This window comes from Bufo gargarizans, unplaced genomic scaffold (assembly GCF_014858855.1).
Source record: "Bufo gargarizans isolate SCDJY-AF-19 unplaced genomic scaffold, ASM1485885v1 original_scaffold_1680_pilon, whole genome shotgun sequence".
In the NCBI taxonomy this organism is placed as follows: Eukaryota; Metazoa; Chordata; class Amphibia; order Anura; family Bufonidae; genus Bufo; species Bufo gargarizans.
Window position 1 is genome coordinate 1 of NW_025334464.1, and position 72,089 is coordinate 72,089.

Genomic DNA, 72,089 nt, shown 5'->3' on the forward strand with positions numbered 1-72,089 from the left:
CTATGGGGGGACATTACTACTGCTGGGAAGGGCCACTTTGAGGGAGATCATTTTAGGGCCACAACGGGGAGATAATTTAGTCTAGGGTTACAATGGGGACATTATTAATGCTGGGGGCAACTATGAAGAACATTATTAATTCTGGGGGCCACTGTGGGGGACACGTTTTATGCTGGGGGCCAATATTGGGCCATGATGGGTGGTTGGTATAAGCCAGTGAAATTCATCAGTTTTTAGGGTTTGAAAATGGTCATAAAAAAGCACAGTGGCAACAGTCCATCCCATCCTTCTCCTCATTAAATTCTCATTGGTGCAGTGGCAGCCACGTCACAGTGGGGAGGGAGGGACTGCCTCCTTCTCCTCTGTGCCAGCTGATGAGAACATGGCACGGTATCATATCGATCTGTGTACAAAAATATTGATTGGGTATCGAAAATTCGATACCCAGTGCAACCCTACATCAGATGAGACGTCACCCAGGAAGCCCTAAATGTGAGAGGTATGTGCTGCTGTATACTCCTGTATGTTTAATAGTGTCTTTGCAGCAAGTAAAGCAAGTAAAATGTCTTTAGTCCTAGTGCGGGCGGGGAGGTGGGAGGTGGACGTCGACTGGGGCCGTATGCATTGGGACCCAGATCTTTTGAGACCCTAGCAACGCCCATGCATGTCCTGCTGATGTCAGGACACATCTCACTGCCCAAAGTATGGTGTGACAACAGTTACATTCACGGGTACCTGGAATATTTAAAGTGTAGAGCTGGGAGATGTGGTCCATATTAAGAAGAATATTACACACTGGAACATTTTGTGAGCAAACTTTCTTCATCTATTTCTGTCTAAAGAGCAGCGCACAGTTGTTATTCATTGTGCTTTCAGCAGGATACTGCTCGTCCGCACACAGCGAAGGTTGCCCAGGAACTTCTCCACCAGATTACATTTCCTTTGGGCGCCAGCTTTACCGACCTACAAGCGTGCATGATTTACAGGCCCAGATGTGACATCTGTGGGAAAATGTGCCAGAGGATACCATACAGAACCTGTATGCCTCCATACCCAATCGTATTTCATCCTGTACACAGACTAGAGGCCGTATCTCATCTTGCATCCAGGCTACAGGCTGTATTTCATCTTTTATCACAGCTATGAGCCGTATCTCATCTTGTATCCAGGCTAGAGGCCATATCTCATCTTGTATCCAGGCTAGAGGTCGTAACTTATCTTGTACACAGACTAGAGTCTGTATCTTATCTTGTATCCAGGCTACAGGCTGTATCTCATCTTTTATCCAGGCTATGAGTCATCTCTCATCTTGAATCCAGGCTAGAGGCCATATCTCATCTTGTATTCAGGCTAGAGGTCGTAACTCATCTTGTACACAGACTAGAGTCTGTATCTTATCTTGTATCCAGGCTACAGGCTGTATCTCATCTTTTATCCAGGCTATGAGTCGTCTCTCATCTTGAATCCAGGCTAGAGGCCATATCTCATCTTTTATCAAGGCTAGAGGCCGTATCTCATCTTGTATCCAGGCTAGAGGCCGGATGTCATCTTGTATCCAGTCTAGATGCTATCTCTCATCTTGTACACAGACTAGAGGCCGTATCTCATCTTGTATCAAGGCTAGAGGCTGTATCTTATCTTGTATCCAGGCTAGAGGCCATATGTCATCTTGTATCCAGGCTAGAGGCCATATCTCATCTTGTATCCAGGCTAGAGGCCGTATCTCATCTTGTATCCAGGCTAGAGGCCATATCTCATCTTGTATTCAGGCTACAGGCTGTATCTCCTCTTGTATCCAGGATATAAGCCGTCTCTCATCTTGTATCCAGGCTAGAGGTCGTATCTCATCTTTTATCAAGGCTAGAGGCCGTATCTCATCTTGTATCCAGGGTAGAGGCCGGATCTCATCTTGTATCCAGTCTAGAGGCTGTTTCTCATCTTGTACACAGACTAGAGGCCGTATCTCATCTTGTATCAAGGCTAGAGGCCGTATCTCATCTTTTATCCAGGCTAGAGGTCGTAACTCATCTTGTATAGAGCTTCTAAAGCACAGGCAGAAGAGAAATGAGCTCAGTCAGTGAAAAAAGGTGATAAGGCATTCTTCAGATACATAAATGAAAAAAGGAAACTAAAACAAGGAATTACCAAATTAAAAACAAAAGAAGGAAGATAAATAACTAGCTGACAGCCTCAATGAATACTTCTGTTCAGTTTTTACAAGGGAAAATGAAGGAAAAGGACCTCAGTTAGGAAGGAAGACTAATGAATCTTTTGATGCATGTGTCTTTACAGAGGAAGAGGTTCTAAGTCAGCTGTCTAAAATTAATACAAATAAGTTACAGGGGCCTGATGGGATACACCCAAAGCTATTAAAAGAGCTCAGCGGTGAACTAGCAAAACCAATAACAGATTTATTTAACCAATCACTGGCAACAGGAGTCGTCCCAGAAGATTGGAAATTAGCAAATGTTGTGCGCATTCACAAGAAAGGTAGTAGGGAGGAATCCGGCAACTATAGGCCAGTAAGCCTGACATCAATAGTGGGAAAATTAGTGGAAACTACACTTAAAGGGATTCTGTCACCAGGTTTCACCCCCTCCAGATAAAAATATGGTTATGTTCAGCGAGCTTTAACCATTCCTAATGTGGTCTTATAAATGTAATCTGTAGGCTCATTTTGCTAATCTTTTGGGTGTTGGATGTTACAGCAGGAGGAGGGGGAGGGAGAGCGGGAGGCGTCACAGCAATCTTACAACAGGAGGAGGGGGAGGGAGGGAGAGCGGGAGGCGTCACAGCAATCTTACAGCAGGAGGAGGGGGAGGCATCACAGCAATCTTACAGCAGGAGGAGGGGGAGGGAGGGAGGGAGAGCGGGAGCCGTCACATAAGATTATGAGGCGGCGCTGGGAACGAACGGCAGCGGGTGCGCACGGCAGCTTGGAGCCATTTACATCCCCTTGGGCACCTTATTTTTATGAATGACAGGTTAGTAATAGCGTATTTTTAGCAAAATGAGCCTACAGATTACAATATATAAGACCACATTAGGAATGGTTAAAGCTCCCTGAACATAACCATATTTTTATCTGGAGGGGGTGAAACCTGGTGACAGAATCCCTTTAAGTAGAGGATTGTGGAACATCTAAAATCCCATGGATTGAAAGATGAAAAACTGCATGGGTTTACTTCAGGGAGATCATGTCAAACTAATCTTATAGATTTTTTGATTATCGCTTATCTAGACTTTAGTAAGGCTTTTGATACTGTCCCACATAGAAGGTTTATTAATAAATTGCAGTATTTGTGCTTGGACTCCCATATTGTTGAATGGATTAGGCAGTGGCTGAGGGACAGACAACAGAGGGTTGTAGTCAATGGAGTATATTCAGACCATGGTCTTGTTACCAGTGGGGTACCTCAGGGATCTGTTCTAGGACCCATATTGTTTAATATCTTTATCAGCAAAATTGCAGAAGGCCTCGATAGTAAGGTGTGTCTTTTTTGCTGATGACATAAAGATTTGTAACAGGGTTGATGTTCCTGGAGGGATACACCAAATGGAAAAGGATTTAGGAAAACTAGAGGAATGGTCAAAAATCGGGCAACTAAAATGTAATGTTGATAAGTGCAAGATAATGCACCTGGGGTGTAAAAACTTAATTCAGAAGACTTAAAGGTAGGCAGACAATGTCAAAGAACTGCACAGAATGATTGGGTGTATAGGGAGAGGTATTGCCAGTAGAAAGAGGGAGGTGCTCATGCCGCTCTACAGAGCACTAGTGAGACCTCATTTGGAGTATTGTGCACAGTACAGGAGACCATATCTCCAGAAGGATATTGATACTTTGGAGAGAGTTCAGAGAAGAGCTACTAAACTGGTACATGGATTGCAGGATAAAACTTAACAGGAAAGATTACAGGACCTTTACATGTATAGCTTGGAAGAAAGACGAGACAGAGGGATATGATAGAAACTTTTAAATACCGTATTTATCGGCGTATAACACGCACTTTTTCCCCCTGAAAATAGGGGGCAAATGATGAATGCGTGTTATACGCCGATTAGGGCTGAAACGTGTCCTCCGGAGGCCAGAGAGGCAGGACTGAGCCGGCCGGCACAGCGGAGAGAGGAGGAGGGAGGAGGGAGGAGGAGGGAGTCTCTCCCTCCCCACTGTGCGCGGCTGCCGCTGAACACCAATGAGGACAGAGTAGGAGGGGAGGGACTGTGGCCACTGCGCCACCAATGAATGTGCCGGCCATATCCCACAGGGTCCCCCTCCTTTCCCCCCATCATTGGTGGCAGTTTGCAGTTCCGATCGGAGCCCCAGCAGTGTAATGCTGGGGCTCCGATTGGTTACCATGGCAGCCAGGAGTCACGCTACTGAAGTCCTGGCTGCCATGGTATGTTAGTGAGCAGAGAGCAGCGCATTATACTCACGTGCGCTGTGGCCGCCGGTCGCTCCTTCTTCTGTCTGTGCGGCGGATTGCTAATGCTTACAGCTTATTTGAAATTAAAAAAAAATTCCTGAAATTTCCCTCTTAAAATGAAGGTACGGTACATAAAGGGAATCAACAAGGTAAAAGAGGAGAGAATATTTAAAAGAAGAAAAACTGCTACAAGAGGACATAGTTTTAAATTAGAGGGGCAAAGGTTTAAAAGTAATATCAGGAAGTGTTACTTTACTGAGAGAGTAGTGGATGCATGGAATAGCCTTCCTGCAGAAGTGGTAGCTGCAAATACAGTGGAGGAGTTTAAGCATGCATGGGATAGGCATAAGGCCATCCTTCATATAAGATAGGGCCAGGGGCTATCCATAGTATTTAGTATATTGGGCAGACTAGATGGGCCAAATGGTTCTTATCTGCCGACACATTCTATGTTTCTATGTATACAAGCTAGAGGCCATATCTCCCATGACCCCACACATCCATTTCCTTCAAAGAAAGTAAAAAAAAAAAAAAAAAAAAAAAAGAGAAAGAGACCCTCGCCATAGGCTAGGGAGGAACTAAATGTTAGCACAACAATTCCAACAAAGTTCTGCCTGAAGCATGTTTTATGTCCAGCGTTCTCTGCCAATACATAGCAATCCTTACATAAGGTGTAAGCTGAGAGGTGCACATACTGTAACTCCCAAATTTCTCTGCAGTTCCTGATGCTGAACGGCGGATTCTACAAAGCTGCGCTGGAAGCTATAAACTGAAGTAAATGTTTGCTGAGAGTGTTAAATTCCAACCCAGTTTTATGACATCTATTAGCCATAGACGTGCATTGCCCTAACAGACAAAAACCCCACACTCCCTCTTTCAGCTGCTCATCAATCTCAGGGGTATTTTGAATTGAAATGGCATAAATCAGTGCAAAACATTATAAGGCAGTGCAGAAATATCACAAATAAACTTTAGACACACAAATCCCCCCCGTATGCACTTTCTAGCCAATAGCTGTTGTAGTGGGACTCTGTATGTCCCTTTCACTTTAAGGCCTCCTGCACACAAACGTGTGTGCCCCGTGGCCGTATTGCGGAACGGAAACCCATGGGAGCACTGTTTTGTCCCGTACTTATGTTCCGCAAAAAGATAGAACATGTCTTATGTTTTTACGGAACGGGCAGATCGTGTACCCATTAAAGTGAATAGGTCCGCGATCCGCTGCGGCTGCCGTGGCCACGGGGCGCACACGTTCGTGTGCAGGAGGCCTAATGAAGATTGATTGCAATTGAATGATTGTCTCCAGATTGGGTTTTCCAAGATGCCCTATTGATGACCTATCCTCAGGGGGGGTATTCTGAAATTGGCCCCTGCCAATCAGCTCTTTGAAGAGCCCATGGTGCTCCAGTCAGCTCTGAGGTCTCTTTCTAGGCCAGTGAGGTCACATTCATCCAAATGAATGTGGCTGAGCTGCAATACCAAGCACAACAGCTGTCCGATAAATGGCACTCACCTCAGCGTGGAGCCTTGGTATTGGACCTATCGATATCAGAATTTCGCAAAAACCCTTTAAGGTAACAAAAGTTTGAGCACCAAATAATAAGGTTTTTACAAGACAATTTAACGATTCAACCCCTAAGAAGGATTTTCCAGGAATACAGACCATCATACTTGATTATTGCAAATCAAATTTGACTTTTTAAAGGAATTAATTATTTTGCAAGGTTCTGAACTATAAAAATATATGGTCAGAATCCTGTAAGAATGTTGTGTTGAGTTCATCGAGTTTTTTAGTTCCTGAAGATGAGGCCTCAGTCTATCAAGACTGCAGTACCCCAACCCTACGTGTGGTTCAGCCTTACACTACAAGAATGATGAGAGTTACAGTACAGCATTGCTACAACTGTGGCACCACGTTTAGTGTAGTGAGCGGTGGCTTCTTCCTGGGATTATTCTTACAGCTGTGACATCCTATAAAACCATGTATGTTCTGTGATGTGAAACATCTCACTGGGTCATGGGCCGTGGGCAATATATGAGAAGATTCAGGGATTATCTAAAGTACTGAAGGCACCCTGAAATGTAAAAGGACATATAACACTTGCCAAAACCCCAACCCGTCTGGCTCAGAGAAAAAGTAGCACAGTAGTGGCCACAACAAAAATGTGACTCCAGCACCTTAAACAATTGTCCAGAATTTATAAACCAGGGCTGACTTCTTCCCAAAACAGTGTCACTCCTCTCCATTAAATTGCATGAGGCTGAACTGCAATATCAAAAACATCCCACGGACAGGTGTGGCACTGTTTTTGGATAAAAGCAGGAATGTTTTTCTAAACCTGGACAATATTTTTAAGCCAGTGAACTTCAGATGCAACACTGGAATTTGACAAATGAGGTCAGCTCTGCTTCAGTACATCTGTTAAACAGTTAATTAATATGAAACCAAGATCAACACAATAACTTTGAACTTTTAAAGTTCATATTGCATGCTTCCATCATCATTCCACACCTCTGATGAATATATAACCGACAACTAGCCTGGCTAATGTTCACCAAGAAATCTACAAGACTGTAGTCAATCTATGTGACTGCCGGGGGAACGGACGCCATGAAACTGGTCGTCCTCCTATGTGTTCTCACACATTTTTCAGGACAAGGTGAGTGGAAAGGTGCAGTCAGGGGGGATTTAACTTTCATTCCCTGACTGCCTGAGAAGGTCTATTTACTGCCTTAGGCCACCATACAATTTACAATCAACCATTCGTCTACTTTAGACCACCAGGGATTTTGAAATGTTGAGAATAGGATAGGGGAGGGACATTATTTGCTTTTTTTTTGCCCTGGGCCCCATTTTCTTTAAAATCTGAAGTACTCACTAAAGGAGTTCTGTTGTCTAGACATTTCCCTAGTGCCATGCCCTTTTACCTGTTAGTAAACCCACCCGATCATAACCTTCCTTCTGTTATTATTAGTGTTGAGCACAAATATTCAGAAAGCAATTATTTTTTTTGAATATCACCATTTTGAGAATTCGAGAATATTTAGAATATAGTGCTATATATTCGTTATATTGAATATTTGTCATTTTTTCCATCTGAACACATGATTCCTCTCTGCTTCTTGCTTGTGGGCCAATTAGTCATTGGCCCATAAGCAAGAAGCAGGGAGGAATCATGTGTTCAGATTAAAAAAATTACAAATATTCTAAAAATTAATATATAGCACTATATTCTATAGTGCTATATATTAGTTTTTGACCGACGCCTGTATTGATCGCGTAATATTTGCATATTACGCGATCATTACCTCGCCGATTTTCGAGTAAAAAAAAAAGAATGTAGAATATAACGAATATTTGATTTCGCAAATGTTCGACAAATATTCTACAAAATATTTGCAAAATATCACAAATTCAAATATGTCCCCTGCCGCTCATCACTAGTTACTATTACTGGAGTCAAATACGGTATCACAATTCCTTCAGAGCAATGCAGCCGCCTAGATCTGTTTCCTGGATCCTTGTGTAACTGACTTTAAAGTGGGGTAATGAGTGGGATATTAAGCAAGTAACTCCATGATGTCATGGTTTTCCTTACGCCCCTTGGACTTCCTTAATCTTCTCCTACCCGTCATCTTGCACCCCACTATGTGTAGCCAATGGACATCTGAAATTGATGAAGATAATCTTTCTAAACTATAGGCCAGAAAGTTTAACATCTGCAACGAGCTGCCCCCCAGGGCACTATTGTGTCCCAGGTTTCTAGTGGAAATGCCAAGTGGTGTGGTGCGGCCTATATGTGTCACAGTGCTCCTAACTGGATACAGCGGTACCCCAGGCTTTGGCTCCGTAGAATTAAAAAGGGGAATAATTGAGGAATGAAGAAAAAATAACTGGAGTCCAGACCTTGTTGTGAAGTTCAATAGCAGCTTTACTTGAATAAACTTTCATCCAAACAATTTTCTGTCATTTTCTTGGTTCCAGCAGGCTTCAGCATAAACCGGCAGGCAAACTCAATAACTCAGCATTCTCTCTTTCTCTGCTGTACTGACAGGCTTGCTTAAATACTTCCCTTTCTTGCTCTGTGCTGCACTAAACTCTGCTTAGGTCTGGTTTCTGTACTTTAGATCTGTTCTGGAATCCTTGGATGGGGTGCCTTAGGCTGGTATTTCCCTCCTGACACTCTCTTATGGGGGCCGAAGAACAATTTCCTCTGGTCCCTATGGTTTCCAGACATCTGCTTCCATGATCAGCAAAGCTTAGGCTGCTTTGGCTGACATAGGCACTCCTTCCCTGTCCAGTCTAGACTAGAACTCGAACTAACTGAAACTGTGGCCCCTCCCTTCTGGTAGGAAGCAGTACTGGCTCACTTCTGCCAGAGGGGGGAGAATGGAATGGTGAGTCCCATTCTATCTAACTATAGTATAGCTCTGCCATTTACACTGCCACCTGCTGGTGAACCAGGCATATCACATGTAATAACAGATTCATAGTAATCATAGCATTGCACAATATAGAGAACCTGGAAAGAAATTAGAGACAGTAGCAGGGTGTAGGAATAGTACCACCACTCCGGGGTGTTAGAAATCTGTTGTGGGTAAACTGTTTGAAGATTTTCTAAGAGATGCTATCTTGGAGTACCTCAATGAAAATAAGCAAATAACGCCATATCAGCAGGGCTTCATGAGGGATCGGTCGTGTCAAACTAATCTAATCAGTTTCTATGAGGAGGTAAGTTCTAGACTTGACAGCAGCGAATCAATGGATGTCGTGTATCTGGACTTCTCCAAAGCATTTGACACTGTACCACATAAAAGGTTAGTATATAAAATGAGAATACTCAGACTGGGAGAAAATGTCTGTATGTGGGTAAGTAACTGGCTCAGTGATAGAAAACAGAGGGTGGTTATTAACGGTACACACTCAGATTGGGTCACTGATACTAGTGGGGTACCTCAGGGGTCTGTATTGGGCCCTATTCTCTTCAATATATTTATTAATCTTGTAGAAGGCTTGCATAGTAAAATATCAATTCATGCAGATGGAACTAAACTGTGTAAAATAAATGACACGGAAGAGGACAGTATACTGTATATACACTACAGAGGACAGTATACTGCATATATTTATATATACTACAGAGGACAGTATACTGCTACAGAGGGATCTGGATAGACTGGAGGCTTGGGCAGATAAGTGGCAGATGAGGTTTAACACTGACAAATGTAAGGTTATGCACATGGGAAGGAATAATGCAGGTCACCCGTACATACTAAATAGTAAAACACTCGGTAACACTGACATGGAAAAGGATCTAAAATTTTTAATAAACAGCAAACTAAGCTGCAAAAAACAGTGTCAGGCAGCTGCTGCCAAGGCCAATAAGATAATGGGTTGCATCAGAAGGGGCATAGATGCCGGTGATGAGAACATAGTCCTACCACTTTACAAATCATTAGTCAGACCACACATGGAGTACTGTGTACAGTTCTTGGCTCCTGTGAACAAGGCAAACATAGCAGAGCTGGAGAGGGTCCAGAGAAGGGCAACTAAAGTAATAACTGGAATGGGTGGACTACAGGACCCTGTAAGATTATCAAAATTAGGGTTATTCACTTTCAAAAAAACAACTAAGGGGCGATCTAATAACTATGTATAAATATATCATAAATATATCAGGGGTCAGTACAGAGATCTCTCCCATCATCTATTTATCCCCAGAACTGTGACTCTGACGAGGGGACATTCTCTGCGTCTGGAGGAAAGAAGGTTTGTACACAAACATAGAAGAGGATTCTTTACGGTAAGAGCAGTGAGACTATGGAACTCTCTGCCTGAGGAGGTGGTGATGGTGAGTACAATAAAGGAATTCAAGAGGGGCCTGGATGTATTTCTGGAGCGTAATAATATTACAGGCTATAGCTACTAGAGAGGGGTCGCTGATCCAGGGAGTTATTCTGATGCCTGATTGGAGTAGGAATTTTTGCCCTAAAGTGAAGAAAATTGGCTTCTACCTCACTAGTTTTTTTTTTTGCCTTCCTCTGGATCAACTTGCAGGATGACAGGCTGAACTGGATGGACAGATGTCTTTTTTCAGCCATATAAACTACCAGCAGAATGACCCAGCTTTCATCTATTTCATTTAAAGTTTGTGTGTGTCGTTAAAAGAAATCAACAGTATCCACTATAACAGTGACCTCCACAGCGCCCGCCCCTTTATTAGTGACCTCCACAGAGGCCGCCCCTTTATTAGTGACCTCCACAGCGCCCGCCCCTTTATTAGTGACCTCCACAGTACCCCGTCTCGTTAACAGTGATTTCCATAATAACATACCCCCTTAATAGTGACCTCTACAGAGCTCTGTTCAGTGGCGTACCGCCAATATAGGCAGACCACGCAGCTGCTATGGGCCCCGTGGTGGGGGGCGGAGTGCATGGAAGGCCCCGCCCCCTATGTCTGCTCTGCAGTTATGTATTTATTATCGCTATGCATTCCATCCCTATCTGCTCAGACTGCCGGCCCTGCTCTCACTATGATAGGGCAGGCAGGTTGCGATATCACACACTGATAACACTGCCGGCCCATCCTCTCTGTTATACTGTATGAAGTGTCAGCGCAGCCAGCGCCACCAGCAGGGCAGTTACTATACGGTCAGGGCGGCCTGCCTGCAAGGAAGCAAGGGCCGGCTCCCAGCTGCCACCACCCGCTCTTCTCTGCTGCTGGACTGCATTTAGTTTTTCTTTGGTGAAAGGGACAGCACAATACCTTGCAGGGCTCGTTCCTTTCTCCAAAGTAAACTTCACGGACCCCACATGAGCAGACAGCCCCCCCTCCTCTCTGCAATGTGATAGTCCATCATGTGTGAGGAGGGGGCGGAGCCAGAGGAGCCGAGGTTATGTCTCCCAGTGACTCCCCCCCTCCCCCATTAGTGGCATTTCAAATTTTCCCAATTTTCCTGGACCTCATCCTCCACATAGGATGTAATGTCTCTGGAGGGTATATCAGTACTAGAGCGTTATAAGAGAAGCGGCTGATACCAGTCACATGTGATGTAATGTCTCTGGAGGTTATGTCAGCGCTGGAGCGTTATAAGAGGAGCGGCTGATATCGGTCACATAAGATGTAATGTCGCTGGAGGTTATATCAGCGCTGGAGCATTATAAGAGGAGTGGCTGATATTGGTCACATAAGATGTAATGTCTCTGGAGGTTATATCAGTACTGTAGCGTTATAAGAGAAGCGGCTGATATCAGTCACATATGATGTAATGTCTCTGGAGGTTATATCAGTACTGTAGCGTTATAAGAGAAGCGGCTGATATCAGTCACATATGATGTAATGTCTCTGGAGGTTATACAGTCCTGATCAAAAGTTTAAGACCACTTGAAAAATGGCAAAAAATCATATTTAGCATGGCTGGTCGGGGTGCTAGGAGATCCGTTACACAAGGGTTAACAGCCAAATAAAACTCAATATTTATGGCCCTGTTTCTGTAGTTTACAGAAACACCCCATATGTGGTTGTAAACTGCTGTACGAGCACACAGCAGGGCGCAGAAGGAAAGGAATGCCATATACGGTTTTTGGAAGGCAGATTTTGCTGGACTGTTTTTGTGACACCATGTCTCATTTGAAGCCCCCCTGATGCACCCCTAGAGTAGAAACTCCAAAAAAGTGACCTCATTTTAGAAACTACGGGATAGGGTGGCAGTTTTGTTGGTACTATTTTAGGGTATATATGATTTTTGGTTGCTCTATATTACACTTTTTGTGAGGCAAGGTAACAAGAAATAGCTGTTTTGGCACCGATTTTATTTTTTGTTATTTACAACATTCATCTGACAAGTTAGATCATGTGGTATTTTTATAGAGCAGGTTGTCACGGATGCAACAATACTAAATATTGGTATTATTTTTGGTTGTTTGTTTCAGTTTTACATAACAAAGCATATTTTATTTTTTTATGATTCTTTAGTGTCTCACATTCTGAAAGCCATAGTTTTATTTATTTTTTGGGCGACTGTCTTGTGTAGGGGCTCATTTTTTTCAAGATGAGATGACGGTTTGATTGGCACTATTTTGGGGTGTGTATGACTTTTTGATCGCTTGCTATTACACTTTTTGTGATGTAAGGTGACAAAAAATTGCTTTTTTACACCGTTTTTTTTTTTTAAGGTATTCACCTGAGGGGTTAGGTCATGTGATATTTTTATAGAGAAGGTTATTAGGGATGCTGCAATACCTATTATGTATACTTTTTTTTATTTATGTAAGTTTTACACAATGATTTCATTTTTTAAACAAAAAAAATCATGTTTTAGTGTCTCCATACTCTGAGAGCCATAGTTTTTTTCAGTTTTTGGGCGATTATCTTGGGCACATTGTCCCAGGGTGCCTGCTGATTGATTTCAGCAGGCACCCAGTTCTGATCACTGCCGGCCACCGCGGCGGTGATCGGAACTACACATGACGTACCGGTACGTCATGTGTCCTTAAGTACCGGGACATCATGACGTATCAGTACGTCATGTGTCCCCAAGAGGTTAAATAAAAAGTAAAAAATAAAATAAAGTTTAACCCCCCGAAATATAGAATATATTGCGATATATATTAACAGTGACCTATACAGCATCCGGCCCCTTTAACAGTGACTTCCACAGCAGCCGTCCCTTTATTAGTGACCTCCACAGTATCCCATCTCCTTAACAGTGATTTCCACAACACCCCGTCCCCTTACAGTGGCCTCTACAGCAATCTGCCCCTTTAACAATAAGTTTCACAGCACACCACCCCCTTGACAATGACTTAACTGTGATCTCCACAGCAGCCTGCCCCTAAGGTGGCCAGAGGTCCGGTTTTAAGCCGGACAGTCCGGCTTTCAGATCCCTGTCCTCCGTCCGGCGCAGGGCATGTATGGACACAGGGATGTTCTTTTGAACAGCTCACTCTCAGACAGCAGCACTGTACTGTCTGAGTGTGAGCTGCAGGGAGAAAGTCACCTTCCCTCCCACCTCTGCATCTGACAGAAGTTTATTTTTCCTTTATTTTTTCAAACCCCGTCAGCTGCGGAGTGGGAGGGGGCAGGGTTTTTATATCCTTCTTTTGAGGGTGGCCTGAATGGCCACCCTACCTGCCCTCTGAACTGTGACCTCCACAGCATTCCACTCCCTTAACAGTGTCATCCACAGCGCCCTGCCCCTTTAAATCTGAGCTGCAGCAGTGAAGTAAAATGGCTGGGTTGTTATGGAAACCTGGTGTAAAATTGTGTGTATGTGGAGACTAAGGGCCTGCAAGCTTCTATTGGCTGATAAGGAACATGTGACCGTGTGTATGGCAGTTGGGATATGAAGAGAAAGATCTTCAGGCTTCTATTGGCCAATGTAGGTCATGTGATGTGCCATATTTGCATTTTTTTTGCATTTTTTTTTAATATCTCAGGAACGGTATGTGCTAGAGAGCTGAGACCTGGTCCAAAACCTTCCCGGACACCTGATGTACCTGTGTGCAAAATTTTGTGATTGTAAATGCTAGTGATAGTGCGGATTCCTTTAGCAGATATACACACACACACACACACACATACACTCAGCTTTATATATTAGATGTTACTATGTAAACATGAAACAATACATATAATCCTAAAGCAATCAATCCTAATCCGGGGATTTAAATGTTTCATGTTCAGATTATTAGAGTACACACTATCCAGCAAAATAGGTTTGTTCAGATCCACAACTTCTCTCCTTGTTGTTGATCAAAAAGCAGTCTTCAGCAAGCAGCTTGATGTCGACCTGCACAACCCTTTCTTTCTGCATAGTGTGAACTGTGGTGATCATGAGTACTGGAAACAGTTAACCTCTGGATTAATTGCTACGGAAGTGTATGTAGCATTTTATGAAGTTTGGATCACTTCTTTTTGTTCTCTTTACCTCCCTGATCAGTAAGTGGTAGGGCTGAACAATTGTAATGTAACTTCTTCTCTCCCTGTAATTGTCACAACTGGTGACAGTTAAAGGAGGGAACTGAGCATGTGCGACCACCTCAGCGATGTTACTGAGGTGAACAGGTACATAAGAAAAAGAACAAACAGCAGGTGGTGCTTTGCAGATACATGTTATTGAATATCTCAGTGGCTTTACAAAATTTTTCATTACAGGTAATTACAAAAGTATTCAGATCAAAGGTCTAGTTTGAAAAATATAGAATATTTTTCATGGGACAAGCCATTTAACAATCCTTTTGTCCTACTGCAAACAGAGTGGAGGGAGACGGCTCCAGCTGCTGTTATTTGTTTGCTAGATAGACAAGGGAAAGTGGGGAAGAGGAGGGGAACATGGCTGATCTCTTGGAAAAAAAAAAAAATGTCTTTATACGGTATATTTTAGAGATGAGTGGACCAGTTCATAACAATGTTTTTCAGGTTAGCTGTGTATGTCGGCAGGAAAAAACACTAGTGAGGAAGAAGAAGGATTCTCAAATGACAGTGAAAGGAAGTGGGGTTAGGGATGCCCTGATTGGCTCAATTAGTGGAGCAGCAGGCAGGAGGAGGCCTAGCTCCTAGTTAGGCTGTAAATGAGGGTGGAAGGGTGTAGCAGTCTCTGGCAGAAAAAGATCTTAGGGACAGTATACAGTCACAGTCAAGCTTCTATTCTAGTATCAGGGTGTTGTGGTAAAATATTAATAGTTGTAATCAGCTCGCATCAAAGTTTGTGTAAGGAAAAAGGTAAATCCATCTTCCATCAGCCGCAGTTAGAGAAATACCCAGGTGCTACCATCTTGATTGAATTCTGAACAACTCCTCCTCCTCCTTGCCCAGTGTCTGTCCTTTATTGACTAACAAAAGGTGTAAAAGGGGCTGGCCCAAGACAAGGATACAGGAAGTGATGACATATCAAAGGACAGGGAGGGGCAGCCAATGTGGCTGGGCAGACAATGGACACACCCCCATCCCTGTATAAGGAAGGATGAGTCATGCCCACTACCCGACCAGCCACCCCCCATCACTGTCAGCATGGACCTCATTTAATACTGCTCCAGAGTGATCAGTATCTAATAAAGATCATTCTACTGGTTCTCATAGGTTTGAGATTATCTGCGAGGCATTGCTTCGGCTATTGTCAGTATACGGTACAAGTATACCGACAAGGCAGATATGCATGTCTTAAAAGCAGATATGTATCCAGAAAGGGATAGCGCTCCAAGCCCATGAGAAGGTTTTCATACTGACGGTATTGCCACTGGTTCCGATTCAGCCAAAGTATCCTCTGCTAGAGTGTTCTTTGGCTAAATCCGACACAGGGAGACAGATGACAATCTATAAAAACACACACACATCCTAAGATAAAATGTCCGCATAATAAAATTCCCACAACAGTCCCTCCTCTTTGTCATATGCTCCCCAATGTCCCTCGATGGATCTCGGTCTTCTTCTTTGAAAAAAAACAGTCTTGTCTACGAAAAGTCCTGAATCCATAAAACAAAACAGATGATGGAAAACAGAAAGTCAATCTTGACACGTAGCTTCTTTTCTTCGGGAGGTGACTTAGGAGGTGGCGTTTCGCGTTGGTCGCCGGCTGGTTTGGGATCCTCTGCATCTGGTCCATGGTTTGGTCTTCAGGGAGTCTTGTCTGTTCGGGCTTCAGTATATCAGTCGATTATACATCAGGAACATACCACTCCAGTGTATAGAAGGAATGGAAACAAAAAAAACATAAGTATATGTCCTATTTCCTTTCACCCGGATCCAATGGAAAACCAGTGAGCCCCAAGACCTCCCAAAGTTTTAAAAAGGATTCTAACTCTCACTAGTCATAGCTCCACCCCTGCCCAGCTCCTGTCAGTATGGGCCTGACCCTTGTCAATGGTGTCTGCTAGCCTGGCATAACCATATACCTTCCTCACAACTGGAGGATCCCAAATCTACGGGTCGCCTAGCTGCCCGGACACCCATACAGGATTAACAAGCGATGAGCAGGAGCCAGAGCTAATATTAAAATCGTCTATCAACAAATACCTCCTTGTAACAAATAAACAAAAGTGATACTCTGCATTCTTTGACTTAGTTGAGCAGCTTCTTGCAGTGACCGGTGTGAATCCAGTTTTCTCGTCCCTCAAACTTCAGAGAGGTTGGCGTCATCAGCAGCACCTGGAATGGCCCAAAATATCTCGGCTCTAGTCCCGTCCTCGGATGTTTCTTTAGCATGACCCAATCACCTGGTTGAATGAACACTGGTTATTGAGTCTGGGTCAAGGAGCAACTCCCGAACCCGGTGGTGGACTTCGGGTGATAACCCGTGGGGCTGCCTGGAGGCATACCTGATGGAATAAAAGGGTTACAGCGGAACATTCAGGCCATGGATCGGCCGTGATTTTTACCTTCTTTGCAAAAATCGGACCCAAGTACCAGCAAAGAAAAGGCAGTTGTGATGGTTTAGAAGTTGATTGACATTTGAGAGGTTAGAAAGTTTGAAGATCGTTGTTTTCGGCACCACTTTCCCCCCTTCTCAATGTTCTTAAAACCAGGTCGAAGAGAAGCTGGATTAAACATGGTGCATCGTCTCAGGGTTAGATGGAGAGATGACGGAGGGATGAGAGAGAGAGAAAGAGAAAAGGAAAAGTGCTTCTCTTGGACTCTGCAGTCTTAGCGGGATGGGAGTACATGACAGTGTTAGTTTGCACTGTCTGGGACTTTTGAATGTCCTGTTGCTGGAGATCGATGGATTCGTGCAGCCACAGTTCTGCTTTCTGGAGGGAACCATGGCTTTGGTGTCTAGTGGGGAATTTACGGACGAACTCTTTCCCAATCCAGACCTCAAAGGTCCCTCCTTTGGGGATGGTCCACTCTGAACCTACAGTCCCTTGGTGCCAATCTTTGAAGGGGCTTAACAACCCCTCCTCTATAGATCGATTTCATGTACTGCTTGGCTGTCCTATAGTAGTCAGAAGTTGTACCCTTCTGATCCCTAAATTTGCCTAAACCCATGCTCGAGCATAAATTTTCCCGCGACCTACGCAAGGAATTGTCCCGCGAGCTACGCTAGGACTGCCCTGCGACCCACGCTGGGCGGCTGTTACTCCTCTTCATTCGCCTCTGAGTTGCCCTAGGGTTTCTGGCACCGACACACGGACTCCGTTCACCCTAGTTAGACCTCAGGAAAAGGAGTAATCAGTGTGAGGAAAAGGGCTCTCGCCGACACACGGCGGCCCTCTGAGTCTCCAAATGAGATATACCAGCCTCGGTTTTGGCTCTGAATAGTGACCTGACCACAGGATAGGGCTTCTAAATGACCTGGAGTGGAAAAAGGGGTGCACAGAGAACACACAGTGCCTTCTGTGGAGACGAGGGGTACACAGAGAACACACAGTACCTTCTGTGGGGACGAGGGGTGCACAGGAAACAAACAAACAGCACTCCTGTGGGGAATGGGGTTACTCACACAGCTATTGGTATGCCCAGGTGATATATATCACCTTGTCTTCTTAAAAAAAAATGCTCATCAACTCACTTTACTTTGCCGATATGATTCTATATAGTCAAGCTGAACAGCAAACAAAGCCCTTTTTGTAGTGACTGATCAAAAACCTCTCGCTCAGCAGCAGCCCTTGAATTCAGACAGTAGTTCCCACACAATATCATGAGACCCCCAGTAATCCTAACCAAATCTACAGAGAAAAGAGAGGGAGAGAGAGAAAAGCACCAAATATGCAATAAAAACCTAAAAAATTAAAACGGATTAGTAAAAGAAGAAAAATGTAAATGTAAATTAATCAAAGAAATACCTAAACAAAAATAGACAAATATAACTGAAAAATAAAAAAGGAGAAAACACTTGATTACATACATCGAACTACACAATTGTATAGGACTGAATTAACAAATCAATGTCCTGGAGGGTTCCCCTGAAACTGTACAGGAGAAATTCGACCCACCCAGTAATTGAAATGTGAAATGTTAATTTGCCCAGCCCCAAACAGCTTCAGATTCATTTGACCAGAGAAGCAGGACTTAACATCACAAGGTCCCAAAACCGGTTTCTTTCACATTTTAACCGTTCATATTGTGATTTAAAATCTGCTTCATTGATCCATGGCCTTGGCTGTCCCTGGGTTCTCTGCCTTTGCAAAGAAGCATGTCTGGGACCATTACCCCACCTTGCTGAACAAACCACTTCACTTCTAGGTGTGGTTCTGGGGTACTTAACAAACCTGTGTCTGTTGCCATTAGCAACGTCACAATATCGTGCAATGTGCCCGTATTCCCTGTATGCGAAACAATTTTATCAGTAGGGACAACTGTGGCATGAACAATCTATTCCATCATATTTATCTTAGAGCAGATGCTCACGCTTATGCAGCAAAGGACAACAGTGAAAGAAGAACAGCTAATGCATCTTGCTGTCCACACTGTAGATGTCACACCTGTGACAGGCATTAGAAGGTCTGAAAGACTGACTGCACATGAGTGATCTGACAGCCTCTTTTGGTTTCACTTTGTCTGTGTGTTGCTGGTATGTCCACACCTCCTGTTCAGGTGTGGATCATGTGAACTTTACCTCTCCCTATTTAGTCTGACTTTACCCATCACTCCTTGCTCTGGATAGCTTCATTTGGTTTTGGAAGAGCTAGAGTGTGGTTCTTGTTGAAGTCCTGTTCATTCATCATCTTTAGAAGTTAAGTGTTCCGCTGGTTGTTTTTTGTATTCCCCCCCCCCAGGTTGTTTACTAGGCCTCAGCGAAATGCTGGTTCCTTTGCCAGGAAAGGAATGGGTTGTCTTCGCCCTGTCATTACCTTTAGGGCATCCAAGGGTCACCAGGGTTTTCTAGGTTCCTGTGTATGGGCATCTCTACCATCAAGAGGTGCCCATATGGATAGGAGTTAGGGCCAGGAGCAGGGTTTTATAGGTGGTGACCCTTTTGCTTCCCTAGCGGTGAGGCATAGTGTCTTTCCCCTTTTTTCTTGTTGTCTTTTGGTGTTCTCCCCTACTACATCCGTGACAGTAGCTGTTTGGGACCCACAAGCAGAAACTCACATGGACGAGGAGGATGAGAATGAGGAGCTACAACTGGAGAAGGAAAAGTCATTGGAGGTGGAGGATGATGATGATGACAATGATGCTGGCCATGACACCCAGTTGTCTCAGGGGGGGGGCAGAGCCAGAAAAAAATGGCTCCTCGGGCATGCTGGCCAGAATGGTGAGCTGTATACTCACTTGTTTACTACCATGACAGATATATCATTAATATCAGTCCGATGATTACTGTATAGCCATGTTTTTAGACCCTCACTATCAAAGTAAAGTGGGGGAATGTTTTCCCCCCTCCGACAAGGAGGTTAAATTATGTCATTACTAGGAAACACTGTGGACGCAGCTTGCCACCAGCATGTCTGAAAGGAAGGCCCCACTCCCCCCTATTCAAATTCAATACAAATTGGCGTGGTAATGAAAAGCAGGAAGTGCTCAACCCCATATGCAGTGGCACATCTATACTGGGGGGTAGATCCTGCACTTGTGGTCCGCTGCTAATGGCAATCCCCAGCAAAAATGCATAAAATGGAGGATGCCTGCAGCAGACCACAAGTACCACAATAGACACCCTACATAGGATAGCAAGTGTGTGGATGTGATAAACAATCAAACAAAATAACAATAACTCTTACAAAGACAGGTGCACTCTGCGGTCTTACTAAACCCTCATACTGATGTAAAATTGAGAGATTAGCCAATATATCCTACTGTGGAGCACATGTCTGAGCCAGAGCACCATGCCAGACTAGTAGTTAGGTCCCGAGCTACTTGAGAAACCTTGGCGTGGTGCTCGGACTCAGACATGTCCTCCACAGTAGGATATGTTGGCTATTCTCAAAATTTTACATCAGTATGAGGGTTTGGTAAGACCGCTGAGTGCACCTGTCTTTGTAAAAGTTATTGTTATTTTGTCCTATTCAAAGTCACCAAACACATGTTGCAGTTTTCTCCACTGCCACAAGTAGCAGAAGCTGCAGCAGCCAGTTCAGTCTCCTTTAACATGGTAGAACAGTTTTATCAAGTGCCTCACAGCCTGAGGCAAATCAGCAAGTGGAGACCTCCCACCTGAAAGCCAAGGTTCATGCTTACACAAACTCTGGCTTGTCTCCAGCGCATACCCTCTTCTTTGACTCCATGGACTTCTTGGCAGGCAGACTACAACAGTGGCCCAAACTTGCTCTCTGTATTTTTTCTTGCCCAGCCTTCAGTGTAATCTTAGATAGAGTTTTCAGCACTTCAGAGGGTGTGGTGACACCTAAATGGACCAAGTTGTCCCACAAAACATAACAATTGTCAAAAGAAAACAAGCATGGATTCCGGAGGAATTTCACACTCCTCCGCATGAGCTAGATAAATAGTTCTGGCTTTGCTGATGGTGCCACTCCTGTCTGTCTGCCTGCCTGCCTACCCTCATGTTCTGTATGAGTTACACATCCACACTGTGCTGCTGCTGCTCCCAATTAAAAGGGAGAATTTTTCTAGGCTTGCTCAGAATGAGACACTTTTTCTTTTAACAATTATCACTTGTGTATGCGTTCTATAATTTTAATTAATGGAGGCTTGATTCCAACAAACCATTCTTTCTTTTGACAAGTAGCACTTTTGGCATTCTGACCTTGCGAGGCCGCAATTTTTGGATGCTTGATCACACCAAGCGACTATTTTTTTCTCCCATAACACATGCAATGACACATTTTGTTTTTAAACACACTGTTCATTAACACCTTCAAACATGCTTTTACCCATAGCTATGTATGTAAGTATCACTCTGACATGATGTGCTATTGCTGTCATTAAAGTCAAAAGCTTGGGGAGGGGGGAGAGAAAAAGAGGTAACATCTTTTCCCCAAAATGCTGTGTCTCAGGAGACTAGAGAGTGTTCAATACCAATTTCCAGGGCAATTGGGGCAACTTTGGTTCGGGTAGAATCAATGAGTTTGTTAAAACATCGAAATCTCAAAAGGTTTGCTCATCTATAATATATTTCAAATTTTTTTTTTTATATTGACAATTTTTATTGTTTTTCATATTCAAAAGAACAAGTATTGTCAGATACATAATGTATAAACTTTTACACAACAAATACCTGAGGGTAGCAGACTCAAGTTCAAAAGAGCCATTGAAAGCGCAAAAAAAGGCCTGCAAGGTCTCCAATAGACAGGTGTCTATATAAGGTGAACATAAACACTCAACTAAGTAAACAGTATGACAGGTATACTGAAGAAGGAATGTTGTGGCATGGAATGGAGCGCAACTAGTATAGATAAGCCCTAGGCTCCGAGGGCTGATCAGTGAAAATTAAGGAGATGGGGTCAAGTAAAGTTTCTAAAAGTTTTCCAGGGTGACCAGATTTGAAGGAAAGTGGATCTGGAGCGCAACTCCCAATGCGAGAGCTCCTCCAATCTATAAATCTGGTAAACTCTGTTGATCCATTGCTCAGTACTAGGTACCACGGGGGATAGCCAGTGAGTCGGGAGGATTAGCCTGGCTGCTGCTAATAAGAGAGAGAAGAGTATGGACTTAAAGGGGGGTACTCCACCCATATCTAATGATAACAAAACTAGATCAGGGGAGCAAGGGAGAGAGGTCTGGCAAATCTGGTTACACATGTTAATTATGCTGCGCCACCAGGGATTGATTAGTTTGCAGGACCACCAGATGTGTAAGAATGAGCCTTTGGCCTTATTACACCTCCAGCAGGTATCCAGAACATTGGGGTAATATAAACACGTCTTATCTGGGGTCCTGTACCACCTCATAAGGACCTTGTAGCTATTTTCTTGAATACGTACACACCTAGAGATTTTATGAGGGGATATCAGCATTTTAGCTGTCTCAAGAGGAGTCAGTGTTCGTTGGAGTTCTTTTTCCCATATAGCTACTATTGCAGGTTTGAGAGTTGAAGAGGGGGCTATAAGTTGTTTGTATATTTTGGAAATGGTTTTATGGGGATATTTCTTGCTACTTAGCATTTCCTCAAACCAGTTATTGACATCAGTAGGGGAAGTCTTCTTTATGAGAAGGAGCGATTCGGCTTTTATGAATCGCAGGAGGATAGGATTGAGAGTCTGAGTGTCAAGAATCTGCAAAATGCCGGTCTCAGAGGACCTCAAAGCGATGGGACAACTATCTCTCAATTCTCTGGGGGCCAAGTTGATTACATCTTTTATACGCAGGAGAGATGAAGGTAGCGACAGAGCCCCTGAACTGGATGAGAACCACCTCCAGACCTTTAAAGTATTTCGAATGAAGGGGTTGGGGATAGAGCTTGGTACAGGAGGTGGTCTGTCAGCCAGCAAAAGGGCTCTGGTGGAAGAGGGTAAAAAGGCATTTTCAATTACAAGCCAAGTTTTATGGGATGGGTTCCTAATCCAGTCCACAATTCTAGAGAGTTGTATGGCCTTCAAATACGTCTCCGGGTCAGGGAGCCCAATTCCCCCTTTAGCTTTAGGTATAATTAGGGCGCTAAATGAAATCCGAGGATGTTTGCCTTGCCAGATAAATTTGCGTATTAGCTTATTCAGGGAAATGAAGTAGGATTTGGGGATTTCAATGGGGAGTACCTGCATCAAGTAAGTGAGTCTGGGAAGAATTAGAGACATAAGTATGTTTTTTCTCCCAAACCAGGAAAGGTATGGGAAATCCAATGAGTCCAATTGAGACTGTATGGCTGCTAGGAGGGGTTTATAATTTAGTCTAAATAAGTCTGGTAGATGAGGGGAGATCTTAATCCCTAGGTATGTTAATTGTTGGGTTTGCCAATTAAAAGGTGAGTTTGTTTGGAGGGAAGCAAGACTTGCGGAAGAGAGACCAACATGAAGGATTTGGGACTTTGAAGGGTTAACTTTGAAATTGGATAGGGAACCGAATAAATTAAGTTTTGATACTATTTTAGGCATGGATTTAAGGGTGTTGGTAGTCAGGATCATCAGATCATCAGCAAAAGCTGCCAGTTTAATTTCCTGACCCTCGACCACCAAACCACTAATTTCTCTGTCTTGTCTAAGAGACTGCAACAGGACTCCATCACCAAAACAAATATAAGGGGTGACAGCGGGCAGCCCTGCCTTGTACCATTCCTTAGTAGGAAAGGGAGGACATAAGGCCATTGACCGACACGGATGCTGAAGAATGTGTATACATAGAGAACATTGCGTTGGTGAACTGTTCAGGGAGCTGAAATTTAAAGTGGACTTGTCTGATAAATGACCAGTCCACTCTGTCGAATGCTTCAAATGCTTTTTCAGCATCCGTGCCAATCATGACTTGGGGGATGGCTTTATGAGATGCGTAGTATAGAGCATCTAATATCTTAGTCGTATTGTCCTTCCCCTCACAACCCTTAACAAAACCCACTTGATCTGGGTGGACCAAGTCGGGAAGCAAGTTTTGCAATCTTGTGGCCAACATTTTTGCTAAAAGCTTAAGGTCCACATTGAGCAAGGATATGGGTCGGTAGTTGGAGCATGATGAAAGGTCTTTTCCCTCTTTAGGAATAATAGTGATTGTGGCTTTCGTCATATCCGAAGAAAGCGCACAACCAGTTAATGCAAGATTACAAATAGGGAGCATAAATGGTAGTAATTCCCCAAAGGCCGAGTAGTAAGTTATAGGAAGGCCGCCAGGACCAAGGCTTTTCCCTTTTGGGGTTGACTTAATGGCAGTAGTTAATTCTAATGAGGTAAATGGTTTGGACAAGGATTCCTGTTGTGATGAAGTTAAGGACGGAAGGCTGAGGGTATCTAAAAAAGATTTGATGTTGGCCTCTCTTCCCAAGAGAGGATTTGGAAGATCAGAGGGTGGAAGATTGTATAGGGATTCGTAAAACAGTCTAAACTGTTCCGCAATCTCCTCTGCTTTGAAAAGATGAGTGCCTTGTGGAGATTTGATGCTTTGGACATATCTGGAATCCCTTCTCTGTTTTATCCTACGCATCATATATTTCAAGGCTTTGTTGCCATGAGCGAATGTTTTTTGTTGTGCAGATAGAAAAAACTTGGCCGAACGCTCGTTCAATAAGTTTTTCAGTTGAGTTCTGAGGGAAGAGAGTTCCAATAATTGATGGGCGAGTAAGAACTGTTCATGGGCCTTTTCTGCCACATGAATTTTAGCTAATAATGTAGTTAGTTTCTTTTCTGATTCTCTCTTTAGGAAAGAACAGAGACCTATCAGTCTGCCCCTAATGTAAGGTTTATGAGCATCCCAGAGGGTCTGGGGGGATATTTCAGGGGTATTGTTGATTAGGAAGTATTCCTCCAGGAAGGAAGCTATTTGTGCTTTATGTTTGGCGTTGCCCAACAGGGACTCATTAAACCTCCACATTGAGTGTCTGTTAGATTTGTGTTCTGGGCGTACGCTACAGTATACGGGGGAGTGATCTGATAGGATAATGTCTCCTATATGGGAGGATGAACAGAATTGTATCTTTTCCTTTGGTAGTAGAATATAATCTATCCTACTATAAGAGGTATTAGCTGAGGAAAAGAAGGAGTAGTCTAATGTCTCAGGATTTAGGCATCGCCATATGTCTACCATACCCAGGTTATAGAGCTTAGTATGGAACCATTTAAGGGCTCTCATTGATGTAGGGGATTTCTTGGATGAAGTGTCAATAAGTGGGTTGAAAGCCAAGTTAAAGTCTCCTGCTATTATCAGGAAACCCTTTCTATGGATTTCAACTAGGGAGAAGATGTTAATAAGCCAATTAACTTGGTCTGTGTTGGGGGCATAAATATTTACAAATGTATATAGGGATTGTCCTATTTGGCCCTTGAGAATGAGGTATCTACCTTCTGGATCCTGTGTGTGGGATATATATTGGAAGGGAAGGCTCTTGTGAAAACCTATACTAACTCCTGTCGAGGCGGCGCCCCCCGCTCCACAATGATACCAGCTGGGAAATTTAGAGTGGGAGAGATTAGGATATTTATTATGCTTGAAGTGGGTTTCTTGGAGGAAAACCACCGAGCATTTCTCTTTGTTTAATGTGGAAAGAATCTGGCATCTTTTGGAGGGGGATCTCAATCCCTTAACATTGTAGGTTACCAATTTGAGATCAGACATAGTATGTTATGTGGGAGGGTGTATCAGAGTCTCTAAATACCGTAATGAAAGAGGACTGAACAGCCAGCACAAGGAGGAAAAAAGGGGCGCCACCTCTAGAAGAGCACTTCACAGACCATTTCTCCAGGCCATTCCAGGACTTCTGGAAAGGTACATATAAAGATTGTGAATACCTGTCAAAACAATAAAAACAAGACAAATAAAACATAACAAAAGACGATAACAATGAGTAAGTATGTAGTCTCAGTGTATGGAGGGACTTGGTACTTATAGTACCCTGAGTGGGTGACATAAGAGGAGGGGAAAGGTAAGAATACCCAGAAATAGCATCTCCCTCTAAAGAATGAATAATAGTGGAAGATGTTAGTACTAGTCGTAGGCCCTGGGAATTGTATTAGGACAGCGGTCATTTTTCTTCTTTTGAGATATAGAAGCAGAAATTAGAGGAGGAGGGGAGAAGCAAAGGGGGAGGGGGGGAAGAAGAGGGGGGAGTCAGAATATGAGAAATACCATAAGTATCACATATACTACTATTTAGGTTTAGAGCCAACTAAGCATACTAACAGATGGGACAAAAATCCCTACTGTCTCGTCCTCCAATACTGAGTGGAGAAGGGCACAAAAAAGTATTAAAATGGTGTGGAAACCTATACCACTACTCAGTATAGAAAGCAGATATACATAAGATAAATCTATTTAACATAGTAGTAACTGCAAAGAAGATCAGCATAATCAATTCTGTGAGTCCCCAGTAACAGGAGAGAAGGAAGAAAGTAGACTATTTGTCCACTAGAGCTAAACGCTTAGGGGTAGTTGAAAAGTTCCCCCTCCTAGACCTTTGGGGTTTTGGGGTATGTGGTGGTTCCCAGGGGATCACTGAAGGTAGGTCAGGTAAATTGGTCATGTTCTGAATCACGTCCCAGTTTTCAATGGGTAATGGCGAAATCTGGAGGAGGTTGTAGGCTTTATCCAGGTCGCAGAAAGCAGCAATATGGAGACGGCGGCCATCATGAAGGAAGGAGAGACCAAACGGAAAAGTCCATCTGTAGATGATCCTGTGCTGGCTCAGGAAATCTGTGAGTGGTTTCAAAGCCTTTCTTTTCCTGAGGGTGGATTGGGCTAAATCCTGGTAGATAGCGATAGAATTGCCCTCCCATTCCACAGCATTGGAATTTCTGGAACTAGCCAATATGGCCTCTTTCACCGGGAAGTGCAAAAATTTGCAGATCACATCTCTAGGCGGATCGTTGGCCTGCGGCTTAGGGCGAAGTGCTCTGTGAGCCCTTTCTATTAGGACTTCATGCACCGAGTCTGGGCCCAGTAATTTGAGGCAAATCTGTATGACTGTTTCAGGAACATCCACTGCCAGTATTGATTCAGGAATGCCTCTGAAGCGGAGGTTGTTCCGCCTACTTCTGTTTTCCTGGTCCTCCATGGCGGTGTATAAAGAGTTAATGTGATTCTGGGCTAGGGATAGGCTGCTAGACACCTCTTTCTGGTGTTGGAGTATTGCGGCCTGGGTGTCTTCTAACACCTCTACTCTCCTGCCTATGTGGCGTACATCCTCCTTTATGGAGGAGAGATCCAGGCTAAGGGGACCCAGAGCGTCAGCCAGGGCTTCTTTAAGGAAAGCCGCCCTGGAGATAGGAAGGCAGTCCACATCACTTGAGTCTTCCCCTACCTTGTCGGAGCATACCGCTGCAGCTTGTTTGTGGCTGGAGCAAGGTGTTCCGGGCGCCATCTTGGATTCTCTGTTAACTGCCGCCACCGCCGCCTTTTTTATGAATTTCTCCATTTCACCGATCTGATTCAGGGGTCTGTTGTGACCTGTCAGGTCAGCAGGCTTTTGGCCACCAATTTTGACCATTATGCAATCCAGTTCGCTAGTGAAAAGGAGCTGTAAGGGATAAGCTAGCAGGAGAGCTGCGCTTCACACAACCATCCGGCTCTGGCGCAGGCTCCGCCCCCCCTAATATATTTCTATATTTTAATTGATTAAAAATAGGATCAGAAGATGAAGGGAGGGAGAGTTGGGACATATTCTGTGCTTAGTGTTCATTTCGAAAGGCATAACCTATCACACTGAACGTGGTGTCTGAGCTGCAGGCAGCATGATATAGAGCAGGAGGAGCTTAGCAGATTGATATATAGTTTTGTGGGAAAAGATACAGCAAAACTTTCATTTTTTTTTCATTTAAATTCCTGCTCATTTTGGACTCTGAAGTCAAGAAGGCATTCCTTTCAGTGATTGATAGTGGTAATCGCGAATATTCAAATTGCAAATTTTTATTGTGAATATCTGCACTTCGGGAGTTTGCAAAGATATAGAATATAGTGCTATATATTCGTAATCAGTAACCTCCCTTCTTGCTTGTGGGCCAATGAGAAGGCTGCAATGTCTTTGTCAGAGCTTAGCAACATCCCTAGCAACCAATAGGAAAGTTGCCTCCCCCTTACTATATAAGAACCGCCCCAGCAGCCATTTTCTGCAGATTTTTTTTGCAGTTCTGAGAGAGAGAGCAGTGACATTGCTGTGCTCTGTGCTTTCATCTGGATCCTATTCTTTATCCAATTACATTAGATAGTTACGGTAGTTAGCTTATATATATATATATATATATATATATATAAATAATACAGATAGTCAGTGTAGGTTAGATAGTGATACAGTGCAGCTGATAGGTTCCAGTGCAGGGTGTTAGGTAGTGTGATAGGGATTACTGTTTCTCTGCTCTCCATACGTACATGCTACAGACATAGTGCTGTGATGTCACAACAATACTTAGTGCACCAATCAGTAATATCTACTCAGACCTGATAAAATGTGAAGTTGCACGTATTGCACCAACAAATATGCAAATCATTAGTGCTGATTTGCGCAATCGTGAACATAATGACGAGATCACAAATTCTTGAATTTATTGTGAATATTATGCAAAAAATTTGTAAAATATCACGAAACCGAATATTGCCTATGCCGCTCATTACTAGTGATTGACAACTATCACTGTGTATACAGCCATAGAGGAAAGGATCTAAATCACTGATAGGACCTCCTCCTGGATTTCAAAGCCCAAAATGAGCAGGAATTGAAATGTAAAAAATACAAGAATTACTGAATCTTTTCCCACAAAACGATATATCATTCTGTCCAGCTCCTGTCTGCTCTATAATATACTTCCTGCAGCTCAGACACCATGTTACACATGACAGGTTCCTTTTATGAGTAAAAGCCCTGCAGCAGAAGCCGTTGACATCTTAGAATTGATTATGTGTTTTCTTCCTTGATCAGGTACTTCCCTCTCGTGCACTGTTTGCTTGGTTCAGGGTGCAACGTTCTGCACCGGTAACAATGTCACCTGCCCTCCAGGAAGGGTGTGCGCCTCAACACACACAGTCAATGTGGAAGGTATGTGGCATAAAGGTCATTGAACTTAGCATCTGTATTACGGTTATTTTGTGAGCTGCGACAAAAATAAAATAGTTATAAATGAAACGACGGGGGGCACTCGTTATTTGGCAATCATGTGGGCTATTAAATGTAAAAACAATTTATTAAATAAAAATAAAAAAACAATGGATTACTGTTTAAGTATACGTAAAAACATAGGGGTTGAAGGAGCAATATTGTATAGACTAGGTGGCAGCAGTATACACCTCTATATATCAGCCTGCGGCAGTATACACATCTATATATTTGGATATTTCATGCTATGCCGATAACCATGCAAGTGAATGCAGAGATGGCTTGTCTGATTATGCGCGCAATGTGCGTAACTGAGTCCTTGATGTCCCATGTATGGGAAACTGAAAACACAAAGTCCCTTAGAACAATATAGATGGGTGTATTGATTTCCTATATGTGAATCCCAAACTTTTTGAATAAGATGGTTGATTGTTACAAAGTGATGTCAAAGTTTATATCCAGCACAATGAGATATACAATTACACACTGGGATGTATATATAACCTGGCCAGGTGAACATTACATTAGTAGGGACAGGGTACTGGAACACCCGTGTACAGGAATAACTGGTAATAACCCTGAATTTCCACTGTGTCCTGCTTGCAGTTTGAATAGTAGTAGTAAATAGGGTAGTGTACGTTTCCACTCGGTAGTTACTTCAGGGCTCCGTGTTCGGAAGCTGGCTATAGAGCGTGGATATTTGGGGCCCATTATGGTATCAGAGCCTGGGCCCTGCATAGGATCCTCTGGTTCTTTGGTGGGCCAGTCCAACCCTGGACGAGCAGAAAAAGTAGTGGTGGTGCTGGCAGTTGTAGTGTTGGTGTTAAAACTGGTCACAATAGTAGAATATAATTACCAAGTAAAGAAAATATTTAGTAATTTATTAAACCCTGTTTCTTCCTTCATAGACGGAATAAAGAAAAATGAATTTTTTGGAAGATCCTGTGTCCCTGAAAACCAGTGTCAGGGTCCTGGAAGTTTCAGTACTCACAACAGCAGGTCAAAAAAAGGCTTTTCATGCTGCTACACTGATAACTGCACGCCGCCTCCACCAGTATGTACGTACCATCCACAATGCCATTAGAACAGCATAATCTACCTGAATTTAAAGAGGTTACCTAGTGAAGTAAAACTATTCAGATAAGGAACAGAATGCATTAAAAAAAATATGATAATAATCAAGGGATACTCACCGATCTCCTGCCACTGCTGTTCCGATGATGATCAGGGCCACACCAAATTTACCACTCCTGGTCCAGACTCGACCAACGAGAAATGGCAGTAAATGCCTGAACAGCTAATCATTCCAACAGAGGTGACCCACCTTAGCCAGAGAGGTTTCCTGCCATTTTCCATGCATGAAGACTGGACCAGGAAGTGGAGGCAAAATTTCAGCAGTGGGGGATCAGTGAGGTGAGTATATCTACTTTTGTTAACCCATTCTGATCTTTTTATAAAAAATATATCCCATCAGACAGCACATTTAAATTGGGAAGCACACTAAACCGCATGCAACTATATAAAAAGACTGTATTGAACTCTACTTTCTTTTCTTAAAAGTCAAATTAATTTATTTTCAGTTTCAGGGTACACTCACACAATTTATTTTTCTGTCTTCTGAGGATTGTCCTGTTAAATTAAAACAGCAAGATAGCACTGAGAGTAGGAGGATCACATCCTTCTCTACCACAGTCATAAAAGGTTCAGTTACAATTTGATATAAAATGTATTGATGGTGTCATCTAGATTTCATTCTCCATTTCAGTACCACCAGACGACACTAGACAGAATGGCTTAACGTGTGCAACCTGTACTAGAAATGATGTCAATTGGTGTGACACAGGAAGGACCATGAAATGCACTGGAGACGAAACATTGTGCATTCTGCAATATACAAATATGTCAGGTACGTCACTGGAAATCAACAGGTTGGCTACAATAAATTCTAGGAATTCAAAGAACAATTGTATCATTTGCTCACCTATATAGTAGACTTGGAACCACAGACAATTTGGAACATACTAAACTTAATAGAGGGGTCTAAAATAAATCTAGTCTTCACCCTTGCTCCTCATGAGAAAGGTAGAAATAGGGTAAAGAATTTTCCGAGGTTACAATTCCCAGCTTTGTCAACTACTAGTAGTTGGGGAGGCAGAAACGGATGATGTCCAGGGGGGGATCAGAAACGAGCATCAGCCAAGCCACAGTTCTTCCCACTCCTCTGATAACTTTTGATTCTCAACCAGCATCTCTATGATGTTACCCAGTTAAATTATGTCCTATGTTTATGATGTGGGGAAGACTAATTCTATTTATTGATATACACTATAGTTTCTCAACTCTCGCCCTTAGAGCCCAGAACAGATAGCATACAGAGGATTCAATGATTACCTGAATTATTGTGAGAGTTCTGATCATGGAAAACCCTGTTTGGGTTCTTGAAGGCTTACATTTATAAACCTTGGTAAATAGTACATCCCAATTTCATAACAAACAATATACTTATCTTGGAAATTATTTAAAAGTATAATGATATAGATGTATAATGTGGTACAATCCTGTTTTTTGTATAATTGTCATTACATTGGTGACCCAAGGAAGTCTCATCAAGGGTTGACTTTGGCTGACTTATTTTTGCATATTCCCACCTTCTTTAGGAGCTCTGTCAAGGGAATCTGTCCTTCGTGGTTGTGCCTCTCCCACCATTTGCAATATTGGCAACCAATCGGTGATCACTGATGGAATAAGCGTTGAGGTTCGGATTTCATGCACAGGAGGAAGTCCTGGTATTCACTGTGATTTCAAAGTCCTTCTTGGATTGATTCTTTTTTGTCAAAAATATTTTTATTAAAGTGAAACAATAAATAACAAGGTCATACAATGTACCAAAATAACTGGAGGGATGCTTATTCAGTTGAATGAGTAGTCTGACAGCTTGAATAAGTTGTGTAATTAGGTTGTGCTTGTGTGGTTTCCATGCTGGGTTTGAAAGCCATAATAATACAGATTCGGGGGTCAACTGGATACTACGTAGTACCACAGATAAACATAATGCGCTGCTCCACCAAATCCCAGTAGGATCAAGACTAAAAAAAGTAGAGTACAAAGTACCTGTTTCATTCTCACAACCCCAACATAGATACAAATTGGAAAGTCCTATCTGTTTCATGACAGCTGGGGTTTGGAACCAATGGGTTTGGTACCAACATCTTAAAAGAATGTTCCTGGATTCAAACACAACATGAAAAGCTGTGAGATCTGAAAAGGATCTCAGCTATTCCCAGCTCTGTAAAGATTTGTTTAAATCTTGTTCCCAGCTTCTAATGAGTGCAGATTCCACACATAAGGAAGAAGACATGTTTGCCATATAAAGTAGAGGTTAGATTAGGAGGAATGGTTGAGAAGTTTTTCAAGACAGGCTGGTCCACTAAAGGTCAAGAAACGGGTCATGAATCTTCTAGAGATTTTAATGAGATCTGTTTGCTGTAAAAAGTTCTGTGTAGAAAGGCTAAGTGAGGTTAGAAATACCTGAAATGCCCCAACCACGCATTGAGTAATGCAGACCTGTAATTTGGGTCATTTTTAAAATCTCACAGGTATAAGAGCTCATGCAAACTCCAAAGGGTAATTTCAATATCTGAGACCAACACTCCAAAAGAGGACCACACTAAATGTAATCATCTACTTAGATGTATTGCATTATACCATGACCGGACAGCCAGTAGACCAAAGCGTCCAGATTGCTTTTTAAGTGTGAGCCTATCATAGTTGGTCTCAGTTATTTGCCCTTCCAACATAAGGTCATAAAAAGTTACCTGTCTTGGTGAAAGAAGGACTGTGGAAGAGAGAATAGGATAATTTTAGTACTATGAATGCCTTCATGAAATTCTTCCTTCCCATGCAAGAGACGAAGGGCAACTTTAAAGACTACAATTTATAGTTGGCCTTAAAGAGTTGGGGACCCAGCCTAAGCAATGGATCTCACAGGCTTCCGTAGGAGGCAAGCCCCGATGCCTATGGAAGGATTGCCTTCTCTTCAGAAGACCTCTTGGTCCTTTCTTTACTTAATTTTTCACAATTAAAAATTGTTGCATGGCTCTCAGGCCCACTTGTTCAGAGTTCGCCGAGTTGTAAACCACATTCAAGCACGACGTTTCGGGGGTCATGCCCCCTTCCGCATGAGTACTCTGAACAAGTGGGCCTGAGAGCCATGCAACACTTTTTAATTGTGAAAAATAAAGTAAAAAAAAGGACCAAGAGGTCTTCTGCAGCGTGAGTAGTATCCTTCTCATCTACCAACAAGTATTCAAAATGTTATATGGCTGAATTGCATATGAGTCAAAGTGAGACTCTTAGTCAGCCAGAAGTGTAAAATACAAGGGAGTACCCTGATTAATTATAAGGCTTGTTGTCACCGCCAGATCTCTGAGAAGCTTTGACAGACGTTCTTCAGTACCTCTTGCTTGAGGTTCTTTTGTTTTGGTTTCGTTTTGTCATCTCGTTTCCCTCTCTCAGCTGTCATCTAGTTGCACTGATTGCATCCCTTTATATCCCCTCCCATACGGCATCACTTTGCGGTTTATACAACTTCCTGGATTGTGCTCACTGCTAGATGCTGTAACTGCTGGTTCCTCAGATAAGTCTTTTCCTTTATTTGTGTTTTCCTATTGGCTTGATCTAGGTGACCCTGACTCCCTCTGTATTAAGTGCAGGGAGCCGGTGGTCGTGTCCCCTCACTATTGTAGGGTTTTCAGGTGTCACACAGTCTAGGTACGAGGACATGCATCTTTCTATCATAAAGACCTTTGCATGGGCTGAGCAGTCAGGGAGAGCTCTAGGGCTTTTATAGGGCTCACCCATTTGTTCCTTAATTTGGGATCAGGTCAGTCGGATCTATATTTGTGACTTCAAATTTTCTGCAACATTATCCGTGACACTTGTCTTCTCTGCCATCAGATCTCCTGCCCCTGCCCGATCAGCCTGCCGTACATGTACGTACCTGGTCCTTAAGTCACGTCCAGCTGTGACGTACATGTACGGAAAGGGTCCTTAAGGGGTTAATCATGTTCTCAATATCATTAATAAATAAGTTAAATAATAGAGGGCCCAGCACTGAACCTTGGGGTCACCACTTATAACCCGGAACCAGGAATAGGAATCATTGAACATGCTGCGGTATTTTCTCCGACCAAACACAGTTAAAAGGACAGAACGGAAGACATCCTGATCCATACTAAACTGATTGTTTTCCATTCAAAATACATTCGGACCAAACTGATGCGTTTTTTTTCCCCGGTATTGAGCCCCTAGGACGTAACTCAATACTGGAAAACTTTAATGCTAGGGTACCTAAGGGTACTTCCACACTAGCGTTAAAGTTTTCTGGTATTGAGTACCATCCTAGGGGCTCAATACCAGAAAAAAAAACCGCATCAGTTTGGTCCTAATGCATTCTGAATGGAAAGTAATCCGTTCAGTATGCATCTGGGTGTCTTCCGTATAAAATACCGCAGCATGCCGAGAACGAACTGCGTAAATAGAATAGTTAGAAAATCCAGGTGCAATTTGAGTTTATAAACAGCAGATGGCGCATGGAACTGCAGTTTCATACTAGGGAGAGAGCGCGAACCATCTACATGTACCTATCTCTATTTCTATCACTCTATCTACTGTATCTGTCTATTTATCTATCATCTACTCCAGGCTGGTGCTGTCGTTTGCGGGACACCTTGGCATTGTGGCAGTAGGCAGGGGGACGATGCACACATGCCCGGCTAGCTGCACTTCCTCAGGACGCTGACTGGCACCGGGGAGACTGTATTCCTGGTACATGCCCGCTCTCTGGCTGCACTTTCCCAACAATTGGAAACTACTTTGTGGATTTGTACAGAAAGCAGCGGACTATGCGTTGTGCCAATTGGCATCGCCGCGTGAACCCCCGAGGAGAAATGACTTCAGCCTGGATCTCTAACGCTCACCTGCCCCTACAGCGTCTGGCTCTGCTTTGTTCACAGCTGCAACTTCGGCACATTAGCAGGTAATGATCGGGCAGAGTTAGGGGAGAGGAGGGGGTCGGTAGAGGTCCTGCTGGCAGGGACCATCCTATCATCGGGGTAAAATCTGACGTCCAAATCATCGCAACCACCCAGCACTTCTGGAAATATCTAGTGATCAACAGTTGCCTGGTCTCAGGATTCAAGGGGTTATTTGGCCCTAATAACAGCCCTAAAGAATCGCCATATCTGTGGGTAACTGGACCCCAAGTACTATAGTAGCTGCATGTAGCAGAGCTGAATTTGTCAGATGTGTCAGACAGATAACTTTTGGCCTTTAGGGCCGATTGTTTTACATAGGACTGCAGGCAAATCTTAACTCTTTGCTTTATGATGCATAGAAAACTGCAGCCCCTTGCACAATCCAAAATGATATCTGCATTAGCAGCTAGAAAATCGCTCTCTCGCTCCTAAGCTCACTCATCTCTCTGATCACCACCTTCTTTCCAAAATCCTGATGCTTTCGGGGGGTGACCCCCAGGAATAACTGGTGTCCTTTTAATTGTAATTCAGAGGATTCTGATGGAATGTATCCTCCTAAATGCCTCATTGCTGCTACACTTTGACTACAGATGTAGCAGAGCTGAACTGCGCAGGGGGTGCATTGTAGTGTTGTTCATTTAGCGCAACTGATCTTATATCAAGAACTGACTGCATTGAGTTATCCTGATGTACAAACCGTAACTGGTTAACCCATTCAGCACTGCTACATCTGTACTATGCATTCTTCATTAAAGCCTGTCTGAATGGTGTTCCAGAAGAAGAAAACTGTGTCGGCTTTACTACCATGGAATCAAGAAGTAAAAAATCCTCGGACAGTCGTCGATAAAAATTGATGCTTTATTTCATATTCTCATAAAAAAAAAATGGACAAACAGTGGATAAAAAGCCAACGTGTTTTGGATGACTTATTCACACTGTAGGATGACGAAGGATGATATATGCGTCATCCGAAACGCGTCGCTTTTTTATCCACTGTTCGTACAGTTAAAAAAAAAAAAACAACAGATTTTATAGACTGGTGACCGAGGATTTTTTATTTTTTTTGCATCATCTGGTCATAATAAGGAGATATTTCTATATGTTAGAAATATTCCAAATTACAATGTATTAGAATATTCAGAGATAGAATTCATAGTAAATCACTGCGCTGAGAGGCTCGGCTGGCCATGGTCACCCTCCTTCTGTGATTATTAATTAGCATCAAAACCTCTTTGTTGTTTTTTTTCCCTGAACATAGATTCCCAACACAGTGACAAAATAGTAATAAGAAAAATATTAGCCATTTATCAGCCATTAAATACATGGAGCTGATAAAACCCCCATCGGAGTGTCCCGTAACGCTATACAATACCACCGCTGCCATTTTCCCTCGGCACGCTGTTATTTTTGGGGAATAACAACAGGACAATAATAATTGTTACATTGTGTCAACATGTATTGTCATTGTTCAGTTTTTCGATATTTTCTGCGGACCCATTGACTTTCAATGGATCCGTTGAAAACTCGGCTAATGCACCGTTTGTCATCCGCGTCTGTGATCCGTGGTTCCAGTCCGTCCAAAAAATGTAACCTGTCTTATTATTTTTGTGGAAAACGGTTCATGGACCCATTCAAGTCAATGGGACCGCTAAAAAAAAAAAAGGCACACAAGATTGTCATCCGCGTCCGTTTTTTTCCTATCATTTGCATGGCAAACCTGTCTTAGACTTTTTTTTACTTTCCTTTATGTCTGGTGATCCTCCAAAAATAAAAGAAGACACACGGAAACAAAAATGGAAACGGATCACGGAACAACGGAACCCCATTTTGCGGAACGGAACACAACAACGGTCGTGTGCATGAGGCCTTAAGCATTATGTTACAGAACATTAGAAATACACGAGTCTAGTATAGTATAGGAGAACAAAGCCGATAAACAGCTTCCTTTTACAGCTTTGTACATAATTATATACAGCACTTTCCACATAAGCCTTAACAAATTGGAATTCAGATTTTACGTGTAGCCGCGTGGAAAAAAAAAAAATAACATAAAATATGTATCCTTGAGGCCTCTTTCAGACGGGCGTTGCGGGAAAATGTGCGGGTGCGTTGCGGGAACACACACGATTTTTCAGCGCAAAACATTGTAATGCGCTTTGCACTCGCGTGAGAAAAATCCTGCATGTTTGGTACCCAAACCTGAATACAGAATGCATAGTAAAATAGCGCTGGAGGGGTTAAAAAAATAATAATAATAATTTAACTCAACTTAGTCCACTTGCTCGCGTAGCCGGCATCTCCTTCTGTCTTCATCTTAGCTTTGTGTAGCAACAGGACCTGTGGTGATGTCACTCCGGTCATCACATGATCCATCACCATGGTAAAAGATCATGTGATGACTGTGACCTCACCACAGGTCCTGTTGCTACACAGAGCTAAGATGAAGACAGAAGGAGATGCCGGCTACGCAAGCAAGTGGACTAAGTTGAGTTAAATTATTATTATTTTTTTTTAACCCCTCCAGCCTTATTGTACTATGCATTCTGTATTCAGAATGCTATTATTTTCCCTTATATCCATGTTATAAGGGAAAATAATAATGATCGAGTCTCCATCCCGATCGTCTCCTAGCAACCGTGCGTGAAAATCGCACCGCATCCGCACTTGGTTGCGGATGCTTGCGATTTTCACGCAACCCCATTCATTTTTATGGGGCCTGCGTTACGTGAAAAACGCACAAAATAGAGCATGCTGCGATTTTCACACAACGCACAAGTGATGCGTGAAAATCACCGCTCATGTGAACAGCCCCATAGAAATGAATGGGTCAGTATTCAGTGAGGGTGCAATGCGTTCAACTCACGCATCGCATCTGCGCGGAATACTCGCCCGTGTGAAAGGGGCCTAAGGCCTCATTCACACGACCGTTGTGTGTGCATCTGCGTCCGTTCCGTAATTTTTCACAGTTTAGCGGAGGTCCCATTTATTTATATAGAGCTGTGAAAAAAATACTGATAGTCCTCAATTTTTTCTCCGCTTCCGTGATTCCAGTCCGTCAAAAAAATATAACCTGTCCTATTCTTGTCAGTGGAAAATGGAGGACGGACCTATTCAAGTCAATGGGTCCATAAAAAAAAAAAAAAGGATGCACAACTGGTAGGTCATCCGTGTCCGCGTCCGTTTTTTTTCTACAAGACCTTGGTGCAATAAAATTACACTTTCCATTAACCTTCTTTTTTTTTTCTCCTGTCAGACAAAAAAAATGGAGAACACAAGAAAACACAACTGAAGCAAAATCAGACACGGACCACTGAAGCCAAATCACTGACAGTGAAAAAACACTGTCGTGTGCATGAGGCCTAAGTATCATTGGCTAACAAGGAGCAGGGAAGCGTTGTGAAGTTATGCAGATGGCAATAGAACACGTCCCGCACAGGACTGTACTTATAAGACACTAAGCTGCAGTCAGTTCTGACTGCACAGTATGTATAGAAGTTGTAGGGCTCATTATGGAAAGCTGTATGGGAGTGCACAGCACCATGTAACAATATGCGCCCATTCCTAAACGAGCGATGTGAGGGGATTCAATGGAGGTGACTTTAATATTTCATAAAGCGCTGTGAATATGAAAAAAAAGGAATATTACAGAACATTATCCTGAAAACCGTACACAATGGCGGCAACCCGACACACTGGATACAGCGCTTCGCAAGGATATCGGCTCCATCAGGGCAGCTCAGGACATTAGAATATTACAGTATCTGGATAACTGGGCTGCATGTGCTTATACAGAACCTCATCACCCGCCACGAGGACAGCAGAGTCCGAGGTCACTGGCAGAATACAGGATGGGCGGAGGGACCACCATTATCATTACTGCTAATATTATTCTGCTCGTAACACTGCATATACTGGAAGTGCAGCCAGAGATCGGGCCAGGAATACAGTCCACCCCCTGGTGCCAGTCAGCACCCTGAGGAGTTGCAGCTAGCCAGGCATGTGTGCATCGTCCGCCCGCCTACTGCCACAATGCCAAGGTGTGGTTTTATCATTATTATCCTAATGTATTACCCTAATTTTTTATATTTTTGAAATGGGTAAATATATACCTTTTTCCAACAAAAATGTGTGTGTGTGTATATATATATATATATATATATATATATATATTTATTTTTTATTATCTGATGGAGCTGATATAATAAATAATATAATATCTGATATAATAAATAAATAAAATAAAAAATAATCATAAAAAACTCTAGCTTAAAAAAAAAAATAATCTCCGATAAAAATCTGAGAGTGAGAAGTCCCTGCCTGTGTGTCTATGGAAAGATGGAAAACACACACACACATACATATATACTGTATACACATACATTTTTATATACACACACACAATAAAAATGTTTTAATAAAAAACATACAAAATAAAATAGAAAAATGATCTGAATAGTTAGTGCGCGCCACTACTGGAACTACAGTATACAGATGGAGAGAAAAGCCAGTGCTTTTCAGTAAAGCAATTACTGATAGTTATGTGTGATGGAAGGGAGGGGAGAGAGGGAATGTGGCCGGACAAAGCATGACACCCCTCCCCCTCCACCAACCACATCAAAAGACACAACAAGGACACCGCTCAATGTCTAGTTATTCTGAGCATAAGAGACTGCTGCATAACTTGAGGCTCAGACAGTTTCCCTGGTATGCATGGGGGTGATGTGACAGACTGATGGGCTTGGTTTTCAGGCGCCATCTGTGCGCTTTCTGCAGAAGACTGGGTGGGAGATAATGTGAACGTGCTGGATCCACTGTCGGCCACCCAATTGACTAATGCCTGTACCTGCTCAGGCCTTACCATCCTTAGAACGGCATTGGGCCCCACCATATATCGCTGTAAATTCTGGCGGCTACTGGGACCTGAGGCAGTTGGTACACTAGGACGTGTGGCTGTGGCAGAACAGCCATGTCCTCTCCCAGCACCAGAGGGTCCACTAACACCACCACGACCATGTCCACGTCCGGGTCCCTTACTAGATGTTTTCCTCATTGTTACCGTTCACCACAATAAGAAAAAAACTATTTGGCCCAATGTATTGAATTCAAATTCAGGCCTTTTTTTACAGGCACCTAACACTATCTGGCTATCTATTTAGGTACCGTATTACACTAATAACTGCACAGCAGTAACCACAGATTTAGGGGAATATCAATTGTAGGCCTAGTATTTAGACCCTGATTGAAATGTATCCTTTTACGGAAAGAATTACACTTGGAGATTTACAGTAGTGTGTGAAAAAATATATAGGATTATGCTTTGAGCACTTGTATTTTAACACTTATTGTAATATACCCTTTAACAGTAAGAAATACACTTGGAGATGCACGGTAGTGTGTGAAGTTGTTGAGGACGACCCTATCAGCACTTGTATTTACACCTTGAGTGTAATATACCCTTTTACGGACAGAAATACACTATGAGATGCACAATAGTACGTGCAAATTTAAAGGATTACGGACAAATTTACACTTGGCCTGCAACAGCAGAAACCACTGATTTAGGGTATTGCTATTTTGGCAATTTAATTTCAACCCAGAACAAAAGCTATGTTTTGACGGACACTATAAAACTTGTCATGCCCCAGCTGAAAAAACAGATTTAGGGTATTGCTATTTTGGCAATTAAATTTCACCCCAGAAAAAAATACATCCTTTGCCAGACAGCCGTATTATACTTGGCTATTATACAAAGTATTATACTTGGCTAGCCACAGCTGGAACACCAGATTTAGGGGATAGCTTTTTTTGCAAGTGAATTTCATCCCTCAATAAAATATAGAAAATTCTTTCCTGAGTTTCTAGGGGTGACAATAAGCACAGCCAAGCCCCTGATGTAGGATATAGCAAAAAAAAAAAAATATATATATACTATTGGTGGTTAAATGGACTTGGTGGCAGCTTGTGCTGGCGCACCACACGACACAAAATGGCCGCCGATCACCCCAGAAAAAAGTGACATAAAAACACCTGGGCAGCCTAAAAACAGTGAGCAATTAACTAGCAGAAGTTCAATGATCCACAGCTGTAGATAAATCACTTCATTAAGTGTTTTTGCTGAGTTAATCACTGCCTAATCTCGCCCTAACAGCAGCAGCTGCATCCTCTCCCTACACTAATCAGAGCAGAGTGACGGGCGGCGCTACGTGACTCCAGCTTAAATAGAGGCTGGGTCACATGCTGCACTGACCAATCACAGCCATGCCAATAGTAGGCATGGCTGTGATGGCCTCTTGGGGCAAGTAGTATGATGCTTGTTGATTGGCTGCTTTGCAGGCTTTCAAAATGCGCCATAGAAATGGCTGAACAAGGAACCCGAATTTTTACGTAAATGTTCGGGTTCGGGTCCGTGTCACAAACACCCCAAAATTCGGTACGAACCCGAACTATACAGTTCGGGTTCGCTCATCCCTATATATAACAATACAAAATATACACTGACCAAAAATATAAACGCAACACTTTTGGTTTTGCTCCCATTTTGCATGAGCTGAACTCAAAGATCTGAAACATTTTACTACATACACAAAACACCCATTACTCTCAAATTATGTTCACATAACTGTCTAAATCTGTGTTATTGGGCACTTCTCCTTTGCCGAGATAATCCATCCCACCTCACAGGTGTGGCATATCAAGGTGCTGATAAGACAGCATGAATATTGCACAGGTGTGCCTTAGACTGCCCACAATAAATGGACACTCTGAAATATGCAGTTTGTCGCAGCTTTTGCGGAAGCGTGAAATTGCCATGCCGACTGCAGGAATGTTTAGAGCTGTTGCCCGTGCAATGAATTTTCATTTCTCTACCATAAGCCATCTCCAAAGGCGTTTCAGATAATTTGGCAGTACATCCAACCAGCCTCACAACCACAGACCACATATAACCACACCAGCCCAGGACCTCCACATCCAGTATGTTCACCTCCATGATCATCTGAGACCAGACCCCTGCTGTAGCAACAATCGGTTTGCATAACCAAAGAATTTCTGCACAAACTTTCAGAAACCGTCTTAGTGAAGCTCATCTGCATGCTCGTAGTCCTCATCAGGGTCTATACCTGACTGCAGTTCGTAGTCGTAACCGACTTGAGTGGGCAAATGCTCACATTCGATTGCGTCTGGCATGTTGGAGAGGCGTTCTGTTCACGGATGAGTCTCGGTTTTCACTGTTCAGGGCAGATGGCAGACAGCGTGTGTGGGTGAGCGGTTTGCTGACGTCAACGTTGTGGATCGATTGGCCCATGGTGGCGGTGGGGTTATGGTATGGGCAGACGTATGTTATGTACAACAAACACAGGTGCATTTAATTGATGACATTTTGAATGCACAGAGATACAGTGATGAGATCCTGAGGATCATTGTTGTGCCATTCATCCACGACCATCAACTCATGTTGCAGCATGATAATGCACGGCCCCATATTGCAAGGATCTGTACACAATTCCTGGAAGCTGAAAACATCCAAGTTCTTGCCAACATTTTTGCAACTTCGCACAGCTATTGTAGAGGAGTGGACCAACATTCCACAGGCCACAATTAACAACCTGATTAACTCTATGCGACGGAGATGTGTTGTACTGCGTGAGGCAAATGGTGGACACACCAGATACTGACTGGTTTTCTAACCCTCCCCCCAGTAAGGCAAAACTGTGCACATTTCAGAGAGGCCTTTTATTGTGTGCAGTAGTGATGGACGAACATCGGCAAGGACAATTTGCACTCGCAATCAAATGTTCGTGAACCGCACGTTCACGGCGGACCTCATCGACTTTAACGGCAGGCGAACCTGGAAAACCTTCACGTCATGTTTGCAGCCACCAAATACTTACTAAAAGTGCACAAATAGTCCCACGACATGGACCGTGACATTAGAGATGGCCCGGCAGTCGTTTCACCATGAACTTTGCGTGTTCGCGATTCGGCAAACATGCAAACATATGGAGAAATTTGCACCCGCCATATTCTTTTACATTGTGAAGAACTTTGACCCATGACACATCCATCAGGTGGTACAGGACAGCCAATTGAGACGTTTCAGCACATGGACAGACCCCCTACCTTATAAATAAACCTAATCTGGCCGCCATTTTACATTCAGTGTTTTGCCAGTGTAGGGAGAGGTTGCTGTGTGGAGCAGGGACAGACTGTTAGGGACACCAAACGCTAGCTAATAGGGCCACAAAATTCATTTTAAGCACTAGTATAGGTGTGCTATCGATAGGTGTGATACACAGAGGGGTGCGATATACTTATAATATACTTTTATAATGAGTCAAAAACACATAGATCTATATAGTGATCACCTGGAAGTCAGGGGCCTAGGGGCTAGGGGCTTACTAGGGCCATTTTATATAGGGTAATGTTCCGGACGGGGTTGCTTTTATCAGGGTGCGTGGTCTGTGGTTAGGCTATCAGGGCCAGAATAGCACCCCCTGTAGGGCAATATCAGGGATAGTTCTTTGCCCACCTGGTCCTTCAATACCACATCATCATCTAGCCCAGGGATGGATGGTTTTTTGCTTTCCCTCCTGGATTCATGGATGTGCTCTGGAACCCCCCGGATTGTGGTAGTACATATGGTTTCTGATTTGGTGCCGCCGAGCACTAGAGATGTCGCGAACATAAAATTTTCCGTTCGCGAACGGCGAACACAAATTTTTGCAAATGTTCGCGAACGGGCAAACCGCCATTGACTTCAATAGGCAGGCGAATTTTAAAACCCACAGGGACTATTTCTAGCCACAGTGGGAGCAGGGGTGCGCACAGGATATGCGTTTGTGGACGTCTCCTGCCACCCTGGGACTCCTGATTGGCGGCATTGAGTTGTGAGTGGCCGCGATTGACAGGGGGGCGGGACAATAAATGGTATATAGTGGGGTCATGACTGGCGCACGCGCATATATACCCCACATCCCCTGACGAAGCCACTTGATGTGGCGAAACATGTCGGGAGGGGTGGTATAGCGCGGTTACGTTTTTAGACAGTTGTATGGCAGTGAGCATCGGAGTAAAGTTAGGACGAGGGACAGCTAGCGTGTAAGGAGTGTTTAAGACTGAGGGATTAGGCCACTGCATAGACCTCTATCAATAGTAATAGAGGCAGGCCCATAGCGAAGGTTAGCTGAGGACCAACTAAAGTGCAGTGAGTGGCGAGATGCGGCAACATTGTTGCAGCACGTCTACCCCTGGCAGGGAATAGAGATTGCGGGCCCTGACAGGAGTGCACGCTTGTAGCAAGTGGCGTACCTTGTCTGGAGATCGCTACAAAATATCAACTGAGTGACTGTGAATGGCTGTGACAGACGGGTGGATGTGACCCGTACTGCCTACCCGGATACACGTGTGACATATATGTTAAGCATAAACACGACTCCTATTAACACACCTACCCCTATGCTGTCCGTGAACCGATACATTTAATTAAGTGACCGTGTAGTCACTATAAGAGGATTCAGCTCACTTGCCATCAGATACTGATATTTTTACATACTCTTTTTTCTTTTGTGTGTGAAGTACAATCTTCTTTTAATATATACCAATAAAAAATTTAATATTAGTTAGAGACCCCCAAAGGGATTCTAGGTCTTTCTTGACCATTGGAGTAGGAATCTGTATATAGAACCCCATAATTGGTATTTTGTACAAGCAGGTATATCGCACCCCATAATAATTTTTTGTGGAAACAGGTATATAGAACACCAGAATGAATATTTGGTGGAAACAGGTATATCCCACCCTTCAATCATTATTTTGTGAAAGCCGTTGTGTCGCAGGCCTCATTAAATATTTGGTTTAAGCAGGTATATCGCACCCCTCAATTAGTATTTTGTGTAAGCAGGAATATAGAACTCCTTAATCAGTATTTTGTGGAAGCAGGTATTGTCACCCCCAGATCTCTGAGAAGTTCTGATAGACGTTCTATCGGACATGCTAGCGGCAATCTAGCCATGCATGTCTGCAGCTCTATAGCCCAAAACTTGGTAACAGAATCCCTTTAAGAGCTGAAGTGCTAACCCTGCTACATCTGTATATAGAACTCCTTAATCTGTATTTTGTACAAGCAGGTATATTGCACCCCTAAATAATTTTTTTGTGGAAACAGGTATATAGAACACCAGAATCAATATTTGGTGGAAGCAGGTATATCCCACCCTTCAATCATTATTTTGTGAAAGCCGTTGTGTCGCAGGCCTCATTAAATATTTGGTTTAAGCAGGTATATTGCATCCCTCAATTAGTATTTTGTGTAAGCAGGAATATAGAACTCCTTAATCAGTATTTTGTGGAAGCAGGTATATTGAACACCTGAATCAATATTTGGTGGAAGCATTTATATCGCACCCCTCCATCAGTATTTTGTGGAAGCAGGTATATTGCACCCCTTAATCTGTATTTTGTGGAAGCAGGTATATCAAACCCCTTAATCAGTATTTTGTGGAAGCAGGTATATTGCAACCCTCAATCAGTATTTTGTGAAAGCAGGTATATTGAACACCTGAATCAATATTTGGTGGAAGCATTTATATTGCACCCCTCAATCAGTGTTTTGTAGAAGCTGGGATATCAAACCCATTAATTAGTATTTTGTGGAAGCAGGTATATCGAACCCCTTAATCTGTATTTTTGGAAGCAGGTGTATTGCAAAACTCAACCAATATTTGGTGGAAACAGGTATATAGTACCCCTGGATCAATATAAGTGGAAGCAGGTGATTGGCACCCCTCAATCAGTATTTAATGGAAGCCGGTGTATTGCAAAACTCAACCAATATTTGGTGGAAGAAGGTATATAGCACACCTCAATCAGTATTTTGTAAAAGCAGGTACGTATATAGAACCCCTTAATCAGTGTTTTGTATAAGCAGGTATATTGCACCTCTCAATCAGTTTTTGTGGAAACAGGTATATAGAACACCAGAATCAATATTTGGTGGAAGCAGGTATATTGCACCCTTCAATCATTATTTTGTGAAAGCCGTTGTGTCGCAGGCCTCATTAAATATTTGGTTTAAGCAGGTATATTGCACCCCTCAGTCAGTATTTTGTGGAAGCAGGTATAAAGAACCCCTTAATCTGTATTTTATAGAAGCAGGCGTATCGCACCACTCAATCAGTATTTTCTGGAAACAGGAATACAGAACTCCTGAATCAAAATTTGGTGGAAGAAGGTATATCGCACCCCTCAATCAGTATTTTATGGAAGCAGGTATATCAAACCCCTTAATCAGTATTTTGTGGAAGCAGGTATATTGCAGGCCTCAATAAGAATTTTGTGGAAACACGTATATAGTACCCCTGGATCAATATATGGTGGAAGCAGGTAAATGGCACCCCTCAATCAGTATTTTGTGGAAGCCGGTGTATCGTAAACCTCAACCAATATTTGGTGGAAGCAGGTATATAGCACACCTCAATCAGTATTTTGTGGAAGCAGGTATATAGAACCCCTTAATTGGTATTTTGTATAAGCAGGTATATCGCACCCTTCAATCATTTTTTTGCAGAAATAGGTACATAGAATACCTGAATCAATATTTGGTGGAAGCAGGTATATTGCACCCTTCAATCATTATTTTGTGATAGCCGTTGTGTCGCAGGCCTCAATCAATATTTGGTTTAAGCAGGTATATTGCACCCCTCAATCAGTATTTTGTGGAGGCAGGTATAAATAACCCCTTAATCTGTATTTTGTAGAAGCAGGTGTATCGCACCCCTGAATCAGTATCTTCTGGAAACAGGAATACAGAACCCCTGAATCAAAATTTGTTGGAAGCAGGTATATCACACCCCTCAATCAGTATTTTGTGAAAGCAGGTATATCAAACCCCTTAATCAGTATTTTGTGTAAGCAGGTATATCGCACCCCTTAATCTGTATTTTGTGGAAGCAGGTATATCATTCCCCATAATCAGTATTTTGTGGAAGCAGGTATATCGCACCCCTCAATCTGTATTTTGTGGAAGCAGGTATATTTAACCCCTTAATCTGTATTTTTGGAAGCAGGTATTTCACAACCCTCAATCAGTATTTTGTGGAAACAGGTATATAGTACCCCTGGATCAATATAAGTGGAAGCAGGTGAATGTCACCCCTCAATCAGTATTTAATGGACGCCGGTGTATCGCAAAACTCAACCAATATTTGGTGGAAGCAGGTATATAGCACACCTCAATCAGTATTTTGTAAAAGCAGGTACGTATATAAAACCCATTAATCAGTATTTTGTATAAGCAGGTATATTGCACCTCTCAATCAGTTTTTTGTGGAAACGGGTATATAGAATACCAGAATCAATATTTGGTGGAAGCAGGTATATTGCACCCTTCAATCATTATTTTGTGAAAGCCGTTGAGTCGCAGGCCTCATTAAACACTTCAACCCCTCTAGCTGAAACACCCTTAATGACCAGGGCCACTTTTTACACTTCTGCACTACATTACTTTCACCATTTATTGCTCAGTCATGCAACTTACCACCCAAATGAATTTTACCTCCTTTTCTTCTCACTAATTGAGCTTTAATTTGGTGGTATTTCATTGCTGCTGACATTTTTACTTTTTTGTTATTAATTGAAATGTAATGAAATTTTTGCCCAAAAATGCCATTTTTCACTTTCAGTTGAAAAAACAAACCAAAAAAAACGACATCCATATATACGTTTTTCGCTAAATTTATTGTTCCATGAGGGGCATGGCGAGTTCCTAGAATTTTTTATTTTTTGTCGCAAGTTAGTGGAATATGAGACTTTATAATAAAAAAATAAAAAAAAACATAATTTTCAGCTAACTTGTGACAAAAAATAAAACATTCTAGGAACTCGCCATGCCCCACACGGAATACCTTGGGGTGTCTTCTTTCCAAAATGGGGTCACTTGTGGGGTAGTTATACTGCCCTGGCATTTTAGGGGCCCATATGCATGAGAAGTAGTTTGAAATCAAAATCTGTAAAAAATGCCCTGTGAAATCCGAAAGGTGCTCTTTGGAATGTGAGCCTATTTGCCCACCTAGGCGGCAAAAAAGTGTCACACATGTGGTATTGCCGTACTCAGGAGAAGTTGGGGAATGTGTTTTGTGGTGTCATTTTACATATACCCATGCTGGGTGAGAGAAATATCTCGGCAAAAGACAACTTTTCCCATTTTTTTTTATACAAAGTTGGCACTTGACCAAGATATTTATCTCACCCAGCATGGGTATATGTAAAATGACACATTCCCCAACTTCTCCTGAGTACGGCGATACCACATGTGTGACACTTTTTTGCAGCCTAGATGCGCAAAGGTGCCCAAAATCCTTTTAGGAGGGCATTTTTAGACATTTGGATCCCTGTCTTCTTCTCACGCTTTAGGGCCCCTAAAAATCCAGGGCAGTATAAATATCCCACATGTGACCCCACTTTGGAAAGAAGACACCCCAAGGTATTCAATGAGGGGCCTGGCGAGTTCATAGAAAACTTTTTGGGGGTCATAAGTTAGCGGAAATAGATTTTTATTTTTTTTTCTCACAAAGTCTCACTTTCCGCTAACTTGGGACAAAATTTTCAATCTTTCATGGACTCAATATGCCCCTCAGAGAATACCTTAGGGTGTCTTCTTTCCAAAATGGGGTCATTTGTGGGGTGTTTGTACTGCCCTGGAATTTGAGGGTCTCCTCAATCATTACATGTATGGCCAGCATTAGGAGTTTCTGCTATTCTCCTTATATTGAGCATACAGGTAATGAGATATTTTTTTTCAGTATTTTGTGGAAGCAGGTATATTGAACACCTGAATCAATATTTGGTGGAAGCATTTATATCGCTCCCCTCCATCAGTATTTTGTGGAAGCTGGTATATCAAACCCCTTAATCAGTATTTTGTGGAAGCAGGTATATCGCACCCCTTAACTGTATTTTGTGGAAGCAGGTATATCGCAACCCTCAATCAGTATTTTGTGAAAGCAGGTATATTGAACACCTGAATCAATATTTGGTGGAAGCATTTATATTGCACCTCTCAATCAGTATTTTGTGGAAATAAGTATATAGTACCCCTGGGTCAATATAAGTGGAAGCAGGTGAATGGCACCCCTCAATCAGTATTTAATGGACGCCGGTGTATCGCAAAACTCAACCAATATTTGGTGGAAGCAGGTATATAGCACACCTCGTTTTGTGGAAGCTGGTATATCAAACCCGTTAATTAGTATTTTGTAAAAGCAGGTATATCGCACCCCTCAATCTGTATTTTGTGGAAGCAGGTATATCGAACCCCTTAATCTGTATTTTTGGAAGCAGGTATATCACAACCCTCAATCAGTATTTTGTGGAAATAAGTATATAGTACCCCTGGGTCAAAATAAGTGGAAGCAGGTGAATGGCACCCCTCAATCAGTATTTAATGGACGCCGGTGTATCGCAAAACTCAACCAATATTTGGTGGAAGCAGGTATATAGCACACCTCAATCAGTATTTTGTAAAAGCAGGTATATTGCACCTCTCAATCAGTTTTTTGTGGAAACAGGTATATAGAACACCAGAATCAATATTTGGTGGAAGCAGGTATATTGCACCCTTCAATCATTATTTTGTGAAAGCCGTTGTGTCGCAGGCCTCATTAAATATTTGGTTTAACCGCCTCCGGACCGCCTAACGCAGATGTGCGGTCCGGAGGCGGCAGCGCTGCGCAGACTGACGCATATACGCGTCATCTCGCAAGACGCGAGATGACGCGCTTTGCCGGCCCGCGCATGCGCAGTTCGGGCCGGCATTTCGTCAAGGGGGGTCGCGTCATCAGCTTGCCAGCCAATGATCGCGGCTGGCAAGCTGATGATTTTCAAAAAAAACAATCAGAGTGCCAGATAACAGATCATATTAGTAAATATGATCTGTTATATGGCTGGCCTGCTCCTCTGCTGGTTCTTTTCGTCGGTTGGATCCAGCAGAGGACCAGGCTACACAGTGAGTACACCAACACTACATACTAGCCACAGATCACCCCCCTGAACCCCAATTAACCCTTTGATCACCCCTTTGATCGCCCCTGTCAATCACTAGTGAAAGGAAAAAAGTGATCTGTGCAAACTGTCACTTTTTTTTTTCACTGGTATTGACCGTTAGGTTTTAGGTATAGTTTAGGCCCCTTGGTTAGGTAATTTAGGGATCGGTTAGCGCCCAGCCCACCGCACCGCAGTCACTGATTCGCTGATTAGCGTATCGCTAATCAGCATTTGTACTTTTATAGTATCTGGAAGTGATCAAAACTGATCACGGTCAGATCTATAATTGTATTAGTGTCACTTTAGTTCTCCCTCCACCCAAAACGCAGTGTTTGCCCGATCAGGCCTGATCGGTCGCCCACACGTGCATTCGCCCACATCCGCCCCACCGCAGTGACCCCCAAAATTTATTTTTTTGATCACTGCACATTCACTTTACACGCGCTGCGGCGATAAAAAAATCAGTTTGAATATTTTTTATCAACCGCAGCGGCCTCCGGTACTTCGCTAGCCTCCCATTTGTAAGACAGGCTTGCTTTTTTTTCTTGGGTAGTCTCAGGGAATACCCCTAAATTTTGTTGCCCAAATGTCAAACAGGGGGTATTCTTCTGAAGAGGCCTACAGGCTTCTGACCCAGTCGGATGAGGAATGGGAACCCTCATCTGATGAATCTAGCGGGTCAGAATACGAACCTGTAGAAAGCAGTGGCTCTCTGACCCAAAGTTCGGACGAGGAGGCTGAGGTCCCTGATAGCACCAGGCGTACCCGGCCCCGTGTCGCTAGACCACAGGTTGCGCAGGATCCGCTTCAAGAGCAGCAGAGTGGGGCTGCTGCTGTCGGATTACGTGGTGAGGCATACACCAGCAGCGCAGCCCTCCCTGGACCTAGTACCAGCACTGCCGTACAACCTGGTGAAGTGGCGAGCACCAGAAGGGCAGTTGAAGCTGGTACGGTGGCACGAGCAGTAGTGACCCCGTTGCAGCCACCGCAAAGACGTGCCCGTAGAGCCCCTAGAATCCCTGAGGTGCTGGCAAACCCTGATTGGCAGTCCCCAACTTCAGCCGCACCTGTAGTTTTCCCTTTCACTGCCCAGTCTGGAGTTCGGGTTGAGACAGCTCAGATCGGTTCGGCCCTGGGATTTTTTGAGCTGTTCTTGACTGCGAAGCTCTTAGACATAGTTGTGGCCGAAAAAAACAGGTATGCCACACAATTTTTAACCGCCAACCCGGGAAGCTATTATGCCCAGCCTTTCCGGTGGAAACCAGTCCAAGTTTCCGAAATTAAAACTTTTCTGGGCCTCCTCCTCAACATGGGTCTAACTAAAAAGCATGAATTGCGGTCATATTGGTCCACGAACCCAATTCATCACCTGCCCCTGTTCTCTGTTGCTATGTCCAGGGCACGTTTTGAGGCCATCCTGCGTTTCCTGCACTTTAGCGACAACACCGCCTCCCGTCCCAGAGGCCACCCTGCTTTTGACCAGCTCCACAAAATTCGGCCCCTCATAGACCATTTCAACCTGAAATTTGCAGATTTGTATACCGCAGAGCAAAACATCTGCGTAGACGAGTCCCTGATACATTTTACCGGGCGCCTTGGCTTCAAACAATACATCCCAAGCAAGCGCGCCCGGTATGGGGTCAAATTGTATAAGCTCTGTGAAAGGGCCACAGGCTATACCCACAAATTTTGGATCTATGAGGGAAAAGATCAGACCCTGGAGCCGGTCGGTTGCCCTAACTACCTGGGGAGCAGTGGGAAGACAGTCTGGGACTTGGTGTCACCCTTATTCGGCAAGGGGTACCATCTTTATGTGGACAATTTTTACACAAGTGTGGCCCTCTTTAGGCATTTGTTTCTAGAACGGATTGGCGCCTGTGGCACCGCGCGAACTAGTCGCGCGGGCTTCCCCCAACGACTCGTTACCACCCGTCTTGCAAGGGGGCAGAGGGCCGCACTGTGTAACGAAGAACTGCTCGCGGTGAAATGGAGAGACAAGCGTGACGTTTACATGCTCTCCTCCATTCACGCAGACACGACAATACAAATTGAGCGAGCAACCCGTGTCATTGAAAAGCCCCTCTCAGTCCATGACTATAACCTTCACATGGGAGGGGTGGACTTCAATGACCAGATGTTGTCTCCGTATTTAGTTTCCCGCAGAACCAGACGCTGGTATAAGAAGGTGTCTGTATATTTAATTCAATTGGCTCTGTATAATAGTTTTGTTCTCTACAGTAAGGCTGGGAGAACTGGATCCTTCCTCAAATTTCAGGAAGACATCATCGAGAACCTCCTGTACCCAGGAGGTTCCGTGGCACCATCCACCAGTGTAGTTAGCCGTCTACACGAGCGACATTTCCCCAATGTCGTTCCTGGTACCTCAACCCAACCGTCACCCCGAAAAAGATGTCGTGTCTGTAGCAGGAGTGGAATCAGGCGTGACACCCGCTATTTCTGTCCTGACTGTCCTGACCACCCTGCCCTATGCTTTGGAGAGTGTTTTCGGAAGTACCACTCACAGGTACACTATTAGCATAGGGATCATCTCACCAGGACAGGCACACATGGCTATTAGGGCCCATTCACTCACACAGCTGCTGCAAACCTCTCCTTTCACCTGGGACAAAGTGCATAACGCACTTCGCCACATCTTTGGGCGATTTGCGCTTTGCACATTGACCCATGGGGAAGGAGAGGTTTGTTCTATAAAGGTAAAAAAAAAAAAAAACACCAGTAAGCAAAAAGCTTAATGTTAATAAAATTTATTGCGTTGCGGCCTGGTTTTTTCTTTTTTTTTTACCTTCCAGGTGGACCAACCGATCGACTATCTGCAGCACTGATGTGCATTCTGACAGAAGCATTGCGCTGCTGTCAGATTACACGCAAGTCGGTGTATGCGGCACTGCAAGACGAGATTTCTACTCTGCAGTAACAGATACGTTTGCCAAGGCATATGAGCTTTGGCAAACACTTTGTATATAAAAAAAAATAAAAAATCCCAGCAATGATTTATTCATCCACATCGATTGATGTGAATGGAGAAATCTGGTTTGCCAGGGCATACGAGCTAAGTGGGTATGGATGTTGGGCGGAGCTCCTATGTCCTGGCAGACGCCTTTCCCCTCCTTTTTTTTTTGGCAGAGATTTTTTCATCCACATTGATCGATGCGAATGAAGAAATCTGTGCCGTTCATTTTTTTCTTTCAGCCCAGAGGCTGAACGGAAAAAAAAATCTCATTACCTGTATGCTCAATATAAGGAGAATAGCAGAAACTCCTAATGCTGGCCATACATGTAATGATTGCGGAGACCCTCAAATGTCAGGGCAGTACAAACACCCCACAACTGACCCCATTTTGGAAATAAGACACCCCAGGGTATTTGCTGAGGGGCATATTGAGTCCATGAAAGATTAAAATTTTTGTCCTAAGTTAGCGGAAAGTGAGACTTTGTGAGAAAAAAAAAATATATCAATTTCCGCTAACTTATGCCAAAAAAAATATAATTCGAGGAACTTGCCAGGCCCCTCATTGAATACCTTGGGGTGTCTTATTTCCAAAGTGGGGTCACATGTGGGGTATTTATACTGCCCTGGCTTTTTAGGGGCCCTAAAGCGTGAGAAGAAGTCTGGGATCCAAATGTCTAAAAATGCCCTCCTAAAAGGAATTTGGGCACCTTTGCGCATCTAGGCTGCAAAAAAGTGTCACACATCTGGTATCGCCGTACTCAGGAAAAGTAGGGGAATGTGTTTTGGGGTGTCATTTTACATATACCCATGCTGGGTGAGATAAATATCTTGGTCAAATGCCAACTTTGTATAAAAAAATTTGAAAAGTTGTCTTTTGCCAAGATATTTCTCTCACCCAGCATGGGTATATGTAAAATGACACCCCAAAACACATTCCCCAAAACACATTCCCCAATCCGGCGATACCAGATGTGTCACACTTTTTTGCAGCCTAGGTGGGCAAAGGGGCACACATTCCAAAGTGCACCTTTCGGATTTCACCGGTCATTTTTTACAGATTTTGATTGCAAACTACTTCTCACACATATGGGCCCCTAAATTGCCAGGGCAGTATAACTACGCCACAAGTGACCCCATTTTGGAAAAAAGACACCCCAAGGTATTCCGTGTGGGGCATGGCGAGTTCCTAGAATTTTTTATTTTTTGTCGCAAGTTAGTGGAATATGAGACTTTGAAAGGAAAATAAATAAATAAAAAAAATCATAATTTTCCGCTAACTTGTGACAAAAAATAAAAAATTCTAGGAACTCGCCGTGCCCCTCACAGAATACCTTGGGGTGTCTTCTTTCCAAAATGGGGTCACTTGTGGGGTAGTTATACTGCCCTGGCAATTTAGGGGCCCAAATGTGTGAGAAGTATTTTGCAATCAAAATGTGTAAAAAATGGCCTGCGAAATCCGAAAGGTGCACTTTGGAATATGTGCCCCTTTGCCCACCTTGGCTGCAAAAAAGTGTCACACATCTGGTATCGCCGTACTCAGGAGAAGTTGGGGAATGTGTTTTGGGGTGTCATTTTACATATACCCATGCTGGGTGAGAAAAATATCTTGGTCAAATGCCAACTTTGTATAAAAAAATTGGAAAAGTTGTTCCGTGAGGGGCATGGTGAGTTCCTAGAATTTTTTATTTTTTGTCGCAAGTTAGTGGAATATGAGACTTTGTAAGGAAAAAAAAAAAAACATAATTTTCCGCTAACTTGTGACAAAAAATAAAAATTTCTAGGAACTCGCCGTGCCCCTCACGGAATACCTTGGGGTGTCTTCTTTCCAAAATGGGGTCACTTGTGAGGTAGTTATACTGCCCTGGCAATTTAGGGGCCCAAATGTGTGAGAAGTACTTTGCAATCAAAATGTGTAAAAAATGGCCTGCGAAATCCGAAAGGTGCACTTTGGAATATGTGCCCCTTTGCCCACCTTAGCTGCAAAAAAGTGTCACACATCTGGTATCGCCGTACTCAGGAGAAGTTGAGGAATGTGTTTTGGGGTGTCATTTTATATATACCCATGCTGGGTGAGAGAAATATCTTGGTCAAATGCCAACTTTGTATAAAAAAAATTGGAAAAGTTGTCTTTTGCCAAGATATTTCTCTCACCCAGCATGGGTATATGTAAAATGACACCCCAAAACACATTCCCCAACTTCTCCTGAGTACGGCGATACCAGATGTGTGGCACTTTTTTGCAGCCTAGGTGGGCAAAGGGACCCACATTCCAAAGTGCACCTTTTGGATTTCACCGGTCATTTTTTACAGATTTTGATTGCAAAGTACTTCTCACACATATGGGCCCCTAAATTGCCAGGGCAGTATAAGTACGCCACAAGTGACCCCATTTTGGAAAGAAGACACCCCCAAGGTATTCTGTGAGGGGCATGGCGAGTTCCTAGAATTTTTTATTTTTTGTCGCAAGTTAGTGGAATATGAGACTTTGTAAGAAAAAAATTAAATAAAATAAATCATCATTTTCCGCTAACTTGTGACAAAAAATAAAAAGTTCTATGAACTCACTATGCCCATCAGCGAATACCTTAGGGTGTCTACTTTCCGAAATGGGGTCATTTGTGGGGTTTTTCTACTGTTTGGGCATTGTAGAACCTCAGGAAACATGACAGGTGCTGAGAAAGTCAGAGCTGCTTCAAAAAGCGGAAATTCACATTTTTGTACTATAGTTTGTAAACGCTATAACTTTTACCCAAACCATTTTTTTTTGCCCAAACATTTTTTTTTATCAAAGACATGTAGAACTATAAATTTAGCGAAAAATTTATATATGGTTGTCGTTTTTTGGGCAATATTTTACAGCTGAAAATGAAAAATGTCATTTTTTTGCAAAAAAATCGTTACATTTTGATTAATTACAAAAAAAGTTGAAATGTCAGCAGCAATGAAATATCACCAAATGAAAGCTCTATTAGTGAGAAGAAAAGGAGGTAAAATTCATTTGGGTGGTAAATTGCATGACCGAGCGATAAACGGTGAAAGTAGTGTAGTGCAGAAGTGTAAAAAGTGGCCTGGTCATTAAAGGGGTTTCAGCTAGCGGGGTTGAAGTGGTTAAGCAGGTATATTGCACCCCTCAATCAGTATTTTGTGGAATCAGGTATAAAGAACCCCTTAATCTGTATTTTGTAGAAGCAGGCGTATCGCACCCCTTAATCAGTATTTTCTGGAAACAGGAATACAGAACTCCTGAATCAAAATTTGGTGGAAGAAGGTATATCGCACCCCTCAATCAGTATTTTATGGAAGCAGGTATATCGCAGGCCTCAATAAGTATTTTGTGGAAACATGTATATAGTACCCCTGGATCAATATATGGTGGAAGCAGGTAAATGGCACCCCTCAATCAGTATTTTGTGGAAGCCGGTATATCGTAAACCTCAACCAATATTTGGTGAAAGCAGGTATATAGCACACCTCAATCAGTATTTTGTGGAAGCAGGTATATAGAACCCCTTAATTGGTATTTTGTATAGGCAGGTATATTGCACCCTTCAATCAGTTTTTTGTGGAAATAGGTATATAGAATACCTGAATCAATATTTGGTGGAAGCCGGTATATCACACCCCTCAATCATTATTTTGTGAAAGCCGTTGTGTCGCAGGCCTCAATCAATATTTGGTTTAAGCAGGTATATTGCACCGTTCAATCAGTATTTTGTGGAAGCAGGTATAAATAACCACTTAATCTGTATTTTGTAGAAGCAGGTGTATCGCACCCCTCAATCAGTATTTTCTGGAAACAGAAATACAGAACCCCTGAATCAAAATTTGTTGGAAGCAGTTATATCGCACCCCTCAATCAGTATTTTATGGAAGCAGGTATATTAAACCCCTCAATCAGTATTTTGTGGAAGCAGGTATATTGCAGGCCTCAATCAATATTTTGTGTAAGCAGGTTCATTGCACTCCTCAATCAGTATTTTGTGGAGCAAGTATATTGTGGAAACAGGTATACCAACCCCTTAATCAATAAATTGTTGAAGCAGGTATATTGCAGGCCTCAATCAGTATTTTGTGGAAGCAGAATTATTAAACCCCTTAATCAGTATTTTGTGGAAGCAGGTATATTGCAGCCCTCAATCAGTATTTTGTGGAAGTCGGTGTATCGCAGGCCTCAATCAATATTTGGTAGAATCAGGTATATCGCACCCCTCAATCAGTATTTTGTGGAAGCAGATATATAGAACTCCTTATTCAGTATTTTGTAGAAGCAGCAATATCACACCGCTCAATTAGTATTTTGTGAAAACGGGTATATAGAACCCCATAATCAATATTTGGTGGAAGCAGGTATATTGCACCCCTCATTCAGTATTTTGTGGAAGTAGATATATCGCAGGCCTTAATCAATATTTGGTGTAAGCAGGTTTATCGCACCCCTCAAGCAGTATTTTGCGGAAGCAGGTATATTAACCACCTCCCGACCGCCGTACGCGTATATGCGTCCGGGAGGTGGTTGCTTTATTCCTCCTGGACGCATATACGCGTCTTCTCGCGAGACGCGAGATTTCCTGTGAACGCGCGCGCACAGGCGCGCGCGCTCACAGGAACAGAAGGTAAGCGAGTGGATCTCCAGCCTGCCAGCGGCGATCGTTCGCTGGCAGGCTGGAGATCCGAATTTTTTAACCCCTAACAGGTATATTAGACGCTGTTTTCATAACAGCGTCTAATATACCTCCTACCTGGTCCTCTGGTGGTCCCTTTTGTTAGGATCGACCACCAGAGGACTCAGGTAGGTCAGTACAGTCCCACCAAACACTACACTACACTACACCCCCCCCCCGTCACTTATTAACCCCTTATAAACCCCTGATCACCCCATATAAACTCCCTGATCACCGCCCTGTCATTGATCACCGCCCTGTCATTGATCACCGCCCTGTCATTGATCACCGCCCTGTCATTGATCACCGCCCTGTCATTGATCACCGCCCTGTCAGGCTCCGTTCAGACGTCCGCATGATTTTTACGGATCCGATCCATGTATCCATGGATCCGTAAAAATCATGCGGACGTCTGAATGGAGCCTTACAGGGGGGTGATCAATGACAGGCGGGTGATCACCCATATACACTCCCTGATCACCCCCTGTCATTGATCACCGCCCTGTCAGGCTCCATTCAGACGTCCGCATGATTTTTACGGATCCGATCCATGTATCCATGGATCCGTAAAAATCATGCGGACGTCTGAATGGAGCCTTACAGGGGGGTGATCGATGACAGGCGGGTGATCACCCATATACACTCCCTGATCACCCCCTGTCATTGATCACCGCCCTGTCAGGCTCCATTCAGACGTCCGCATGATTTTTACGGATCCGATCCATGTATCCATGGATCCGTAAAAATCATGCGGATGTCTGAATGGAGCCTTACAGGGGGGTGATCAATGACAGGCGGGTGATCACCCATATACACTCCCTGATCACCCCCTGTCATTGATCACCGCCCTGTCAGGCTCCATTCAGACGTCCGCATGATTTTTACGGATCCGATCCATGTATCCATGTATCCGTAAAAATCATGCGGACGTCTGAATGGAGCCTTACAGGGGGGGTGATCAGTGACAGGGGGGTGATCACCCTGATCACCCTCTGTCATTGATAACCCCCCTGTAAGGCTCCATTCAGACGTCCGCATGCGTTCTGTGGATCCGATCCATGTATCCATGGATCCGTAAAAAATCATGCGAATGTCTGAATGGAGCCTTACAGGGGGGGTGATCAGTGACAGGGGGGTGATCACCCTGATTACCCTGATCACCCCCTGTCATTGATAACCCCCCTGTAAGGCTCCATTCAGACGTCCGCATGCGTTTTGTGGATCCGATCCATGTATCCATGGATCCGTAAAAAATCATGCGGATGTCTGAATGGAGCCTTACAGGGGGGGTGATCAGTGACAGGGGGGTGATCACCCTGATTACCCTGATCACCCCCTGTCATTGATAACCCCCCTGTCATTGATCACCCCCCCCCCCTGGTAAGGCTCCATTCAGCCATTTTTTTTGGCACAAGTTAGCGGACATTTTTTGTTTGTTTTTGTTTTTTCTTACAAAGTCTCATATTCCACTAACTTGTGTCAAAAAATAAAATCTCACATGAACTCACCATACCCCTCACGGAATCCAAATGCGTAAACATTTTTAGACATTTATATTCCAGACTTCTCACGCTTTAGGGCCCCTAAAAAGCCAGGGCAGTATAAATACCCCACATGTGACCCCATTTCGGAAAGAAGACACCCCAAGGTATTCCGTGAGGGGCATATTGAGTCCATGAAAGATTGAAATTTATGTCCTAAGTTAGCGGAAAGTGAGACTTTGTGAGAAAAAAAATCAAAAAAAATCAATATCCGCTAACTTATGCAAAAAAAAAAAATTTCTATGAACTCGCCAGGCCCCTCATTGAATACCTTGGGGTGTCTTCTTTCCAAAGTGGGGTCACATGTGGGGTATTTATACTGCCCTGGCTTTTTAGGGGCCCGAAAGTGTGAGAAGAAGTCTGGGATCCAAATGTCTAAAAATGCCCTCCTAAAAGGAATTTGGGCCCCTTTGCGCATCTAGGCTGCAAAAAAGTGTCACACATCTGGTATCGCCGTACTCAGGAGAAGTTGGGGAATGTGTTTTGGGGTGTCATTTTACATATACCCATGCTGGGTGAGAAAAATATCTTGGTCAAATGCCAACTTTGTATAAAAAAATGGGAAAAGTTGTCTTTTGCCAAGATATTTCTCTCACCCAGCATGGGTATATGTAAAATGACCCCCCAAAACACATTGCCCAACTTCTCCTGAGTACGGCAATACCAGATGTGTGACACTTTTTTGCAGCCAAGGTGGGCAAAGGGGCACATATTCCAAAGTGCACCTTTCGGATTTCACAGGCCATTTTTTACACATTTTGATTTCAAGGTACTTCTTACACATTTGGGCCCCTAAATTGCCAGGGCAGTATAACTACGCCACAAGTGACCTCATTTTGGAAGGAAGACACCCCAAGGTATTCCGTGGGGGGCACGGCGAGTTCCTAGAATTTTTTATTTTTTGTCACAATTTAGCGGAAAATGATGATTTTTCTTTTTTTTTTCTTTTTTCCTTACAAAGTCTCATATTCCACTAACTTGCGACAAAAAATAAAAAATTCTAGGAACTCGCCATGCCCCTCACGGACTACCTTGGGGTGTCTTCTTTCCAAAATGGGGTCACTTGTGGGGTAGTTATACTGCCCTGGCAATTTAGGGGCCCAAATGTGTGAGAAGAACTTTGCAATCAAAATGTGTAAAAAATGCCCTGCAAAATCCGAAAGGTGCACTTTGGAATATGTGCCCCTTTGCCCACCTTGGCAGCAAAAAAGTGTGACACATCTGGTATCGCCGTACTCAGGAGAAGTTGGGCAATGTGTTTTGGGGTGTCATTTTACATATACCCATGCTGGGTGAGAAAAATATCTTGGTCAAATGCCAACTTTGTATAAAAAAATGGGAAAAGTTGTCTTTTGCCAAGATATTTCTCTCACCCAGCATGGGTATATGTAAAATGACAGCCCAAAACACATTCCCCAACTTCTCCTGAGTACGGCGATACCAGATGTGTCACACTTTTTTGCTGCCAAGGTGGGCAAAGGGGCACATATTCCAAAGTGCACCTTTCGGATTTTGCAGGCCATTTTTTACACATTTTGATTGCAAAGTTCTTCTCACACATTTGGGCCCCTAAATTGCCAGGGCAGTATAACTACGCCACAAGTGACCCCATTTTGGAAAGAAGACACCCCAAGGTATTCCGTGAGGGGCATGGCGAGTTCCTAGAATTTTTTATTTTTTGTCGCAAGTTAGTGGAATATGAGACTTTGTAAGGAAAAAAGAGAAAAAAAAAAAATCATCATTTTCCGCTAACTTGTGACAAAAAATAAAAAATTCTAGGAACTCGCCGTGCCCCTCACGGAATACCTTGGGGTGTCTTCTTTCCAAAATGGGGTCACTTGTGGCGTAGTTATACTGCCCTGGCAATTTAGGGGCCCAAATGTGTGAGAAGAACTTTGCAATCAAAATGTGTAAAAAATGCCCTGCAAAATCCGAAAGGTGCACTTTGGAATATGTGCCCCTTTGCCCACCTTGGCAGCAAAAAAGTGTGACACATCTGGTATCGCCGTACTCAGGAGAAGTTGGGGAATGTGTTTTGGGGTGTAATTTTACATATACCCATGCTGGGTGAGAAAAATATCTTGGTCAAATGCCAACTTTGTATAAAAAAATGGGAAAAGTTGTCTTTTGCCAAGATATTTCTCTCACCCAGCATGGGTATATGTAAAATGACAGCCCAAAACACATTCCCCAACTTCTCCTGAGTACGGCGATACCAGATGTGTGACACTTTTTTGCTGCCAAGGTGGGCAAAGGGGCACATATTCCAAAGTGCACCTTTCGGATTTCACCGGTCATTTCTTACACATTTTGATTGCAAAGTTCTTCTCACACATTTGGGCCCCTAAATTGCCATGGCAGTATAACTACCCCACAAGTGACCCCATTTTGGAAAGAAGACACCCCAAGGTATTCTGTGAGGGGCATGGTGAGTTCCTAGGATTTTTTATTTTTTGTCGCAAGTTAGTGGAATATGAGACTTTGTAAGAAAAAAAAATAAATAAAAAATCATCATCATTTTCCGCTAACTTGTGACAAAAATAAAAAGTTCTATGAACTCACTATGCCCATCAGCGAATACCTTAGGGTGTCTACTTTCCGAAATGGGGTCATTTGTGGGGGTTTTCTACTGTTTGGGCATTGTAGAACCTCAGGAAACATGACATGTGCTCAGAAAATCAGAGCCGTTTCAAAAAGCGGAAATTCACATTTTTGTACCATAGTTTGTAAATGCTATAACTTTTACCCAAACCATTTTTTTTTTTGCCCAAACATTTTTTTTTTATCAAAGACATGTAGAACTATAAATTTAGTGAAAAATTTATATATGGATGTCGTTTTTTTTGCAAAATTTCACAGCTGAAAGTGAAAAATGTCATTTTTTTGCAAAAAAAATCGTTACATTTTGATTAATAACAAAAAAAGTAAAAATGTCAGCAGCAATAAAATACCACCAAATGAAAGCTCCATTAGTGAGAAGAAAGGGAGGTAAAATTCATTTGGGTGGTAAGTTGCATGACCGAGCGATAAACGGTGAAAGTAGTGTAGTGCCGAAGTGTAAAAAGTGGCCTGGTCATGAAGGGGGTTTCACCTAGCGGGGCTGAAGTGGTTAAACCCCTTAATCAGTATTTTGTGGAAGCAGGTATATTGCACCCTTCAATCATTTTTTGGGGGGGGGGCAACAGGAATATCACACCCGTTGCAAATAGTTGTTCCAATAGCGCTTGGCCCTCTATATACCTGCGGTATCGCATCAGAACTGCACACAACAGTCAAACACACATTCAGTTCTCCCCAGTTTGTATTTTAGCAGAAATAATTTGTTGCATATTGCTAGATAAAAGTAGAAATATTTAAATGCCGTTCAGTTTCGCAGTTTTTTCTACTGAAAACGTAGCCTAGGCCTATTTGAGTGAAAACAGTCAAACACACTCAGTTCTCCCCAGCTTGTATTTTAGCAGAAAGAATTTTGTCGCATATTGCTAGATAAAAGCAGCTGCCATTGTCAAACGGCTGCCAGTGAACTAATATATTCAGTACAGCACCGCAAAGGCCCACTGATGAAAGTTTTAAATTTATGATTTAAGTAGGTTAGTTAGAGGTTTTCACTATCTATTAAACTTGACCAAATAAAAGTAAATTTTTACTATATAAAAATCACTAAATAATAATAAAAACAAGCGCACGTCAAGAGTAGGCAACCAGTAGTGTAACCACTAAATGTAAAACACAACAATAAGTGCCTCTACGTGTGCCGGGTATACACCACTGTAATATTTATGCGCCCCGCATGGCACACGTGTTCAATCTGGTTGTCAAGCGGTTCCTAAAGTCTACCACCCATCTGCAAGACATCCTAAAAATATCCAAGTAACTTTGAATGCACTTCAGCCTCTTGTACACCGCAAAGCACACCCTCCTTAAGCTGGAACGGCAGAACGGCAACGTTTCCACTCGTTGGAATTCCACCCTCCATATGTTGGATCGACTATATGAACAGAGAAAGGCCATCAACAGAGAAAGGCCAAGCGGATAGGAGTACTCCCCTGTGTAACTTTGATGTCAGCCAGTGGCAGCTCATGCGTAACACCTGCCATTTGCTCAAGCCCTTTGAGGAGGCCAAATTATTTGTCAGTCGCCAGGAGTACGGTATGAACAACGTCATTCCACTGCTTTATGTCCTATAACAGATGGTGGTAACAATGGCTGGTCAGGGGACTGGAGACGTTGTGCCTAGATCCCACGGCCACATGGGCACTGTGGGGCCTGAACTGGAAGAGGAGGAGGGGGACATTGGAGCACAGGCATTGTGTAGCGAAATGGGTGGTTTTTCTACTCAGCTGACAGGAAAGGAGGAGTAGGAGGAGCCAGAGGAGCTACAGGGTGATGAGGAAGATGAGACAGAGGACGTAAACACACCATGGCTTTATGCAGTGGAGATGGAGGCAGGGAGTTCCTCCGAGTCACTTTCACAAATGGCACGATGCATGCTCACTTGCTTGCGTATTGACACCCGAATTGTCACCATTCGGTAGCAGGATGACTTCTGGCTCGCCACCTTCTTGGACCCTCACTACCGGTCCAAAATGGGGGCCTTTTTTACACCAACTGAGAGGGAGGACAAATTGACCTACTACAGAGACATCCTACGTAGTCAGTTGGCCGCTGCCTATCTTCGTCCATCCTCTCGCAGGTCTGAACGGGGGGGCCCTCTGCGCTCATGTTCCACTGCCATGGCTGCTGGGGAGGGGTGGTGTGGCAGGAGCAGTTCCAGCTCCATCAGCCGCCGCCTGAGTCTAGAGTCACTGATGAGCAGCTTTCTTCACCCACCTATTAAAGAAACTACTCACCAGCAGCAGCAGCTAGATCTGGAGCAGGACCTGAACCAGCAGGTGGTGGCATACTTGGACAGCACCCTGCCACCCCTCATTGAAGATCAGCTGGATTACTGGGCAGCCAAAGTGAATTTGTGGCCGGAACTTTTTTCCCTGTCCTACATGGCCAGCAGTGTGGCATCAGAGAGGGTGTTTACTGCGGCGGGGGGTCATAGTTACCCCAAGAAGAACTCACCTGCCCACCCAAAATGTGGAGAGACTGACCTTTGTCAGGAGGAATCATGGCTTTCTCGTTGACAACTCAAAATCGTAACTATGGTGACCGACAACGGGAAGAATAGGGTGTCAGCCTGGATTCCACCCACCAATGCCTGATGCATCAGACTAGATCTTCCATGGTGCCACACCAACACTTTGACAAAAGAGACCGTATTCTTCTGGCTACCTGCCTCAGCTACTATTCTGCTGCTGCCACCTGCCTGATGCCACACATCTGATGCCAAGTGCTCCTTCTTTCACCCACCATCTTCAGCTGGTACTAGTATTGCCACCCACCTCCCCACTCTGTCATCGGGTCACTCTGTAGTCTCCTCATGCTGCTGCTACCTCCACACTATGTCACCTTGCCACTTTGTGGTCCTCTTATGCTGCTGCCCCCTCCACACTATGTCACCTTGCCACTCTGTGGTCTTCTGATGCTGCTGCCACCTCCACACTATGTCACCTTGCCACTTTGTGGTCTCCTCATGCTGCTGCCACCACCACACTATGTCACCTTGCCACTCTGTGGTCTCCTCATGCTGCTGCTACCTCTACACTATGTCACCTTGCCACTTTGTGGCATCCTCCTGATGCTGCTGCCTCCACACTGCCATTGTGCCACTCTGTGGCCTCCTGATGCTGTGGCCACCTCTACACTATGTCACATTGCCACTCTGTGGTCTTCTGATGCTGCTGCCACCTTCACACTATGACATTTTGTTACTTGGTGGTCTCCTCATGCATATGCCATCTCCACAATATGTCACCTTGCCACTCTGTAGCCTCCTGATGCTGCCGCTACCTTCACACTCTGCCATTGTGCCACTCTGTGGCCTTCTCCTGATGCTGCCGCCACCCCCAGACTGTCATTGGGCTATTCTGTGGTCTCTTAATGCGCCATCGTCCATCCTCTTGCAGGTCTGACCGGGGGGGGGGGGGGGGCACTCTGCGTTCACGTTCCACTGCCATGGCTGCTGGGGAGGGGTGGGGTGGCAGGAGAAGTTCTAGCTCCATCAACAGCAGCAGCCTGAGTATAAAGTCGCTGATGAGTACTTTTCTTCACCTGCATAGTGAAGAAACTACTTACCAGCAGCAGTAAATCTTGAGCAGGACCTGAGCAAGCAGGTGGTGGCATACTTGGACTGCACCCTGCCAACCCACATTGAAAATCCACTAGACTACTGGGCAGCCAAACTTGATTTGTGGCCTCAACTGGTAGAGTTTGCCCTGGAAAAGCTGTCCTGCCCGGCCAGTAGTGTGGCATCAGAGCAGTGTTTAGTGCGGCTGGGGCCATAGTAACCCCAAGGAGAACTCGTCTGTCCACCCTAAATGTGGAGAGACTGACTTTTGTCAAGATTAATCAGGAGTGGATCAGCAAGGATTTCCACCCACCAATGCCAGATTGATCAGATTAGAGCATCCATGCAGCCTAACCCAAACTGTCACCTTGCCACTCTGTGGACTACGACTGATGCTGCCATTATGTCACCTTGCCACTTTGTGGCCTACGACTACTGCTGCCATTATGTCACCTTGCCACTATGTTGACTCCTGCTGCTGCCATTATTTCACCTTGCCTCTTTGTGGCCTACGACTGCTGCTGCCATTATGTCACCTTGCCAATTTGTGGCATACTACTGCTGCTGCCATTATGTCACCTTGTCACTCGTATGTTGACTCCTGCTGCTGCTGCCATTATGTCACCTTCCCACTATTTTGACTCCTGCTGCTGCTGCCATTATGTCACCTTGCCACTATGTTGACTCCTGCTGCTGCCATTATGTCACCTTATTACTATCTTGATTCCTGCTGCTGCTGCTGCTGCCATTATGTCACCTTGCCACTATGTTGACTCCTGCTGCTGCTGCCATTATGTCACCTTGCCTCTTTGTGGCCTATGACTGCTGCTGCCATTATGAAACCTTGCAACTTTGTGGCCTACAATTGCTGCTGCCATTATGTCACCTTGCCACTATGTTGACTCCTGCTGCTGCTGCCATTATTTCACCTTGCAACTTTGCGGCCTACGACTGTCACCTTGCCACTATGTTGACTCTTGCTGCTGCTGCCATTATGTCACCTTGCCACTTTGTGGCCTATGACTGCTGCTGTCATTATGTCACCTTGCCACTATGTTGACTCCTGCTGCTGCTGCCATTATGTCACCTTGCCACTTTGTGGCCTATGACTGCTGCTGTCATTATGTCACCTTGCCACTATGTTGACTCCTGCTGCTACTGCCATTATGTCACCTTGCCACTTTGTGGCCTATGACTGCTGCTGTCATTATGTCACCTTGCCACTATGTTGACTCCTGCTGCTGCTGCCATTATGTCACCTTGCAACTTTGTGGCCTATGACTGCTGCTGCCATTATGTCACCTTGCAACTTTGTGGTGTACGACTGTCACCTTGCCACTATGTTGACTCCTGCTGCTGCCATTATGTCACCTTGCCACTTTGTGACCTACGATTGATGCTGCCATTATGTCACCTTGCAACTTTGTGGCTTATGACTGCTGCTGCCATTATGTCACCTTGCCACTATGTTGACTCCTGCTGCTGCTGCCATTATGTCACCTTGCTACTCTGTTGACTCCTGCTGCTACTGCCACTATGTCACCTTGCCACTCTGTGGCCTACTACTGCTGCTGCCACATCCAGACTATCATTTTGCTGCCATATGGTCTCCTGAGGCTGCTGCCACATCCAAACTATCATTTTTCCGACATATGGTCTCCTGAGGCATCCGCCACATCCATAATCTCTGTCATTGTGGCATTATGTAGCCTCCTGATGCTGTCACCAACTCCAGACTCTGTCATTGTTTCACTCTGTGGCCTCCTCATGCTGCCATCTCCACACTCTGTCACCTTGCCACTCATTTTTATCATCATGCTGATGTTGCTGATGCTTTAAAGGCCTTAGGCTGATCACCCGCCCCACAATCTCATTTAGGTTTTGGAACCGACAAACCCAACTTGCTTTTGAGGGCTGCATTATTCTGCAGGTTACCGTCGTACAGCTCTACCATTAACTTTCCATCTGCATCTTTCTCAACAATCTGTGCCCTCAGTCTTTTATTCAGACTCTATCATTGTGCCACCATGCGGCCTACTTAATCTGCCGCAACATCCAAACTCTATCATTGTACCGCCATATGGTCTCCCGATGCTGCTGCCACATCCAGACTCTGTAATTGTGCCACTCTGTGGCAGTGATTCTAATAGCGACGCCTGTCATCTGCATGTCATACTAAATAACAGTATAATTTCACTACCCCAGAATACTCCCTATGAGTGTTACGGCATAGCAAAGTGTTATACACCCCTATAAAGGCTCTCTGTAGCCCGGAAACAGAAGTTTTTTTATCGTGATTCACCGTGAATATATTCGGATCAAAGCAAATTTTTTCAGAAAATTTGGTGAATCGGCGGAATCAAATTTTTGAAAAAAATCACTCATCTCTAATTCTGGTGACAATTTTTTTGGGAGATGCCAGCAAACTCATATCTCACTGCTTAGGAGGGCTGCATAAAAAATGTCAGTTTTCTATTTGTCCTAACAGTATATTCAATGACCTTTCTAGACTGTTTTGTCATATACGCTCATTTGCATAAACTTGGGCATATGGGAAAGACATGTAAATAGTGTTTCAGCTGAAAAACCGATTCTGCTGATTTGCATGTCTTTCCCATATGCCCATTTGCCAGTTTAAAAGAGATCTACAAGATTTTCGAGAAAACCGGGTCTATACCACTATAGATCGCGGTATACCTATTAACAAAAAGCAAGAGTCTGATATTACTTCAAGTGACATGGACATTTTTGAGAGTAATAAAGAAGGTGGTCAAAGAAATCAGGGGGGAGGCAGAGGACGTCAAAGGGGGAGGGGTTCATGAGGGATATATGAAAATAGTGGTCAATGTTTTTTAAAACAGGGAGTACCATACCACCTGCGGACCCGAAACCAACCAGAATCCCCACTACCTACCAATCCACCACTGAGCAATGCAGCCAGATACTAAATTTATTGTCTAAAAAACTTGAACAAGCTGAAATGGCGATACTTAGTAGAGGCTCATCTTTTGTACCCACTTAAGCATTTAACTTGTTTAACTGGGTCAAGGACATCAGTCTCTTTGTGAGGAAATTGAGATGGCACAAACATTTTGCTCTTATTCATAAACGGGAGAGTAAAGAACTTGGTATTCCATCGGATGTCCTACGGGATGTTCAACTGTTGTTAAATCTAAGTGAGAGTACCCCCCCCCCCCCCCAAGGGAGGGAAGGGCCCGTTTACTACACGAAAAAATAAGAGTTTTAAAATACCACCATTGGGAGATCCGTCCTGTATAGATGTTTTCATTAATCAGGTTTCTCAAGAATTGGAAAACCTGATACCAGACAAACCCAGGTTTAACTGCACAAAGCCTTGGAGACTCTTGAACAGGATAAGAATTTAACAATCATGCCCTCCGACAAGGGGGGTAACGTTGTTATCATGGACACATTCAAATATAAAAAGTTGTGTCTAAACCTTTTGGGTGAGAGAGACACATACGAGAAATTAAAATCTGATCCTACATCATTTTATCAGAAAGAATTGGTCAACATCTTACGTGAGGCCAAATTTGAGGGCCTCATATCAGAAGATCAATTTGACTTTATGTACAAGAAACACCCCCACCTTGGCTACGTTTTACAGTTTACCAAAAATCCACAAGGGGATAACTCCCATGAAAGGGCGTCCCATTGTGTCTGGTGTGAACAGTCTGGGACAGAATGTGGGTATCTACATTGATCGTATCTTAGCACCTTTTGTTATGATGCTGCCTCATGTATTCAGGATACAGGCGACATATTGGGCTGCCTGGAAGGCGTGTTTTTGGAGGATGACGCACTACTTGCATTGATCGATGTAAAGGCGCTCTATTCCTCCATTCCCCACCATCTTGGAATGAAGGTGGTAGAAACATTTCTAGCCACCAGAGGTTGTCAGTTTCAAGCACATAATTGTTCTTAAACTTTTGGAATTTGCATTAACATCCGACTGCATAGAATTATAACCCTTTACCCCATCTATAAATGCTTGCAGCTAATAGAAAGGACAACAGGACACCTTCTTTGTTGGGTGAGAGTCGGTCACAGCTTTATTAATGATTTTTCTCCAACAACCAACTTTTTAATATTAAAATTTATGGCACAAAACTCGGAGTATCAAGAAGCAGTATGCCCCACGGGGTCCCCCGTGGGCAAGTCCGTCTTCTTCTCCCTCTTGATTTAACTCACCGACCTCTGCTGTGACTAATTGCATAAAGATTGAACTAAAGTAACCAACAGCAAATTAAACTGAAAAAAAAACCCTGTACAACCAAGGGCAGGTGGGTGGGACCGCGTGAGGTGCCGGAGACAAAAGAGACCGGGCACATGCCTACTGTATCTTTTAAAGCCACGGCCCAAACCACTACCCCCTAACCCAGGCATGTCCAAACTGCGGCCCTCCAGCTGTTGCAAAACTACAACTCCCAGCATGCCCTAATAGCTGTAAGCTATCCAGGCATGCTGGGAGTTGTAGTTTTGCAACAGCTGGAGGGCCGCACTTTGGACATGCCTGCCCTAGCCAATCAGAACCACGGGGGGGCACCATGATAGCCAGCTGCAGCCCCATAACCAAGAATACAGCAAACAACACCCATGCGGGCTGATCCTGATCGCCTAGGTGCAAGCCCAGTTTATTAACCCTTCACCTGCCCTGACCCTCTCTGCAGTCACGGACGCCTTCATTTAATCCTCGGCGTCAACTAGACTGCATAGAATTATAACCCTTTACCCCACTTTTAAATGCTTGCAGCTAATAGAAAGAACACCAGGATACCTTCTTTGTTGGGTGAGAGTCGGTCACAGCTTTGTTAATGGGCAGTTCTCCTTCTTCTCCCTCTTGATTTAACTCACCGACCTCCACTGAGGAGCCCGTGTACCCCTACATGGCGCTCCGACCCCCACCCAACAAAAACATAGCCTGCTCCACACCATCCTGCAGTCCTAACAAGAAGATGTCTAACTCACTGTCATTAAGGTGAACTCCATCAGGCCGCATAAGCCACATGTTATCTCCTTCTAGTTGGCGATGACGCACTACCACCCCCGCCCGTGAATGAACAAATCAGGCAATTTGGGCCTTAATCGTTCTCCTGGCCCTCTCTCTAGCCTGGGAATCCCTGGCACCTTGCCACGTGACCCTGGGAATGATCTCTGACCAAACTAACACAACCTAATGAAAGAAGGAAGGAAGCCGTCCCAAGTCTGCTCTAATCAGGGTTTTCTTTAAAAGGACCGCGTTGCACCCGGACAGAGCTGAAAAATCCTCTTTTCCGGATCTCACAGGAATTTCTTGAATATGGGTAAGTGATCAGCTCACTTAAGTACACCTCTCCTCCAGGTAACAAGATGGATAAAATCACATGCGGTGTATACAAATCAATTCACCCAATTGAATTGATTTGTATACAATGCATGTGATTTCATCCATCTTGTGTTATGTAAAGGGAGCCCCGTGCAAACACATCTGTTTTGGAGCGTTGGATGAAAACTGAGGAGCACTACTACTAATGTCCTTATGGACTAAATTCCACCAATTTTTCCTGCACCTACCTACTTAACTAAGACTTAACTTTTATTTCCTATTATTTAATATTGCTGGTGTGAAAGTAAATAAAATAAAAGTTAAGTCTTAGTTAAGTAGGTAGGTGCAGGAAAAATTGGTGGAATTTAGTCTATAAGGACATTAGTAGTAGTGTATGTTGGTTAACACACCATATCCCTGCTCTTAAAGGGGAAGTACAGTAACTGAGGAGCACGTCGCCAACCCCTAAACTGACCAACCGGAAACACGATTGAGACACCAGCTCCGACTCAAGGCCAAATATAGCACCAAAAACAGTAGATCCCGCCGCATCGGGAAACAGGGACAAATCTGACTTTCCGGGCCCTGGTAACAAGTGTGGCCGTTATAGCGATGCAGGAAATCACTGCACACTTATAAGTCTAGCTTAAGCTGTTTGGTCAAACAGATGTAACGTTCCGGTTTTGAAACGCTGCAGGTTGACAGAGACATACGACGGAAAAAAAGTGTCCCATTGGCATGATTCTACAAGCAAATACAAGGAGGCCGGGTAGGGGCTGCATTTGCCGTAACCTGACCGATTTTACGGAACGGAAACCGTCAATCAAACCTAAAAAATTTTCTAACTTAGTCTGGGGAAGGCGGAAAACCATCTAGGCGGTATTGATTTCGATACCTAAAAATGTGATAGTCGTCGAGGGGCCCAAAGTTTTGTCTTCTGACAGGGGGACACCGAAACGGGGCATGGAAAAACGGAAGGAATCGAGAAGGAATTGACATTGATGGGACTCACCCGGGGACACGAAGCAGAAATCATCCAGGTAATGGATGATAGAATGGGTACCTGTCTCATAGCGAATAACCCATTCTAGTAAAGTGCTAAAAAGTTCGAAAAAATTGCAGGAAATGGAACAGCCCATCGGCAGACACGTGTCATAATAATACAAGTCGTCCACCATACAACTCAGTTGGTGGTAACAATCTGGGTGTACCGTAAGCAAGCGAAAAGCCGCCTGCTGTCCTGACCAGAACCACTGCCCTATCGAAAGGCACATAGGACACAGAGACGTCCGCCTTGGAAATACCATCTGTAACGGATTTCCTGGTACCCCGACTGGGTACCTCCGTTGATGGATGCTCCTA

At 43.6% G+C, this 72,089-nt stretch overlaps 1 protein-coding gene across 1 annotated transcript; it reads left to right on the plus strand.

Moving 5' to 3' along the window:
* Window positions 1–6,956: 6,956 nt before the first annotated feature.
* Window positions 6,957–32,006, plus strand: LOC122923510 (phospholipase A2 inhibitor gamma subunit B-like). The gene is made up of 5 exons (XM_044274336.1): window positions 6,957–7,087; window positions 28,809–28,925; window positions 29,891–30,040; window positions 30,748–30,888; window positions 31,640–32,006. The coding sequence occupies exons 1-5, from the start codon at window positions 7,039–7,041 to the stop codon at window positions 31,831–31,833; spliced, it is 651 nt and encodes a 216-aa protein (XP_044130271.1). The 5' UTR covers window positions 6,957–7,038; the 3' UTR covers window positions 31,834–32,006.
* Window positions 32,007–72,089: the final 40,083 nt, after the last annotated feature.

What these genes read in the sequence shown, in the direction of transcription:
- LOC122923510 (XM_044274336.1), top strand. Translation starts at nt 7,039, where the DNA reads ATGAAACTGGTCGTCCTCCTATGTGTTCTCACACATTTTTCAGGACAA. An exon ending in ACACACAGTCAATGTGGAAG is followed by an intron (nt 28,926 to 29,890) that starts GTATGTGGCATA and finishes CTTCCTTCATAG; the next exon opens with ACGGAATAAAGAAAAATGAA. An exon ending in GCAATATACAAATATGTCAG is followed by an intron (nt 30,889 to 31,639) that starts GTACGTCACTGG and finishes CACCTTCTTTAG; the next exon opens with GAGCTCTGTCAAGGGAATCT.